The 60,948-nt window shown below is 39.8% G+C and overlaps 1 protein-coding gene across 1 annotated transcript; it reads left to right on the forward strand.

Moving 5' to 3' along the window:
- Positions 1-5,617: 5,617 nt before the first annotated feature.
- On the forward strand, positions 5,618-59,805 carry LOC130172344 (zinc finger protein 236-like). Its single transcript, XM_056381001.1, has 32 exons — positions 5,618-5,716; positions 7,215-7,354; positions 10,182-10,346; positions 10,460-10,638; positions 12,147-12,277; positions 13,782-13,954; positions 20,107-20,229; positions 22,451-22,624; positions 23,432-23,609; positions 24,108-24,380; positions 25,223-25,426; positions 25,636-25,768; positions 27,308-27,568; positions 27,789-28,021; positions 28,577-28,678; positions 30,989-31,131; positions 31,827-31,927; positions 35,024-35,175; positions 35,756-35,932; positions 36,295-36,595; positions 38,688-38,791; positions 40,164-40,607; positions 42,330-42,475; positions 43,988-44,219; positions 44,304-44,495; positions 45,354-45,512; positions 49,702-49,859; positions 49,964-50,092; positions 50,445-50,639; positions 53,401-53,530; positions 55,304-55,477; positions 58,643-59,805. Exons 1-32 carry the CDS (start codon positions 5,665-5,667, stop codon positions 58,762-58,764), a joined length of 5,580 nt encoding a protein of 1,859 aa, XP_056236976.1. The 5' UTR covers positions 5,618-5,664; the 3' UTR covers positions 58,765-59,805.
- The last annotated feature ends 1,143 nt before the right edge of the window (positions 59,806-60,948 follow it).

Here is a 60,948-nt window from a genome sequence, read left to right on the forward strand (position 1 = left end):
AAGTTGAAACAATAATTAATTGGGGATGATAATAAGCTCTTCTGGTAACACAGCTCTCTCATTAATATCAATAAAATACTTATTGGCTACCAATAAAACAAAAGGTTAGGGAATAAGGGGTACGTAGAAATAAATTACACTGTAAGTATTTTTTAAAGTACTGAGTACTTACTTGGTACAGTTGTACCATATATTTTTACAAAACCGATTTTAGGGTATTGCAATGTGCAAAGGTTTTTAAACTTGGTTGAATTATTACCAATATAGTTTTAATGATTGGAATGTATTTACTTTAATGGGTTTTGTATGTGGAGTGCCTGTAAAGTAGTTTATAGTTTGGTAGGTTATGTTTATGTTTTTAAAATAATGAATAAATACTAGGCAATAAAATAAAGTGTTCTGTTGTTCACCTCCTTTTCACTGTAATAACTGTTACATGGTACATTAAAGCTTATCAGAAGGTTGTATTCTTTGTTTTCTTTTTTTAATTAAGTTTAAATGTCACGTGTAGTTTGGCTCCTTTTCATGACCTAGCTGCTGTGAAAAGACATAAAGGCTAAGTATGAAAGGACCCTGTTTGTACCTAATTATTCTGTATTTAATGGCAGACTGAAAAAATTACTCACTGCGTCATTTACTTGTAGGTACCCCTCTCTTTAACCCCTCGTTTCCTGAGCTTGAAGTATTTCCTCAGTAACCTGTGTGTACAAAATATTTACTCTGTAACTTCTGGTCTGTAATCTAAGGCATGACCCATCTTTGCATCTTAAATTTGTTAGTGAAAAGTATTAGACTACATTAACGATCAGATTACATAACTATCTTGGAACAACCCTGATTACAGTACAAGCACTTCATCAGAAGACTCTCATCTATTAAAATTGTCCCTCCCTGACACTATATGAACACAAATCTATGAATAGAAGGAGCGAATGTAAAAACTATTTTCTGTACGTGTTCACTTCCTCGTATTATGTACTGTAGGGACGTCCATGGTGCTCTGCTGACCTTCAGCATGAAATGAAGAGTGTCTGATGCCTCTGGTGTGTTTGGAGGGGCTTTCTCTTTTCCGAAGATGGACAGCCATGCATTATTGATTACAAAACACTCCTGCAATGCTATTTCATCTTTCAAGCACAGCTGACTGTGAGTTGGGCTTTATTTTAGAGCAGCTCAGGTTTAGTTTGTATTAATGTGTGCACCTTTTTCCATTGGCTGTGTGGTTTTGTTTGTATAATGCTTTCTCCCCACACCAACCACCACCCTCCTCCTTCCCCTCTCCCCCTCTAACACCCCAGTGGGAGGCTAAATGGTAGATATGCAGAAACAACTCCCTTATCTCAACATCCCTCTGCACAGTACACTGACAGAGAATTGCACAAGACAAAAGACAAAGGTAGGCACAGACAAACCAATGTGGTGCAATGGGAGGGTGAAATGAAATCTAGTGGCTATCACACCGACTCAGTCACATCTAACAGCATTTATTTTACTTTCGCTTGAGGTCTGTGTGTGTGAAAAAATAAGTAGTTATAACAGCACACGCTCTGAGACACTTTGTGTACATATGAAGATCTAACACTAACGCTGAGAATGCCTGCATAATTCACATTTTGTCTTACTGCCTACATTTCATTTGCGGGTCTCATAACACACCTAATGTTTACTGATTTCTCTGACACTCTAAGCCTCGACTAGTGTTATTTTGAAAAAGGTGCATGCCCATAACAACATCTCATTGTAATTCTAATTGTGTGTTTCAATCACTGAGAGTGAAATTTTCCGTTTGCTGAATTCATAATAATATTCTATCTTAAGGGTTCATTGTGCTTTATATTATGTTTGACTTTTCAAAGTAAAACATAAAAATTCATTGCATGTTCAGGAAGCTTCTTCACTAAAGCAGAGAGCCAGCAGTCCAGAGAGTGTTGCTGAGCATGGCCTTACCTCCCTGGTCCCCCGTTGAGGATGGTCACAGAGGAGGACGCCCATGGCGACCGTGGCTGTCAGATGCTGTTTCCATGATGCCGAAGAATGATTGGTTTCATGGATCCGGACAGTGCTCTCTGACAGCGCAGGGGGAGACTCTGCCACACCTGGGAGAAGAAGCACTGGCAGGATGTGAAATGTTACTGAACAAGGTCATTCCAAGGGTCATCGTAAGACCTGTCACCCCCCCCCCCCCCCCCCCCCCCACCCCCCACTGCCATCGAGGAATTTACAGCCCGGCCTCATGCTTCATATGGAGAATATTGGGTCTGAATTTCTCCTTTGTTTGAGATGGGAGTCTGACTTAGTCTTTGTCTGCCTCTGTGCGAGGTGGTGGTGAAGCTGCAGACAACAATGTCCTGGTTTGAAAGGGGGAAACATACAAGTCAAAATCAGCAAAGACCCTTCAGTCAGTGGATGGTTCTGTTCTAACTGTGAATAGTCTGATGTCAATAAATTGCAACCGAAGCTTCTGACTGCTAAAACATCAAGGAATAAATCTTTAATTGCACAGGGGTTTTCACAAGGTTCCTCATCTGCAAAGGGATGCAAACAAGCACCACATTTTCAAGTCTGACTCATGTCTAGTCTAGTCTGAGGAAAAGCTCAGCCGGTATCGTTGATGCCAGTGTTGTTGTTGACGCTTGTTAGCATGAATGACAAGGCTAGAGATAGGAGTCAACAACAGCAGTTCTCTCACTCTCTTTCCCCTCTCAGCATGTTTTTCACAACATGACTTTAGCATGTCTCCTGGAGAGATGGGCTTCCTGACAACCCCACTCCCAGAGCCCATGACAATTTTAATGATTGATCACTCTCCTCTTGACTGCAGTGAGAGGAAAGAGAGCCGACCACAGTGCAAAATAAAAAAATAAAAAAAAAGGAGAGGGAGGAAAGAGGGGCGTGGACAATTCCACAAGGTCAGAGTGATGTCCAGTCTTTTGTTTTCAGTGGTGAGATCAGTGGCCTGCGCAGCCGCGAGGGGACAGGCAGAGTAACTGGCGGCGTGGCAGGAACAGATGTTCTTACACAATGAACATGCACTTGGTTGGTTGCTTATTCGCTAAAAGTCAAGGGGCTGACTTCCCCTTTTTGGAAACAAAGAAAAACACAGCAAAAGAGCCATGGCTTTCCACCTGTAGGCCTATATAGCGGGGGAAAATGTTGCTGAGGCAATCAGGCTCATATGCAGTATGATTTACGCCCTGCTAAAGATACACCCATACAACAGATGGGCATCTATTTATGGGGATGATAATATTTTACAGTTGCACATAATCTTGGTGTGTGTTTGTGTGTATATGGGATGTTTCAAGATTTTTAGGAGGTAAAACACTCTTTTTTTATTCCTCAATGAAAAACATCTAGTTTAGGTGGCACATTATTTCTTTGTTCAGACAAGGTGACTATTCCTTGTGGTTCTTTTTTTGTTTGTTTTTACTCCAAACTACACAGAAATGTTTTTTATTCTGTATCTATACTACTCACCATTGTTAACACTACATACACTTTCCAGGCAGCAAATACAGGGAACATGTACTATGTTTAGCATGTAGAATATGACTCAGTGCTCTGAATGGAGTACTTGAGGTCAATTATCTACTAGCTCATCAAACAGTTGTACCAGAAGTTTAAATTGTAGAATAATGTACAAGGGAAAATTATTTTTCCTGTACAGCTTCTCTGAACACTGATGGTAGCAGGAACAGTAACTTGTGGAACACACAGGTTTCTCACAATTGCATTTCAATTGTGAATGATAATACTACACTCAGCACATGCAGATACTGTAGCTCCTTCTGAAAAGCATAAAACCAAAAGTATACATATGTGGTGTCAAAATAAAATTCCATGACTTCTCCATTCTATTCTTATGTCAGACTTCCTCTGTTTGTACAGTAAATGTTTCTCTAATGAGATAAACATTCACACACATCCCATGACTTTAAACATTGACTTAAATTATGAGATTTATTGTTTTTGGTCACAAAGATAATCTAATCAATTAACCTACACAAATAAATTTAAATCATTCTTGTCATCCATAATAACTTGTTTTTCCTTTATTTTAATAATGAATTCGTAATTGAATTCACCAGTTTGCTGGGAGTCATTAAACTGATTCAGATCCAGAGGAGATCTGAGCGAAACACACATTCTTTGAGGCAGCTGAGATCAGTAGCACACTCCTGAACGGGACCAATCCCATTTCATCAGCAGAGTCAGCTTGTTGGCATCTACAGGATTATTGGCCCATAAATGGCAAAAGCCATTCATAACTCATTGCCTCCCTCTGCTGGAGACAGCAAAGACATTTTACAACGTGCCTCCTACCCTGTTGGAAAATCAATATGATATTGTCTAAGGCGCTCAGTTGTGAGTTCAAAAGTAACATATCACACTTTACGATATCTTTATATCTGATATTCTTAAGGGACTTAAACTATGTCATGGAGGAGTTTATAGTCGCTTATCATTCACTACTTTATGGTATTTTTATATGGTATTGGTAATATTCCAGTAGTATATCTGCAGGTACTATATGTGTCACTGGCAATCGATACTGAGTTTCATATACTTTGTTGTGTTTTTTCTCCTATAGTACTAGAACTAGGATTTTTCTATTTCGAATTACAATTTAGTGTGTTTGTAACAGTCAAAATAAGTGACTTTCTCTTAATAGAATCAATGTAATTATGACCTTAATATTCTTATATTTTCAACTGAAAATCTATAGTTTTGTTGTAACATTTATGACATCCCTGCATAGTTCTTTTTCATTAGGGTAAAAATGACAATGACTCTTTTGTAAACAGCTTGCTTGATGATTGCTATGTTTGGAAAATGCTTGAACTTGTGAATTAAACATTTCCTTTTAAATTCCTTTTTTTCATGTTCACTTTCAAAGTTTAAACAGTTTGTTTACTGTTGTATACATTGCCAAATTAAACTGCTTGGTGGCTGCGGGCCTCTATTAATTATATTTGAACAAAAATTAACTCAGGAATATACACAGTGTAAATTTAGCCTATGGTACACAGAACAGGTAATGTAGCACCTTTACCTGTTGGGCCTTATCATTTCAGTGTGCAGTGTTCAATGTGTTTTAGTGGTATATATTGCCAAACAATTTGCTGTAAGTAATATTAGCACAAAACCGGCAGACTCATGGGGCGTTCAGGGCCCCTGAGGGTTTACAGTACAGCTAACAGCAAGGCTAAAGGTGCCTTAAAGGTTATTCTCATAAATAACTAAAAACTTAGAGTTGGTGATGGGAAAGTGGTCTGTGACCTTTGGACCCCAATGTATGCACATGTTTCTTACATATTTTCAAAGTAGGGCATTTACATTTGATTCAGCCACATTATTTGAGAACAACAGGAAGAACAAAATGACAGAAATAACCAGGTGTACACCATCAATGTGCACATACTATAAATATGACATTCATTAGTTATTCACAATTATAACTTATCCCACTCCCATTATCAGAAGAGCTACAACTTGTTGTTTTTGTGTGTACCTGTATGCATGTACAATGATACAAACGGTAGATGTCTCCCTACTCCGTGCAGCTGTGTGTCTTCATGGGTACGCCGCTGCCTACAGATGACCGAGAGTCGCCATTTTGAAAAGCAAATCGTTCACAGCACACCCGCCCTGAGTACTGGAACTATGCCGCGGGGCCGGCCTCGCAAACTGAGAGTTAAAAGCAACGACGAAACAGGTAACAAGTACCAAAATGCAACGAATAAAAAATACCGATTATGGGCTATCCAAATAACCTGTTATTGACTGGATAAACATCTCTGTAGCGTATATAATAACACTTCAATGTAGTGTATATAGTCCCCGGATATAGTATTGCGGGTGGGCTTTGCTTTGTGCGGCGAAGGAGTGATTGAGGCGGAATGATATTAATAACATTTCGGTGCCTCTTCTTATTGGCTTCCAGTCTAAATTGGTGTCCGTAAGGGGAAGAACCGCGATGTCGTATAACGTTAGTTGATGTACACTGTTTACACCTTATATTTGTTTGTTTGTAATTCGTCGTTAGCTTGTTGTTGCTAACTAGCTCGCTTTGCTATCGTTAGCTTCGCAGCTAACACGCTATAATATTGTCCATTGTTACTTTGATCTCGTGAAGCGCTGTAGCGAGGCTGTCCAGCTGCTGATGGACCAGTTGTGTATGGCCAGAACAAGTTGTCACTTTCACGAAGTAACATGACCTAAATAAGTTGCAATGTGTTATCGGAATGCATCCAGGTTGCTAGCATGTTGATGCAAGCATCGGAATACAATATTTAGCTTAGTATGTTAACCCGTTAGTCGGATAACTTATCTGTAACGTTACCATGTGATTCAGATGATGGGTGAACTAACTTGGCTGTCAACAAAATCAACACAACGTCACATCAAACACAAATTTCACATTGGATTCGTGTCCTATAAATCAAGCACACACTGAGTTGGTCTTGCCTGTAGCCGTGACAGCGAAGATGGGCTTGTGAGCCCAATCTGTTGAATACCCAACAACAGGTTCCCAGCCGAAACGTGAAATAATCTTGTCTTTTCCCGAGACTGTAAATGTACCGTGTACTTTAAGCTAATATAGTGAAATCAAAGTATAGAATAGTTTCTGTCATTGATTTCAACCCCCCTTTGAATTATAAAATCTTTATTTTCCTTCAAAACCTACATCAGACTAGACTAATGTAGACTAATGTATCACTAAGCTCTGATATTTTAGTGGGTATGATTGTCTGAAGTAGGAAGGATATCACATTAATCTAAATGAAAACAATCTAATTTAAAATACTGATTATAGGAGAAATATCTGCAAGCTCAGTTGAGTACTATTATTTTCATTATGAGCTTTGGTTATTAGCTTCCACTGCTATTCTATTCTACTTATTTCTGAAACTCATACTCATTCCTGCACTTCAAGGAACACCGAATTAATGCGGATGCCTGGTGATGCCAGGTCATGTCCATAGTATGCAGCCACTTCAGTATCTAGCACTACTTTGAAATTCTCCAGAGAGCATTGTCATATGATGTACTGTATAAAAAGCACTACTCAGATGCAAACAGTAAAGCCACCGAGCACAGCATCTGTGTAGTTGAAGATGCACTCTATCTTATACTTGAACTATTCCTGTCAGGAGAAAGCATCTAAAACCAAATTAAGATATTGAAGTGTTCTCTGTTGTGCTTCTCATCAGATGCGGATCCCAGTGAAACTAAAGGGGAAAGTTTCAGTGATGGAGAGCTCAAGGACAAGAAGTGCACGATATGCTGTCAGATCTTCACCACTGAGAGTCAGCTGCAGAAGCATCTCCGTGAACATGAGGTCAACGATAAGGCAAGTGCAGCACGGAGGTGACGGTCAGCCATGACAAAAAAGTAAATGTGTAACAGTTTTTAACCTTTAATTATCCAGAAAAAGTAAGCAGAGCATGCTTGGTCTATGGCATCTGCCCATGTATTTTGTATTTTTTACAACATTCAAACATTCAAATTTCTCTTAGTGGGACTGCATCCATTTGTTGTTGGTCAAACAGGTGCCCAGTAGAACCACACTGTTATTATTGGCCTGAAAACAGCTACCCTGGAGCAACTGAGATTTAAGTGCTTTGTATAAGGCCACCTTCAGGGTAGTTTTCATAGTGCTCTGAAATAGTAATTAAACATAAAATGTGATCTGCGAAGCAAAATATTTATTGGGTAATTGCATTTCCACTGCAGTTAACAGCACCAATGAATCACAGCTGTTTGACTTCCAATTGTGATGAAAAGGCTCATATTTGTTGTGCCTATCAATCAGAAAGTTCAGCAAGATGCTGTCATATAAAGCCAGGCACCACGAGGCAGCTGGACAAATGGGAGATGTGATGGAGGTAGGGGTGATAGCATGCAAGCCTTACAGCAGCAGTAAGACTCATCCGTGAGGTTGTTAACCTGTTATGGATTACCTTCACAAAGTACAACAAAAAACTCAACACTTTGTGGGACTTGAGGAAACTCCTAATTGCACAATTTCACCTGAAGATGATAACTGACTAGGTGTAGTCGGATCCGAAATGGATGGCATATTGATGTCCCAGCTACAGGTTGGATTTGGTGCAAGCTAGCGGCTTATCGTCAAAGCTGGAGGTGTCCTGGATTTTTCAGCCCAGATGATTTTTCACAATCTAGAAATATTAAACTACCAGGTGCCATTGCTTGTTTGGCAGCCCCCAAATGTCTGGAACGTTCTGTAACCAGCACCACGGTGGACATTGTCCTGGATCTTTGTCATGCAGGACATATCTGGAGTCATTTACTCGCCCGTATGCACAATTACATTAGATCCACACAATTTTGTATTGCCACATGCTTTCACTTAACCAGAGTGTTTACTAATATTGAAGATGTAAATGAGCACAGCCTCAATTGAGCTGATTGAATAAACTGCTGCCAAATAAGACCTGATGCTGGGTTGTTCAAGATGTGTCTTGTTGTGCTTGTCAAAAGCAAAGCAGCACAAAAGCGCATGATCTTTGCTTCTGAAGTTTGAATAGTGGAAACTGTCATGGACCTGCAGTGACACAATCTCAAACCTGCTGGAATGGAAAATCAGTATGCGAGAGTTTTAGTAGTTGTTCAAATGTTTAAACTCACTTGATAAGAATATGTGAATGGCTGCTGACTGGATTTACTATGAGTTATTCAAGGGAAAAATGCATACATTTACTGCTGCTGCATTGCATTGTTGTTCTTTTTTTGTGTTTTGTTGCTATAGAGAATTTACAGCAGAACTGAAACTGAAATTTTGCTGAGAAGGGAAGAAGTTGTTTATCCAACCCCACCTCACCACCCCTGGCTGGGGTCTCACACTCTGTGTTGGTCAATAACTGTCTTGAATAGCACTGTCAATATTACTAGATGTTGATTCACAGCCACAGTCTGCTGCAGCGGTCACTTGCCAGTAATAGTAAATCTGATTCAGTGGCTATTTGAATCAATTTCCATTCCCTCCTACCACTTTATGTGCTCCTACATAGGGAAATCCTAAAATAAACATTGCAGTAACTCAGAGACATTAATAGCGCTTGAGTCATCAAATGAGTCAAAGGGTGCTGCTAATTTTTCATTCTTGGAGGCAGATCACGCTTTATAATGTATGATAATTATCATGTGTTGACATACTGCGTGAAGGATGTTACTGCCCATCAAGGCGCTACAGTGTGATGATGTGACTCTCTTGGAGTCGGCAGAGTGACTGGACTGATTTGTGTGGGAACTTATTCCTCTAAGGAGCAACAGATGTTTTTTTATTGGGGAAAATCATGTTTTCTAATTAATAATGCATGTTTTTAAAAGTACACAAGCAGAATAAATGTGCAGTAATTAAAGCTGAGTAATGCAAGTTTTTATCGTTGCTGAGTCTCTCCATTTAGCAGTTGCTTATAGCTCCAGCAACACTCACATCTTTTCAAATCTTTTGCCTTCTCCCCTTTTGAGATCCACGTACAATCACTTGCTGTCTCGCTGCATCTCTCTCTCTCTCTTTACTGAAACTAAGGGGCTTGGTTTTTCACTCCATGCTATTAACAAGAACGTTGAGTAAGGGAAACTCTCTGCTTTGGTCACTTCTCCTGACCGTCTCTTTTGGAATGAAAATATGACATCTCACTTCAGTTGCACCTCTACCAATAGTTGTGGGCCATTTCAATTTCAAGGCCACTGTCTTCACCTACACTGGCACTTTCTCTAGACTGAAGCGCGGTGCCCAAGGGGTCTGCCAGTCTGAGTGAGACTCACCGGTGTCAGTGTGTTACTCTCCGCCATCACACGATTCAGAAAAAACTCTGAAATGAAGTCTGTCGGCTCCTCTTATAGAAATGGAATTTAATATTGGAGCTATTTGTGCCTCATTAGAAATATTTTTTTACGTTCTCTGGAGATATTCTGTACTTAAGTACTGCGGTTTTCTGTCTTTTCTGTCACAGCAAATGTAGTTGCTTCAGTCAGTTAAAGTTACAGACTGACTGTAATGCAATACGGACTCCATCTGGTTTGTCTGTCCACACTGTCTCCAGCGGGAGTAAGAGTTAGGACTGTATTGCAGAGAGAGGTGTGAGGTCTATTAGACTTGCATTATTCACTGTTTATTTGAGTTATTTAAGTCGTCTTCTTTTCCTTTGCAGCCCCATCGATGTGACCTGTGCCCACAGACATTTAACGTTGAGTTCAACCTCACCCTCCACAAGTCCACACACACCACCTCTGACTTCACCTGCCCCGTTTGCAATAAGAAGTTCTCCCGCATCGCCAGCCTCAAATCTCATATCATGCTGCACGAGAAGGAGGAGGTTAGTCCCCTCACCTATCAAACATAAAACCGTCATGATTTGCTTTCTGTATGTATAAAAAAAAACAACTTTTTTTTTCGTCTCCTTTCTTTACTTTGTGACAACCCCTGCAGAATCTGATCTGCGCAGAGTGTGGAGATGAGTTTGTTCTCCAGAGCCAGCTCTCTCTGCATTTGGAGGAGCACCGTAAGGAGCTGTCGGGCATCAAGGTCTATACCTGCAAGACCTGCGAAAAGGAGTTCAAGACATCTTCACACCTCAAGGAGCACACAAAGAGTCATGTCAAGATGAGGTCAGACAGGGATTCACACATTACTTTATTACATTTGACCGTGTCAGGTAGAAAACGGCTTGAGTCTAACAGCTATTAAAAGGAAGTATTAGGATCTTGTTCTAGGCAATTTACAATCTAAAGACATTCTTGTGAAAATCTTTTAGGTGGGCTAGTAGCAGATTTCATTACAAATTGTACAGAATGACACTACTGAAATTTTTTGTATAATCCTCCATGATGCAGGCATTATTTCCCTGAACATTTTGATGGTGAAAAATATTCACTAACTGTGGTCAGGGATAAACCTCCATCCCTCAACAATATCTGAGTTTCTAAAAGCGTGTGTTGACCGCCTGTAGACACGCACAGACGGTCTTGGCATTTAGTGGAATGAAATAACTGCACATTTGTACTTTCTTCTTCAACCTTGTGAACTGAATTCACTTTTTTTCACAAGCATCAATATGTAAATGTTCGAATAATCCTATAAAAGGGCAACTGTTCTCAGTGCTGTGTGCAAACCTTCTATAGGCCGTTACCAAGGTCAAAAACTGGACTTGCAACAGCAACAATAACAAGAAAAACTTGGAAGGATGTCATCAGTGCATCTTATTCTGTACATGTGATTGCATCTAAAACTAGCGACCAAAGAATGTCAGTACTGCAGACAAGTGAAGGCATCAGAAAATACCCAATCAACTGAGATGGTCAAACACCATAGATCCATAGTCTACGAATTTGGCATGTGACAGTATATTGTGGTACAATGCTCTGCAATATAAAAACACTACTAAGTGCACTGTGAAACTAAAAAAAATTGGTATAATAAAGTGAATCTAGTTGAAATTCCAGCCGATGTGCCTTCACTATAAAAAGCTAAGAGCAGGGGCTCTTGAAAGCAATGATTAGCACCTTATTTGTTTATATGAGACAGTGCACATTAATCGAGGCTAATGTTAACGGCATCAATGTAAACATGGCAGTGTTAGCTCAACAGCAAATTTGCACCTATAGTCCGGATGCATGTAAAAATGATAAAAACCAATTTCTATGTAATAAAGTTACAAAAATAAGGGAAACTGGAGGAAATGTCACACAACACTTTGTCCTATCAATCCTAAACCAACAATACAGTCAGACAGATATAAAACACCACAAGTTAATATATAAAAACATCAGATTATTGATGATTACACATCTGAGAAGAAATTAACTTTTCAGTCACATTTTGTTAAAGATTTCACACCAAAGTGTGAGTCTTTTGTGTTGCACAGTCTCATATTTTCAATCGACTTAAATCTGATTGGTGACTACAAACTGCTGCGCAAACATTATGCAAAGTGACCATGTGCTGTCACAGTTTCAGCTGCACCTTTTTGTTTCATGGTGCAGAAATTACTATAAACATGTAAAGGATTTGTGTATTATTGTGTATTGCTGTGATTTTGATAATTACCTGTGATCCTCTGTCAGTGCGTGTTATATAAAAGCATTTTGACATTTTTTGGTGTTTACTCATTCCTCAGGCCGCTCACCTCTAGCTCCAGAAACTACAAGAAAAACATTGATCGCAGTGGGTTCACAAACAGCTGCCATCACTGCGGAAAAGCGTTCAAAAAGCCCAGCCAGCTCGTCAGACACATACGAATACACACAGGTGAGTGAAAAGCACTGAAGCGGGATGATATGTGTAGGTTATGGAGATATACAGTAATGCATATCCACTGAGTCATGCTCAGAGGAATTACTGTAAAAGCTCCCAAGTGGACGATGCTGGTCTGCAGGTTCTACAAAACTTGAGGGGGATCTTTTCCAAGGTATGGGTGGGATGTGGCATCAGGCTCAACAATAACCTGCCGTCCCAAAGCCGTATGTTGTGGGCGCAGCAGGAGAGTTTGTGGGCGTGTGGGCAGTGCAGGCACAAAAATGAGAGTTGCGAGTTTTCTCTTTTGATTTCATTTTTTTAATGGCTCCTAAATTGGATTCTAGGCAGTATTGCATAACTGAAGACTCACATTTGTTTTTCTAAACTGAACTTTCTCTGATTAAGTTTTCTTCGATACTCTGACTCCAGACATAAGCCCACTGACTCCTGAGTGGTATGCTGTGTTCACACTCCATTTCTCTCCGTTTTAGCTCAATTTATCATTTAGCTGCCATGCAGAGATGTTGTGTGGGTTGAATTTCAATATGCTGCTTAAATTCTAATATTCTTGTGTTTCTCTGCGGTTGTTCAGCCGCCCGAGTTCAGGCAATGTAGCCAGTGGCTTCCACCCACATGTTGTTTACACATCATCCACATGTTAATTTGTTTGCTCTGCTGGTTGGCTGTATGAGTAATGGTGGATGGAGTTGATTCCTCTGTGCTTCGAATCTCAAACAGCCCTTAAGCTGATGAAGTCAAGAGTCACTTTGGGAAACTACAGAAACACACATAGACACAATATGCTCTCTCTCTCTCTCTTGCTTTCTCTCTCGCTCTCTCTCTCTCTCTCCTCTCTCTCTCTCTCTCTCTCTCTCTCTCTCTCTCTCTCTCTCTCTGACTCACAGAGGAGTTGGTAAGACTGTATTTCAGATATCTTTATTCAGGCGTAAAACAATAATACCAGAGATGTCCTTCTGTTGGTGCCATTGTGACAAATTTGCATAGTCAAACTGATATTGAAATTAGAGCTATTTTAATATGCATTACTATAAGAACAGACTCAATAGTGGATTTGTTCAGTATTGTTAAGTTATTAAGTCCTAAAAATTGACACAACCATGGGGGTGACCGATGGAGGGGGGGGTTAGGGGGGGTGTCATGTAGTTTTTTTTCTGGCTAAATTATTAAGTTAATTTAAAAAATGTCAAACTCTGTTGAAACGGTCAAGGAAACAACATAATTTTAGCAAAATTCAAACATTCAAGTAAGTTTTTTAAAGTCAATTCTGCTCAAAAGATGTCACAATCATTTAATGATCCACTGCTGTAACCTGCCTCAAACGCTGCTGTGAATAGTCCGAATTTAACAGGAGAGAGTGATATGTGAGGATATCTTAAAGAGGCTCCCAGCCATCACTATTTTCATTTTATTTTGAAGTTATTCATTTAGATTCTAGAAATTACAATTCCAGCCTCTCGAGAGCTCCTGTTTGACCTGACCTTGCCCTTCTCCTCAGGTGAGAGGCCCTACAAGTGCACACATTGCGGCAAGGCTTTCAACCAGAAGGTGGTGCTGCAGACTCACATGGTGAGACACACTGGAGAGAAACCTCACCTCTGCATGTTCTGCCCCGCTTCCTTCTCCCAGAAGGGGAACCTGCACTCCCACGTTCAGAGAGTTCATTCTGAGGTAAGAGCACAGTACTAGAGGTTCAAATACAGATTTCAGTCTTCAAATTCTGCATTGGAAATATCTGTGTGTGATGTGATGCCAGCAATATCATTGGCTTCCAAAAACAAACAGCTGTTTTGTAACAGTGTAAAAAGATTTGTGTTTTGTTATAGTGCACTTTCATTTCACTTTCATGTATTCAGTTTCCGTCACTGAAGGAACGAGAAAGGCATGTGCAACAGATCCATCACTACTTGAATCCTCTGAGAACTGAGAAACAATTAGAAATAAAGTGTTGTGTAGAGTGTTGTGACAACTGAGAGATTATGTTCCGTCTCAGTTCTTTTGATTCCTGCAGCTTTTATTATCTGTGTAAGACAGAGGAAGCAGGAGGAACCTTTGCATATTTCTCACTGAAATCTTATTTATTTATTTATTTATTCGTTAAACAGACGAGCAGATGTTCCCCTGTCAGGTTCTTGAATGGATTGAATATGCTAAATGAATGAGAATTGATTTTGCCATTTATTTTGGGACTTTCTTTAAATACCTGTGAGAAACTTGAGATCAGGGCAACTGATTGCAGCTGTTGCTATCATTGCTACTATAATTGGAGAGAGATTTGTTAATGAGGCCTTTCAAATGACACCAGGTTTTTCTGGTTCAGTTGTTCCCTTCTTTTTTTCCTTGTACATCTCCTGTGTGATATACGGTAACGATACGGTTGTTGAGAAAATCAAAATACAGACAGATACCTTTATTTTAGTGGTTTGGTTTTTTAGTGTATTTACTTAGTAGTGTATTTACTTTACTTTTAGTGTATTAAACCAACTACTCCACCAACTACTTTTTACTCCAGCCAACTTAACTGAAAGCTATAGTTATGATTTACTTTTCACAGACTAAGATTTTACACGTGAAACTGTGAAATTATAATCTTATAAAATACGACTGTTTGGCTTGTGACTCTTTATAATGAATCAGTTCCTTGTAAAACTTGATTGATTTTAGATAATTACTAAAGTATCTTACCAGGCTTTGGTATTCCACGGTCATCTCTTTCTGGTTGTTTTGGTCATTGTGGTCTCTTTTTGTGCACCTCCCTCTCTCACGCACTAAATTGCCAAGCCTCCTGCTCCCAGCTTGTTACACCGAATGCAGCAGGACACCGTGCCATATTGTTTGTCTGCTGGAAAAGGAATGGGGTGAAATTGCAGCTCTTTTTTCCTCATTTGGTTTTTCGTCTTTGTAAGCACTTCACAGCAGCCAATTTTATAGAGCCCTCCACATTTATCCATCCTAATTTAGCCTGGACTTTGGTCTCTAATGGTGCTCTGTCACTGTGGTCACTTCCTCTTAGTCCCAAACCGTGGCTGAAAGGTCTAAAGAATTGTTCACATCAAAGTCCTCCCTAGGTACCCAAATGTTCATGTTGACAGATAATGAATTCTGCTGTGTGTGGATGTCCATTTGTAGCGTTTGTTAACAAAGCCCATTAAAGGGTAGATTGATAGTGGTGGGAGTGGCGCCTGTTTTCCTAAATAATATTGATAATTGGTTTTCGACACCTGCAAAACTAATGACATTCCCATCAGCCTCAGCTATATTTTGTATTGAGTGCTAATTAGCTAATGTTACCATGCAAACACGCTAAATTAAGATTGTGAACATGGTAAATAATGTGCTAGCTAAACATCGGCTTTTTAGCATTGTCAGTGTCCATCACAGGCAACACTGTGCCTAAGCACAGCCCAGGAGAGACGCTACTCCGGCTGTAGAGTCTTCTTAGTTAAGATCTGTGACTTCCCATAACACATTCTTCAGTGGCAAATGTTGTATCCCAGTCAGGTAACTCTATGGATCTGTCCCAGGTGATTTCAGATAATGTAATGAATACACTTAGCTAAAACTAATGCAGTCTAATAGAGCTGTCCTGCCATAACTCACTTTAGAGGCTGGATTTTGTGATGCCATTGAACTGCATTGTGTTATACTGGTGTTTTAGGCGTTTCTGTTATTTTGTTCATGCCATTTATATCAGTGAGGAAGGCTAAATAACAGAAACCTCTGTTTTTTTTAGTTTTAGCCAGGTATACCTAATAAACTGGCAACAGAGTATACTTCTAGTGATTGTGTTTTTGTAGCATGAATTGAGGCTACATATAAGATTACATCCTTTTTTTAGAGAAACTATTTTTGTAAGTAGGCACTTTGGAAAAGTGGACCACACACATGCTAAGCTGTCACGTGTATCAACGAGAAGGTAGAAATCTAAACTCCACATCCTGTAAAGTTAAAAACTTTAAGAGGTGTAGTATTTATTAAGATCATGTACAGGAAACATTAATAAGGCAGTGTGAATCACAGCAGATATATACATAATGAAACACAGTAATCTTTAACTGTAGACCATAAAAGAGTCAATGTCTCTCATAGGTTATAATCCCCAAATTTGGAATTACTTTATAAATATCTGTACTTATGTAATGAACAAAAATGACTTTCAAGCTGCTGACTTAGTTATACATCTGACAAAGAAAGACAGCAAATTTGTTGCGACCATACAAACACATGTGCACCTCATCGCACCAGTGTGGGAGTTTTTAATGGTCCTTCTTTTAGAATTGACTTGAATCTGAATAAAAAGCCTCACACTGAATTCACTGTGTTGAGCGGCCAGCTTGATTTCATACTTCAGTACATATTTGATTGATGGTTTTCCCTTGTGTTCCAGTACACAGAAAAAGTGTTTGTACATTTACACAAAACGTTACATGGTCATTTTCTTTGAGTGGTTCGTTTGGTGAAACGGGCTGCTGAGTTCACTTTTTCTTACACTTTCTCTTTTTCTTTCTTTCTTTTTTTTTTTTTAACAAAATAGGTACGAACGAATTGAAGTATGAATGTATTTTTTTTCTCGCTTGCCAACATGATTGTGTGTTCCCTGCTAAAAGCCTGTGATGGGGCCAGATGATTGAATTACCTCTGGAAAGCCAAACAGCAGAATAGTTTGAATAATGCATCTAATTTTCGCAAGTGTTCTTCAGCTTTCCTGTTCCAGATAGAGTTTGTCCTTATGATTGACTGACGTTATGAATAAATCATGGTCAGGCATTATTTGCAATAGATTTTGTGAGCCGATGCATACTAAAGATCAATGGGAGTAAAAATGATCATGGTTAAATCCAATTAAGTGTTTGGTCATGTAGGGTGTAGGCATGTTGAGACACTGTCCGGATATGAACGGCATCTAAAATCTTTGCTCATCACAAATTTGGACAGAAAAAGTTGTTTTTCGATTAATCTGTGATCTGCTGAGGAATATGAGTCTACAAACATAAGTGGAAAGTTGACCTCTTTTTACTTTGTTTGTTTTTTCATTACAGAATTGTATGTTTATTTATAAACTAACAATTCAGCAATCTCAATTTTATATGAAGCCCTACTCTGGTGAATTTTTGGCATTTGAATGTCATGTGAGTCATAAATCATGAAGCTTCCTCAAAACACTGCAACTCAGAAAGTGATGTACAGATTTTAAAATTTGAGTCTGTAGTTGTCTGCCCTTTAATTGCTTTATGTATATAGATTGTAAGTAATTCATTAGCAGTTCCAAGAGTGTGGGTTTAGAGAAGCAGCCAGGAGCACCGACACAGAGGCAGAGTGCCGTGCTGCTGTGCACGGGGCCGGCCGCAACAATCCAATATCCAATTTAAAGGTGCATCTCATTTAGAATATTCTCAGTGCTTTATTTTCCCATCAAAGCAAAGTGAAGTTTAGCTCTTTCTGATTCGCTCAGCTGACCTGCAGCTGCGGCATAATACAGTGCGCGCTGTAGGTTAACTTGTGCGTAGGAAAACGGTAGTTCAGCGGTAGAGAAAAATATATATACTTGCAGGTAACACTCTGACTATGCATGACTACCTCACACAACCCCGCGTCAAATAACCCGAACTATCACTTTAAGCAGATCCGTGTCCGACCATTTCTGTAACTTTCTTAAGCCTATAATCTGACAGTCACATCCAGTCGATCCTTCAGCTGTGTGGATGTGAGAAAGAAGCCGGCCAGCTCTTCACACTTCAAACCCTTTCAGTGCTTCAAATTCACTGAACGCTTCAACTGCTTTCATCTGCTTTCACCTTGTACAACTGACACCTTAACTGATTTCAACCGCTCTCAGTTTTCAACACTTGAATTTCTTTAAGTGCTTGAACTTAAGATACAACTCTGATATATCTCTTATGCAAACAATTTACATTTTAAGACATTGTAACCTGTTTTTCTTTGTTCACATGGACTGGCTGCCATAAGCAAACACACTTGAATATTCTAGTTATTATTTAATGCCACGGAACAATAAAAATAATGCATCAACACAACCAAGACTCTGGGCTTGGGTTTTATTTTCTACAGTTTAAAAAAAAAAAAAGTTTATCCCCATCTTACCCTCCATTCTTCCTTAATGTGTGACTACACTAAAGTTGCTGCCCTCAATTTCCTGAAAAAATAACAGTATACATGATAAAACGATTTTAAATATCTCTTATTCCCAAATCTCCCTTGCTACATCAACCATCAAATATGTTTAAACCTCACGCACAGAATCACATCAGAACATGACTTATTAAAATCCTCTTCCTATCTATATTCATGAGTTCCGTCATCTCCCTCTTCTGTCTCCATAGACTGGGTTTCTGTGCTGACCTTTTCGTCATTGTTGCCATGTCTGCTTTCACTCTCCTCACTGCCACTTCATGAAATCTTTCACAGTCCTTTGCTCTCACATCATGATTACCACTACCATGAAAACACACCTCTAGGACCCATGAGAAATTACACTCCTCCTGTGTCCATCCATCTTTTCCCAAATGTTTGTTGTATGTTCACACTCATCCTGAAGCCAGCTGCCGAATAGAGCTCGTCATCATGGCGCTGAGAACACCTTGCTGGAGCTCTTTCTTATCCCCTCATGCTTTCACAAAAACACTCCAGATTCATCCTCTCTAGTGGCTCAGGCCTTCAACCATCTTCACGCTATCTTCACTTCCTGTAAACAGTCCCTGTCCACTGACGCTGATCCTCCACTTCACCTGCGTTTTCTTCTGCATGGAAAAGCAATCAACTTCCCTCATACTTACACACTCAAGTCCCATTTGTTCTTGTAGATTTGTTTGACTGCTCTCACATTTCTAAAAGGTTTTGGACAATTTTTTTTTTTTAGCGTCATATAAAACTTTTTGTCCCCCTTCCATTTACTGTCATTCAGTTATGGATATCTTCATGTTTCAGTTTTCAAACTATTTTTCAGCATCTTATTCACGCCTGCACAGTTTCCAGGATCCCTAGGGGGAAGGTTGAAACTCCAAAAATCTGCCAAACCCAATCAAATGTCCCTGTATCTTCTCTGGACATTTGCTTCCCCGAAGCTCCCCTCAGGCAAATTCAACAAACTCCACTGTTTTCCATCCAAACATCAACACCGCCTCATTCCCAATTCATATTCAGTGGTCGTCACAGGACTGACACTTATTACTAAGATTGACAGATATAAATATAAATATTATGTCTTAGGTCTTGAAGTAAATATAACTTATGGCATATATTAGTTCATGCCAATTTGAATTGTTTACATCGTAATAGAAGAAATAAGGAGCCACCAGGTGGGGTAATTCACAAGAGAACAGTTCATTATTCCTACATATATTATTACAGATAATAATAACTGACTCTAGAGGTGTGAGTACTCATTTATACGTGTAAATGAAAGTCCACACCTTTACCAGTACCAGGAAAAAAGCTAATATATCAACGTAACTTTAATTTCTTTATGAAACTGTGTATTTTGATGAAACCGCGTTTATGCCAACACCTCTAACAAGAGCAAAGAGTGAAGTGTATTTCTGGCATCCAGCAGTTACGATTTCCCATTATGTTTTGAGTTCATTTGGTGATCACTGGGTACTAATGATCACCCTACACCCTACAGAACTTTGACAATTTTTCTGATACTTTTTCCGACTACTGAGGACAGACCAAATGCAGTATGTTTATGTCTTTAAGGTAATATATGATAACTTCAACTAATTACTATATGAAGCTTGTTTTAATTGGCAGTATTCAGTGTCTTGTTTGTGTTTGTTTGTTTTTTTTTGTATGTGCTCTTATAGACTAAAGGGGTTCCGCTGTTTCCGTGCATGGACTGCAGCTGTGTATTTAAGAAGCTGGGCAGTCTGAACGCCCACATCAGCAAAATGCACATCTCTGTGATTGAGGTCCCATCCAGCACTCCGGTAAGAGAGCACCATGTAGAAAACATGAACAAAGTGTTTGTTACCCTTTCTAACCACGGCATCAACTTTGAACACAATCAAGTAAATTCAGTCTCTTCACTCTGCTGGATAATGAGATATACTAAAATTCTCGCCACACAATTAGTTATGATTTATGTTAGTACTGAAGTCAGCTGCTCTGTTTCCCATCACGGAGAGAGAGATTGAGGTTCTCAAGTAATGTCAGTGGCTAACAGCCGTATTGAAACAATTACTTTGGCAGTTTTCTTTTACTTAGTTTAATAAATTTTTCACTCCTGCTTAAAGTCAGACAATTTCACGATCTCATTTTACAGTTGTTTTTTTTCCTTCGTTAAGAAGTAAGTCACTATCACTCAGTTTTGACTGTGAATGAGATTTAGTACTTTTAATTTTCTTTTTTATGGAAACGTGACAGGTACAAACAAGGTAACAAGGGTATATGGTTGTTAAATACTTGATTCCTTGCTTTGGTTGCTTCAAACAAGTCTATTGTCATGATAGTTGGTAGCTTTCATCTCGCAGCCAAGGTATAATTCGTGCTTGTGTTTGTAAAAATTCAAGCTTTTATTTTCCCTGCACGCTGCTTTTTTGTTGCTTAGAGAAAACAGGTTTTCATTTTGCTCTTTACTGGTAGATAACAGTGCTGATTATTTTGTTTTATTGGCATTTCATTATGCTCCATTGCCAAAAACTCAAAAATCTTCAGCTTCATTTCCACTGAAAGAGCAGCACTCTCCTCTGCTGTTTAACAATTTCCCTTCTGCCATAAACCAATCAAGCAGATCTTCTGCCAAATTTGGGCTGGCATGGAGTCTAAAGTGCAGTGTAGAGCCTGCCAGTCTTCTCACTGATGGTCTCCTTTGTCTACAACAATGGTAATAATGTGTCAACATTATTTTGTAATTATTCTGTAATTAATTATAATTTATTATTATTTGCAGTTGAGTGATGTTTAAATGCTGCCTTTCACACACACTCACCAAGCACTTTATAAGGAACACCTGTACATCTTCATATTCATGCAGTTATCCAATTAGCCAATCATTTGGCAGCAGTGCAATGCATAAAATCATGCGGACACAAGTCAGGAGCTTCAGTCAATGTTCACATCAAACATCAGAATGGGGACAAATGTGCTCTCAGTGACTTTGACCATGGCAGGATTGTTGGTGCCAGATGGGCTGGTTTTAGTTTTTCTGAAACTGCTCATCTCCTGGAATTTTCAAACACTACGGTCGGAAAAAGCAAAAACATCCAGAGGGCAGCAGCTCTGTGGACAGAAGCACGTTGTTGATAAGAAAGGTCAGAGGAGAATGGGACGACTGGTTGGAGCTGACAGAAAGGCTACAGTACCTTTGATAAACTCTCTTCAGTATTGTTGTGCATCCCTTTATAGCCACAGTTTACCATCTTCTACTTGCTACTTCCAGCAGGATAATGCACAGATAAAAAAATAATCTCAAACATGACAATGAGTTCAGTGAACTTCAGTGGCCTCCTCAGTCAACAGATCTGAATCCAGTAGAAAACCCGTAGAACAAAAGAGTGGCAGCATGAATGTCGTCCACTAATTAGAACATCGGTGGTTCGATCCCCGTCTCCTCCAGGCCGCTTGTTGAAGTGTCCTTGGGCAAGATCCTGAACCCCATGTTGCCCCTGATAGCTACTCCATCAGTGTATGACTGTGATGTATGAATGTGTGAGTGAATGGGTGAATGTGGCAAGTATTGTAAAGCATTTTGAGTGGTCAGTAAGACTAGAAAAGCGCTATAAAAGTGCAAGTCTATGTAACACATTGTGGAATCCATGCCACAAAAACTCGAGGCTGTTTTGGGAGCAAAGGGAGGAACTACCCAGTATCAGTTTGCTGTTCCTAATAATGTGCTCGGTGAGTGTATGCACACATAACCAAAAAGGCTCACACTGTATATGTAAACAAAACCACTGACAGTATGTATGTCATTGTCTTTGTTGGCGTGATGCATGATGTATCAATGAGTCAATGATTCAGACATAGGCAGACACTAATTAACGTTTGGTTCGATAATACCCAATGCTTTGCTTATTTTATGCTCCACAGAATTCCTAATAAAAATTAATCAGCTTACAGATTATGGTCTGTCCTGGCCCGTTGTCACATTGGTCCTCGACTTCTTTCTTCCTTCTTTCTCCTTCCATTCCCCCTCTTCTTCTCCCACAGGAGACAGAGACGACAGGTCAGGGTCCGGGGGGTTCAGAGGGCGGCGAGGGGGTGACAGATGTCATCCAGCAACTTCTAGAGCTGTCTGAACAGGTCAGCGGGGAGACAGCCCAGCCCCAACCTCCAGAGCCAGCAATTGTCATGGAAACTGCCATCAACCAGGACATCTTGCAGGTGAGCAAGGGACACACACACACACACACAGACACACACACACACACACCGCAGACACACTAAATGTATTAGATGATCAGAAGAAAACCCAGAAGTTATGACGATGGACAAAAGCTCTGCATTTGGAAAATTCTCCTCGTCTTTATGTCCTAGCAGTTAGACAGAAGAGCACACAAACCTGAATGCACAGATCATTCACACACAAACATCAGCAAACTGTCAGTCTACAGCTGAAAAAGCCAGGATGGACCCATTTATACAGAAATTTAGATGACGATTGGAGGACTCTCAGTGGGAATGTATTCGGACACAGAGAAAGAAAAAAGAAAAGAAAAAAAAAATGTTGTCCATAATCTCACTAAAATGTCCCCTTAAATGACGTTTGTTTGAACCCAGATCATATGCACTCTAAAGCTGCTCTCTTTTGGTGACTGAATGGCAGGATTTGTCACAGTGGGCGGTCCATCCAGGTGAAAGAACACAGTATATTAATGCCTTTGTACCAGGAATCTTTATGAATGAGTACTGCGGGAGAGTTGAATAGAGCTTCTGCTCCACAACAAAATAGGGTTTGATTATAAAGGAGCTTTTGTTTCAGACCTGGCTGTATTGTCAGTATTTGCCAAGCCATACCTCATATATAATAATACCAATCCATAGCATGATTAGCTTTAATATTTTTTTTTTTCTTTCGAATTTATGTGTGGGGATTTGTTTTTATGATATCCGTAAATGCAGTTTATTGTACTTGAAAGCATATTTAAGCTTATGTTGTGGCCTGTGAGCAGATGTCTGTTGTTTCTGCAGCAAGCTCTGGAGAACAGTGGGCTGAGTGTGGTCCAGCCGCAGGGTGATGCCACATCCAGAGACTCACAGAGCCAGACCACCGAGGGCACCGTGGTAGAAAGCAAGAAAGTACAAGGTTCAGACAAACCCATCAGGGAGAAGAAAAGGAGCATTTTCAAGAAACCTATACAAATGCCAGGTAGGAGGTAAATTTTGTGAGTTGAGTTTTCGACTCCTTGTGAATTTGTTTTGAAGTTCAACGGGCTTCGTAATTACTGATTAACTTTACTTTATTCTTTGGAAAAATCCTCACAGAAAACCCTGTTACAGAAAAGATTACTCACTAAATCCATTAATGGATCAACAAAAACATCCAATTACAATCTTCCAATTACAATTCATATAACCATTTAATGAGTTTAGTATATTAACTTAGTAAATTACTGAACATTTGCAGATTGAAAATACATTAAAAAGTTTTGCTTCTCTGCATTCATATGATCATAGATTAATGCCTTTGTTTACCGGCTGCTGTTCAAATTAAATCAGCAAATTTATCATTTTTTAAATGTTATAAAAAAGAATAATCATTTATTTTCAAAGAAGACAAATGAAAAGAGCTTTGAGCTGCAGCACCATTCAACTGACACAAGCAACGGACAGGTGCTTCACTTTTGTTTGTTGTTTTTCCTTCCAGGCTCCATTAGGGAAGAGAATGGTGTTCGCTGGCATGGCTGTCCATACTGCTCCAAGGAGTTCAAGAAACCGAGTGACCTTGTTCGCCACATCCGCATTCACACCCACGAGAAGCCTTTCAAGTGCAAACAGTGCTTCAGAGCTTTTGCTGTCAAGAGTACCCTCACTGCACATATGAAAACGCACACGGGTATCAAGGCCTTTGAGTGTCAGTGCTGTCTGAAGTGCTTCTCCACTTCTGGAAGCATGAAGGTACACATGCGACTGCATACAGGTGAGAAGCAGGTCCACTTTATGAAAGGGTTACACTTAAAGCCAAAATGAAATGAACATTTGAACGCACTTTTCACTTTACTGGCTTATTCCTTCTGTCACATCATACAACTGTTATGCCAACGTAATCCCTATTTGCATTAGTTAAATGAGACATACATGAGCCTTCAACATTATGTTTTCATTTTCCTTGCAGCCTCTATCAGTTGGTATTTAGCTATATGTTATATGATAAATTATATAGCAGATTACAAAAGCTGGACCTGTGTAAATAAATCGGTGCTGCTTGTGATCATTCTGTATTTGCCTCTTTTTAGAGAACCTACCTTAAAGTATCTTCCCCTGGACATGAAATGTCAGCATTAGTGTGAATAAACAAAACTGTAACAGTTTGATTATCATGTGCATTTGTGCATTAGTTTTTGTCCCTCTAATTACTATGTAATAGCACTGTCTATGTTAGGTGTTTGATAATGTGTTCGCTCTAAGCGAAGGCTTTTGATAAGTATGATGTTAGGCTTTGTGCTTATGCAGTTTCATATCTTTGTCACATTTTCCTGTGCTGTAATCTGGTTCCATAGAAATATATATTGTCTCCTGGTAACTAAAAGGCTTTGTAACCTTTTGTAGCCAAAAATTGAATAAAATTATAAGAGCTAACATTTTTGGTTTATGTGTGAGTTTCATATTATTTGTTTAGATTGGCCTAGGGATAGTAACTCTTAGATTCTTATATATATCATATAATCTTTTGATGTGTGTATCAAAGTACACATTTCAGAATCAGTCTAATTCTCTAAATACTAATTCTCCAAAAGTGCTGTTTTTACCCGCTCTCCCCAGGTGTGCGTCCTTTCCCCTGCCCTCACTGTGACAAGATCTTTCGTACATCAGGCCACAGGAAGACACACATTGCTTCTCACTTCAAAAGCCTGCAGCAGAAGAAACACAAATTTCCACGGAAAACCAACAAAGCCAAAGTGTCAAAGAGTAATCTACCTCTGCCTGATATTCCCCTGCAGGAACCCATCCTCATCACTGACTTTGGTAAGAGCATGTGTGGGCAGGCACATAGGGTAGTGTTGTATCTATTTTTCCTCATAGTAAACATACACACTCTTTCTCTGGTGTTTTTGCATTGCATTGTTCAGTCACTTTCTTGCTTATGTTTCTTCAAGTGTGTTGTGTGTTTCTGCACAACTTGAAATGTCTATTCTCACTAGTCCTTATTCACGTGTTCTCATGTTGTTTAACAGGCCTCATCCCATCGCAGAACCCTCGCCTGGCTTTCCAGCAGTACCTGGAGGTGGTGGGCAATGACCGGCCTTATAAGTGCCAGTTCTGTAGTAAGGCCTATAAGAAATCAAGCCATCTGAAACAGCATGTCAGGTAAGACTTCTTTATTATTCATTTCTTTATTCTTAGGGTATATTCATTCTCTACAGAGGGTGTATCCCATTCTAGACTCACCACTCAGTGTTTCATCATGCTCCATTCTCGGGTTGAGTTGTTATTATTGCACACCAGAGATCTGGTGCTGGATTGGAACAAAATGGAGATGGACTTTTGAGGACCAAGTATATTTATTTCTAATTTCTTTTCATTTAACTTGATAAAGGCTGGGAACATCCAACACGTGAATTGTGAGAGACATAATAGTATGTGATGGAGGCTGCTGTTTTTTTAAACATAATAGTAGTACTGAAAAATTTTTTACAAAAAGAAAACAAAATGTGGCCAAGGATGGAGCTAGTTAGTTGTTCCACCAAAGAGGAGGTATTACCAACCACCACCAATTCTGTTTAACAAGTATAAATAATGAATATAAAGTATAACGTATAAATGCCCTTATAAGGTAAACCCTGCTAATCATGGTGATGCCTTTCCTCCACTCTCAGGCCAAAATTCCTACTTAAGGTTTTGCCCAAAAGGAAGAAAGCTTATTGTTTTACCACTTTACAGAAAATTGATTTTTCTCCACAACTGGGAGATTGATGGAGTCTTCAGTAGGGCAGAGCAGCAAATCCCAGAAATCTCCTCAAAATGGTTCTTATAAACTTAGCCTCATGTCAGACAGCTACCGAGAATAGTGTTGAGCTTGGTAAATATACTTTAGCTTTAGACTTAAGCTCATCGACAGCCAGGAGAAGAAGAGGCTGAGAGGGAGAGACAGGAGAGGGTGAAGGGATAGTATATAGTCGTTAGCTGGTGGATAGAGGAGGAGCAACTAGGTCATATTTAAAGAAGACCCCCAATTTCCCATTCATATACTCTTATTCCCATTGAAGTGAATGCGAAAGTGGTCTCAGACTTTTGGACCCTACTGTAGATGAGCAGTACAAGGACTTTGTTAAATTAACTTTAAAACGTCCCTGTCAGCCCTGCAAAAAATACAGCATTAAACAGCATCTATGTATCTCTGTTGAACTGTCTACCATTTGCATTATGACAGCATTTTTTTTTTTTTCATTCAAATATTGAGAGGTTAACCCGTAAATGATGGCGCCGTTATCTGTGCAGATCCTTTAGATGGTTGGCGCCTCACCATTTGTCTTCGTTGTCGGCAGATTTAGATTAATGGCTTGTATATCAAATAGCAGATCCGGATAAGCGGGAGACGACGAGACGAGACGAAGATCTATATCTGCCACTAGTGATAGTTCCTTGGATTTGCTGATGAAACTGGAACGGCAACACCTAAAAAAAACAAAACACCGGAGCCATAAATTGTTATGACAGCTCACACCAAACCATCCCTCCTCCGCCTTTTCCATTTTTCTGAAGTGATAATGATGTATTCTGTTCATATTGTTTATTTTCAGGAATAAAATGCAGTCAGTTCGATTAAAAACTTCACTAGGCCTTAAAAAAATCATTAAAAAAAACAACAGTTTTATGCCTTTTATCTATCATCCTTTTTTATCCCAGGTCTCATACAGGAGAACGGCCCTACAAGTGTGTGCAGTGCAGTCGAGGTTTTGCCTCCTCTGGAGTGCTCAAAGCTCACATCAGGACACACTCAGGCCTAAAGGCATACAAGTGCCTGATGTGCGACACGACATTCACCACCAGTGGCAGCCTGCGACGCCACATGACCACCCACAGTGATCTACGACCTTACATGTGCCCGTACTGCCAGAAGACCTTCAAGTCATCGCCAAACTGCAGGAAGCACATGAAGACACACAGGTTTGTGCTTTGGCGGTGTGTTTGTTTTAATGTATTTTCTTTAGTGCATTTTTTAGCATTTACATTGGAGTGCCAGATATGCAGTGACAAGGAAGTCGTATACTATCCAGAAACTTCAAGTAAAAATACAGTAACACACTAAAATACAAAAAACACTAATGCATGATTATCATCAGGGCTTAAGTTGAAATGTTGGGCCTTTCTTGTTCTGCCAAACCAGGTATGAACTGGCGCAGCAGCTGCAGCCCCAGTCAACAGAAGATCCACTGGGGGCAGGCGCTGTTGCCCATGATATGCAGGTGGAAATAGAGGGTGACTCCCTCCAGCAGCCACCTGTCACCTCAGCAGAGCAGCAAAGCATGCTGGGACTGGGCCAGACAGAGGTTGTGAATGGAGGTCAACAAGTGACACTGGAGGCGCCCCTGAGCGATCAACCACTGGTACAAGGAGAAGGTAGGAATGGCATTTAAATTATTCATGTTAATGTTCAAAACTACAACTAGAGAACTTAATTTTTTTTTAAATATCCTGTTATGACACAGTATATACAGTATGTCCGATTTGTAACAGTACAAATTTCAGTACAGTTTGCTTATTATAAAAAAGTAATTTCAGCTAAATGTGGGTAAACGTGCTACTTATGCTGGAGCTCTTCATGGATTACAGTCTAACCTATGATCAATGTGGGATAAGACCCCAGTCACTGAAAACATCCCTGTACTTCAGATACAGAATAGGTTAATTCAATGTAATAATTTTCTGTGAAACTGTTTCTTCTGAAAACTCTGTGTTCTTCATAATGAGCTTTTTGTTATTGGTACAGCAAACTGCCTCAGGATTAAAATGCATGTCTTGTCCTCAGGTTCAACAGTCTTGATCTCAGTTATCTATATTTGATGACATTTTCATGAGTGCATAGACTGAGGTACTGTGCATACGAAGGACGGGACGTGTTATTTTTTTAAAAGAGGAGACAAGTCAATAAGATCTCTTTCTCTCTCTTGACAGACTCATATGTGACTACCCAACATGCTTTGCCTCCGAATATCAGCCAGTTTGAGACACCAGCACTTCCTCAGCCTGCCTTTGACCAGCAAGCTCTAACGCAAGGTACAAAAACATGCATGTGCATAATTAACTAGGCAGGTAACATAAAACAAAAAACATTACAACTCACAAATGAAAAGAAGTAGAAAGTCTGTGTAGACTGTATCCTCTCTTGTTGTGCAAAACATATGTTTTCTTACATACAACGATTTATAGCAACACATTTATAGTTGCACTTATTGCCCTGCAGTGTTTTCTGCTCTAAGCGTTACTTGATTATGCGTTGTGCAATGGTTGGCCCCAAGCAAACACATAATTAACTCCCTTTAGATTAGCTTTAAGAAGAAATCAAACAAACAAAAATATTAGCGATGGAATAAACTTTCTATGTTCAGCTGCACCAGGGAGAGAGCACTTGTCGAGTTGTCGAGTGAAATTGGTGTGAAAAAAGCCAGATTCGGTACTTTTCCCACAACAAACCGAACATTTAATTTGGTCATATTACATGTGCTATCTGAGAGAGTGTCCTGGAGCTGTGTGTCTCCATTCTCCCCTCTCTGCTGTGTAACTCTTGAGCCAGTGTGCTGATGCTCTCAAACATATGGTTGCCTTTTTACTCCCAGCAACTCACTCACCATGTTTTCGACCGTGCAAAACTGAATGTTGTTGCCAGCCTGGATGCAGTGTTATCAGAACAGTGGACTTTGAGCATCTTCTTCAGGCAGTATAGCAAACTGACAGCAAACATCTGTGAGGCAAAATCTCCCTCTTCCATCCCCTCAAGAGACACCGTATCGTTTTTATCTTACCAGAACAGACCTGGAGTTTCATTACTTTAGGGACGAGGCCATATGGCCTTGAGTGTCATCATATTTTCAAGGGTACAGACCCTCGGGAAAGAAGACTCCTCAGCATCTAATCATATTTAACCCCCAGTGTACTTCTATCATGGCTAAAGCATTATTATGTAGTTGTCCTAAAGTTTATGATTTTGATCCTTGGGGGCTTCTACGGGAAAGTCTGTTTTGTCTTGTTATTTGTAACATACTTTACTCACAGCATCATCTCAGTTATCTCAGTCTCATTTAGTAAATTGCTGCAGCTCCAAGTTCACAGGTGCATGTGTCATGCTTTGTTTGAGGTTCACACATTGGGTCTACAGCAAATCTAGTGCCACAGAATGAATGAATATTGAGCGCCCACACTGCCCGACATTAAAAACCTTAAAATTAACAGAAAGAAGCTTTGGGCTGTTTTCCTTTTCAGCTTCAAACTGAAATGTGATTGTGAAATATGAAGAATTATGATTCTGTTCCTTTCCTCCAAAACTGTCTCTAATGAATCAAGCATCAACGCAATTATAAAAAAAAACAGCCTTTTTACTTATTTTGTGATCCTGTTCCTATCATTGGTGTTGATGCCATTCCCCCAACAGAAAACAGTGTAAAGCAAAATGCTGGACACAAAACTCTTAAAGAATACATTTAAAAGCTTCTTACTGCTGGGCTTTATATATATTTGCTGAGAAAAAAACCACCTGGACTGTGCCTAAAACACATTAACATTTTCTGACCACTTCCATTATCATATATCAGTTTATTAAAAACAGGTTAACATTTTTGCGTGCAGTTGAAATACACAACAAGAAAATAACTCTCTTTTCCTGTACTGGTGAAGGAGCAGATGAAAATAATAATTATCTAGATACTCATTCCAATTACTGTAAGCAACTGTTAAATGCAGCCCCAGCGTTGGCTTCTTTCACAGTCACACCAGCAAATGACTTACTAATACATTTGCTGGCCATAGACACACGCAGTGTTATGGTGCAGTAACACTAAAGCAGCAGTCAGTTGCTCTCTAACATTCCTACTTTGGTGTTTTTTTAGACAGTTTTCACACAAAAAAAACAGCAAAAACAGATTCAAGACTGTTGATCAAGCAATATATTTCTGCTGCAGAACATAATCCTAGTGCTTGTCAACAGTTTCGATGAATGATTTTGCTCAAAGTTCAATTATTTAAAATCAAGAGACGTCATCCTCCCTGCTCCCAGCGGGCCAAGTTCTGCCTGTTATTTTCCCGTTTTGTGTTGAAGCTGGATAATCAGTTTCCAATTATTATTTTTGCTGAGACAAGGATTTGTGTTTTATTTACTCATCAACTGCATTTGTGCTGAGTTGTGGATCGACTTTAGCTGTTGCGTACGATAATCATCTTCCTTATCTGCTGAGTGTTTATTCAGTTGAAAAGTAAATTTATATTTTGATTTTTAAAAAATTCTGTAATGACCAATGCTCATACTTTTAAATCTGATCAGTGACTCTGACTCATGAGTCTGATTTTTCTTATTCTATTGTTGCTTCCCTCCAGGCTTCACCATCACCGAGTCGAGCTACAATCAGTCCCAGTTCTCCACCGTCCAGCAGCTGCAGGATTCCAGCACCCTGGAGTCTCAGGCTTTGTCCTCCAGCTATCACCCACCCAATCTGCTCCATGTTCCCAGTGCTGAAGTGGTGAGTGACTGCTTAGTCCTTTCACCTCTCAGATTCTGATTTAATCTATTCACAGAATCATTCTTTGGGAAGGATATTTAAGAGGGATTTCAGTCCAGTCGATTGTTCATTTCAGAGACAATAATTGGATCAAATTTAAGAGTAGTTGGCTACATAGATTTACATAATGATGTCATAAGAATTGATCCTCTTGAAATTACAATGAAGGTCCAAAGCAGTGGAATATTCTGCATATAGAATGAATTTGATAATTGATGCAAAGAATTGCATAATTAATGTATGACAGTGGGTAGCTTGGGGGGGTGGCCTAGCTTAACATAAACACTAGAAGCATTTTAAGATTAAAAAAGGGGACAAACTGTTGTTCTGTAGTCTTGACTTGTAAGCTCATGTAATACCACATATTGTCCTTTGTTGACATATCTGTCTGATTAAGGGTTAAAGGAGTTATTGAGCTTTAGAGGTGCTGGTAGGTGTATTTCTGAACATCTGGAAAGGCGGGCCAGCTGCTCCCCCTCCTTCCACATGTCTCCAGCTTCCTACGTGTTGAACAGACACGGGAGTGGCATCAGTCTTCTCTCAAAATGTCAAACTGTTCATTTAAAGAGTTTACCCGGATCAAACATTAAATAATTGAATTGTACATGTTTTTCTGTCTGTAGTGAGGTGTTGTTGCTTTGTCTTTGTTGATTTAGACGAACGGGCTTCTTCAGCAGAGCAGTCAGAATGAGCTTCAGCTGACTGAGACACAGGATTACCAGGACAGCAGTGAGGACAACACCAAGAGAGCCTACAGGTTTATTTCTGTGTTATTGTGTTTGCACGCATGTGTGTGTGTGTGTGCGTGTGCGTGCGTGCGTGTGTATATGTCCAGGCCGGCACTTGCTCCTCTTCTCCTTTTTAAATTCCTACCATCTGGAAAAGCACCAGTAGTGGAAATGACAGCTTTAAGTCCTCTGAGTCTGAGCTCTACCATCTGGACACACCTTTATTTCTCAAAGCCAATTTCTGCCTTTCTTCTTGAAAGATACTCTGAAAGCTCTGTCAGAATAGATGGAGGACATTAGTGAACTGTGATCTTTAGATCTCTTCACCAATTTTCAGCGGTTAACTCCAGCATTTTGCTCGGCTCTTCAAGGACATTCAGTGACTTTCCCAAAAACTTCCCCCCGTTGTCTTGGCTGAGCGATTCGAGTCGTACTGAAAAGTGAATCTTTGCCCATTTTGATAGTTTACTCTTTGTTCATTGCCGCCTCAATCCTCACCTCTTATCATGCCTCCTCCTATTGGGATCTTACCATAACCGTACTCCACTATATACGTATGTGTTATTTACCATGCTATGAGCAAAACTGGTTTTCACTTGGCATTCAGGCCAGAGAGTGCAATTTTTGCCCCATCAAACCAGAAATTCTGCTCTCAAAGTACTTTGAGAGCAGTTTGGCAAACTGCAGCTAACTCTGGCTGCTGTCTATATTCATTCCACCTTTTAGGCTTGATTGCACTGCAGCACTCAGGCCTGATGAGCTGTGGTGCTGAGGGGATGGTTTTCTGCCTAACACATTCTCCCATGTCGGGACAGGAACTTCTGTCAGTCTCCTTTTTTTGTCTTTTCTCATGTTCACCTTCTTGACTGATGCCCCCCTTTTTCCAAATTATTGGCATCGACTTATCATGAGAGTTACTTGGTTTTAATTGGTGAGGATAAAGTGCTGTGTCGTAGCAGGTCTAAACTGGTATGGACAGAGGTTTCGTGCCGGTGTTTTCATGTTGTTTTGATGACCTCTTTCTCTCTGCTCTGTTCTCTGAGTAATTTTAATCTTGTTTTTTCAGTTTGCTGGCTTTTAATTTTCCCACTATGCACTGTTTTCATTGTGTTTGTATGATCTATTATATCCCCCAAAAAAATCTTAAAAACAGATTAATGATACACACCATCATAAGCACTCAGCCAGGGGAAGATGAAGGCATTGTTTACAGCTTTCACACTGACTGCCTTTATTACTTCACCTGCCTTTGTTATCAGCATCTTTCATTTCAACCATTTCCCCGGATAATACAAAGCGTTAAGAGACTTGCCCCAGAGATGCGTTCATGTTTGCTCAGGTATCCCAGACCTGATTGTGTCGTAATCACTTCCCCATCTTTATATCAGACCAACCAAGAACCTTTCAGAAAATTGCTCACTTTTGTGAAAGGTAGAAATAGGATGTACAGAGCTGAGATAAGCCACATACCTCTTTTTTTATTGAATCTATTTAAATTATTTCAGGGGATTTGACTCAAATAAAAAAAAACAAAAAAACAAAACATCATCTGTAGTTTGATATTTCCCTTCTAGACTCGGAGCCGTAGAGAGAAACAGCAATTATTGTCACAAGTTTCCATCCCTGACACCAGTTTAATATTAATGCAGGTCTAGTGAGGATAGATGGTAAACATGGGGGTGCTTCTGCCTTGTGGAAACTTTTTCAATGAAAGTTCACTGCGGTAAGAAAAAGAAACACATATATACCAACCCTCAAAAGAAAAGAATAGAGCGCGTTTCTTTGATCAGCCTCAGCTTGTGAGATACAGATGATGGTTTCATGGCAGCAGCTGCATCAGTCAGATGGAGCAGTGCCCGTCCATCTCTGTTTAAAGACCGAGCTGCCATCATGGAAGAAAATACCGCATACCTAGCTATGATATTATTATTACTGTGAGCCAGTTGTGCAGTAAACAGATAAAAATCGATATTTGCCTTTAAAACAGCACCCGTGCAGGTTTTTCATGGTATTGACAGATAGGTTGTGCAACGCAGCTTGGAGAACAGCCACAGGTCTTCAGTGGATTTAGGCATCTATCTCTGTCTCTTCATGTAATCCCAGCCTGGGGGATAGTTTGACATTTTTGGAAATGTGTTTATTTTGCTTAATTGCCAAGAGTTAAATAAGAAGATTGATACCACTCCCAAGTCTGTGTTCTAAATGTGAGGCTACCTGCCAGCAGCTGGTTGGCTTAGGACAAAGATTGGGAGCAAGGGGAAACAACTCACAAATTAACATGAGATATCTTGTTTTTTAACCCATACAAAAAATTAGCATAAAAATGACACATTTGTTCTTTTATGAGTGGTTATATTCCAGTCTCCACAACCACACTGTAACCGCAGGACTCCAGGAAGTTACTGCGACCAGCCAACAAAAAGTGCAGCAAATAAAGCCAAATTGAACCTTTTTTTAAAGTTAAAAGTTGCAGCTATCTTCACCAACTGGCTATGACAAGACCGTGTTTTCAAGATGTTCCACATGGCATAATTAACAATTGCCCACACAGCATCTGCCCATGCAGCAAATAAACAAACAAAACCTTTATTTCACCTGCCAGCTGCTTCTGGGACAATGGACACTTGGCTGTCTGCTAAGGCTCATCATTTCTGCTGAATGGTGCCGAGGAAGTGGCAATAAGTTACTTCATTTGGGTTTTGATGGTGCTTATGATAAGTCCTGTTTGTTGTTGTGCACATTTGTGGAGTCATTTTGTGCTCCCTCGAGTTGCGTTGACAAAGAGGCCATCAGATTCTGAAAGAGTTTGAGAGAAAAAGAGGTTTCAGTTTGACGCCTTTTGGTTTAGAAACTGCTGCATAATCCGTAGAGACTCCAGTTTTATTTGAATATTATGAAGGGAACACATACTCTGAGATTTGATAAACACTCAAGTATTCATGCCATGTCAATTTTTTGGGAGCTTGCAATATTCACTTTGTAGACTTCCTCTCTTTCCCATTACAAACAAATAGTCCCTCATCAGCCCAGTTTGCTGAATTATATACAGTTCTGCATCAAATCAATTCTTTTGGCAATTCTTAGTAGCAAACATCAGCCACTGATTCACCATTTTCCCTCCTCAGGTGCAATTGGTGTAATAAAGGCTTCAAAAAGTCAAGCCATCTGAAGCAGCACGTGCGCTCCCACACTGGTGAGAAACCATATAGATGTCACCTCTGCGGGCGAGCGTTTGTGTCAGCCGGAGTCCTGAAGTCCCACCTCAACACGCATACAGGTGAGCTCGCCTCATAAAGGTGCTGAGAAAATCTCCAAATGTCTTCCTTCCTAAGTTAAATATATTGTCCACATTCAAAGCTTTTAAAGGTCATGAACACATTTAAATATATCATATTCCTTTGTATTTAAATTGGAATATGTGAAGAAATTCTAGCTGGCACATTGTGGGGAAAATAATTGATTACCTTATCTCCCCAAGCCTGGTCCTGCATTTCAATCACACCAAAGTTAAAATTTAAAAGGTTTTCATTAAAACGCGATGAATTGATTCCTAATCAACCTTTCCTGTGAGCTGTGCAATTAAAGATCTAGGAAGCAGTGGAAAAAAGAGAATACCATCAGTCTCTGTGTAGAAAAAAGAAGGTCATTATCAAAATTAAATTTTAACAAAATGTTTAAATGGTTCAACTACAGTTGTTAGAAGCCTTAGTTTTGTATTTTTTAAGTAGTTTCTTTAAGTTTTAAGTTTCTTTTTAAGGGACTGAATTAGCAACATGGCACATTAAAGTTCTCCAGTTTTATAATTTTTTTTTTAATATAACTTCCTGACACTTTCCTCTCTCATCTCTCACTAACAGGAGTGAAGCCCTTTAAGTGTAATGTTTGCGACGCCTCATTCACCACCAATGGCAGCCTGAACCGCCACATGATTATCCACATCAAATCTTTCAAATGCTCCATGTGTGACGAGAGCTTCAGGACCAGCCTGCTGTGTAAAAAGCATATGAAGAAGGAGCATGCTGTGGAGGAACAAAGTAAAGATGCCGAGATACCATTTGACTGTTTTGTTACATGACACTCAGTTATACACTGGCTCATTAAAATTCTATTGCGTCTCTGTAGTTAGAAAGAAATCTGAAAAGTTGGAAAGTATAAACAAAATATCTAGGAGTATGAGAATGACACTGGGGACTTATGTGCAGTTGCTCAAAATGGAACAGATGAGTTAAGTTCTCAAGTAATGTGTGTGTGGAAATGATTTCCAACTTTTGAAATAAGCTGTATATTTTTCCTGAAGTTGAAAATGTTTCAGTTTGGATGCATCTTTGCCTCAGTTTGAGCTGACACATAATTTTAGGCAGCCACAAATAATAATAATCGACCCGTATTCTCACAGTTATAGGTCTGGAAAGTCAAGATGTTGACGAAGAGGAGGATGACGAGGACGGCGAGCAAAAGTTGTCTAAGAGGAGGGGCTTGGAAATCATCACTTTCACTGAGGAGCAGGCGGCCGAGCTGGCGAAGGATCCCGGCGAGGAGGCCTCAGTGTCGGAGCGGATCCTCGCCCAGTCGGCGGCTGAGAGGGATCGGATCAGCGAGATCAAAGACAAGGCTGTGGAGCTGGAGACAGAACCTAAGTTTGCAAACTGTTGCAGTTACTGCCCCAAGAGCTTCAAGAAGCCCAGTGACCTTGTCAGGTAATAATATCAATGTCATTTATAGTTATTTAGGAAAATCATGTCAGCTTGCCATGAGACTCTACACATCAAAAAAAAAAACATTTCTAATGATCTCTTTAAGGGAAGTTGTGGTATTTTCTCTCTTAATTGTGTAGACAAATGTGACAGCTGGTTTATGTGTTTTAGTCTCGAGTGCTCCTGCCATTACTTCACTGCCAGAGACAGAGTCAGTCGAAGACAATTATAATGACAGTGAGGGCAGAGATGTTTGGTTGTTCACAGTCAGCAGTCGCCCCCTCTGACAGATGAAGGTACGCTACGTGAATTATTCAGTCTCAAAGCACAAGTGTCAAATGAATTATGACTCAGACTTTTGGAAAAATGTATATTAAAGGACCATTTCTATCTGACATCCACATCGTGGCTGTGTAAATGCAGTGTGGAGTGATATTAGCTCTGGGGTAATAAATTAAAATTCAAAGAGGTCCAGTTAGACAGAATTTCTTCAAGCAATGCGCTCTAATAAGTAATAAGCACATCATAACAGAGCTTTTTAAAACTGTACATCTTAAAATGAAGTACTTCATTTTAGAAAAAATGAAATAACAATCAACTGCTTTAACACATTCCTTTTCTTTTTCTTTTCATCTTATATCCCACTCCCACACGTATTCTCTGTGTACCTGTGTGTATCTCACTCACTGACTTGACTCGCAGTGACTGAGTAGCATCACATGAGGTGATTTACAAGGCATGTAACTGAACTGCTGCTAAACCAGTGCTGTGAGGGTTAGAAAACGCAGCAGCTGATAACTGAGCAGAAAAGATATAAAACTCGGCAACATTTCATCGTCTTTTAGATTATAAGCTTTATTTTAATGACATTTGATGATTACACTGTCAGCATGTGGCAGGTTCTATGGGATCTTTTGGATATGGATTTGTTGGCAAAAGCACTTAAGTAAAATCCTTTACATACATTACAGTGTTATAAGTAAGTACATCATTTGATGCGTCCAAACAATGGTAAACACAAATAGTATCCCCCTGGATTAGGCTCTAAGTCCCTCTCAATAAAGTAATAGGAAACAACAGGAGGTTTGTTCATGATATTGTCTTCAAAGGGAAATTCCAATATTTTTCAACCTGGGTCTAAGGCCGCATTCTTACATTAAAAAACATTGCATTAAACAGCATTCATAGGGGTGTGTAGTTTGATATAAGTATGATAAAGGAAGTCCAATTGGACTTTTATGTTTAAAATCTTATTAGAAGCCAAAACAGCACATTAGTTTGTAATGCTTGCAGACAGACATTTTATGACTCTGGAAAATTAACACTGCGGCAACTGTTTCATATTTTGTTGCGACACTCTAGAGATAAACAGCAGAAATACAGTGTCACAAAGAGTCGGTTTGAGCAGAGATGAAGCCATCTTTTCTATTTCTTCTACAAATTTTAAGTTGTTTTTTTTCCCCACATCAGCGTGGCGAGAGCTTTTACAATACCGTATCCATTTTAATAAAACACATTTACTGAAGGCAAATCATGGGTGGTAGGTCGTCAAATTTCCCCATGCAATTATGCAGAAGCAAGTACGTGTCAGACATCATAATTAAACATCAAAACTGTGGAAATGATAGAAGTTAGTAAATAATGCACAGGGTCACATTTTCCTGATTATCTCTTTATGACATTCAGAAAATAGCCTTGAAAGAGTGTGAGAACATCGATGTGAGAACATTGATGTGGGAGAATATTTATCTTAGTGGTAGAAATCAATATATATTTACATCTGTCTAGAAGCTGGTTCATGTTATTGGACCTGTAAAGTTCAAACTGCTTCATTTTTGGACCAGGTTTTGACCTACTGATGAACCATATTATTTAAGTTCTCATATTTTTTTGAAAGCTCATTTACCAACAGCACTGGGAACTAAAGGCATGAAATGGAAGAGTGCTTTTGGATGATAACCAGTAAACACTGGCGAGGTTGTATCTTGTGCTGTCTGTTTCCATTATTTCACTCATCTCTCTTTTAACAACAAATTTAAGTTATGCTGTCTTTTTTTTCTCAAATTTGTCTGCGTCGATCCACCTCAATGTGTAGGCACATCAGGATCCATACAGGAGAAAGACCTTACAAGTGCGAAGAATGTGGGAAGAGTTTTACAGTGAAATCTACCCTGGACTGCCATGTGAAGACACATACGGGTAAGTGTTTCATCACAACAATTCATTGCTTCATGAAGTTAAGAGGATCATGTTTTACTTACTTTTACTTACAGTGAACATTGTGGTATTTAGTCAGTTGGGTTTGAAACAAGTGAAAAGCTGAGAATACTGAGGAATCTGTTCTTTAAATTACTTAAAGGAATAGTTCAACATTTTGGGGAGAGTGATGCCATTCTCAGGCCTGTGTGGTAAATATCAAGCCAGTAGCCAGTTAATGTATTCCACTGGCTACCCAAGGCTGCCTCGAATCAAATTCAAGCTGCTAATGCTTGTCTTCACACTGACCTCTGTGTCTGCGCCCATCTACTTGAACTCAGTCATATAGCCTTATCCTCCTTCTTGGTACTGCCATCCCTGCTCACGAGGCAATCACAGTCCAGACTGTTCTCATCTGTGGTTTCTCCGATGGTGGAACAAGCTACCGAATGCTATCAGAGCAGGAGTGTCCCTCTCTATCTTCAAGAATCTCTTGAAGACTCATCTCTTCAGAGAGCACCTCCTCTCCTTTAACACCTTTAACACCCTAACATGCGTAACTAGCTCTTACTATCCACTTTTGGTGCACTTCTTTGCTTGATCTCCTTGCACTTATTAAATAAATAGATGTAGTACTTAGTACTTACACCAAGGTCTCCTACTGCAATGAAGCTTTAGTGGTGTCTCACCTGTAAGTTGCTTTGGATAAAAGCATGTATCAAATGACTTATGTAATGTAGTCCATACCTAGTTTAAAAACGGCACCTTGTGGTTTTTTTGTCAAACCACATGACGCTACAAAGCCTGGCACATAACCACTCTTAGAATCACAATGTGTTGTTTTTAAATTTTATTTTATGTTTAAATATTTAAATAAATGAGATAGAAGATGTTAATCAACAGAGCCCGGCTAGCTGTTTCCCCCATGTTTCCATTGTTTCTGCTAAGCAAAGCTAGCAGGCTCCATCCTTATATAATCTAACTCTCAGCAAGAAAGCAAATAAGGATTTTTCTTTTTTAAATGTTGAACTCTTCCCTTTACAGGAGTTTATCGGTATGTGTTTTAACCGCTAACATGTATATGGCATTATATTACAGTTTTTAGCCCAGCCACATTGAGTCCTTGTGAACTACTTTAGAGGTATTGAAAGTGAAGTTAAATAAAAGCTTCCTCGCCTGATTGCAGACTCTTCAGGGCTGTCCTTGTCATTTCAAAGCTGTTTTATATTTGCAACAACCAGAACAGTTACATCACCTCTTACATAACCAATGAAACACGGAGAAAAGAGAGCTGCTATAGTCTGGAGTTGTGATAGAGCTATAAGTCATATTCAGTTGACTGCACCTGACATTCTTTCTTATTCTTACTTTGCAGGTCAGAAACTGTTCAGCTGTCACATGTGCAACACCTCCTTCTCTACAAAGGGCAGCTTGAAGGTGCACATGCGTCTCCACACAGGCTCCAAGCCCTTCAAATGTCCCTTCTGTGAACTCCGCTTCAGAACATCAGGCCATCGCAAAACACACATCCAGTGCCACTTCCGGCCAAATAGCGACAGCCGCAAGTCCAAGCGGTCTGCCTCATCTGCTGGTCAGACCAGTCAGGGTCAAGACCCAGGGGTGGGGCAGACTGTGGCCTCGGGCCAGGGGCAGCAGCCAGCTGGGTCAGAGGCTCTTCAATCTGTGGGTCTGCTACAAACGCCGAACTCTGACCCCAGCATTTACCTCCCGGCCAACCAAGTCCTGACAGGGCAGTTTGACCAGAATCTGCTGCAACCAGGACTGGTGGGACAGGCCATCCTGCCTGCCTCCATGTCAGGTAGGGATTATACATGGGTTTACACACGTACAAGAAACACACAGAGGAAAAAAAATTTTGTAATTTATCATGCAGAGCAGTAGAAGATGAGACAATTAGCATATTTTGCTTTATATAGAGCAACGTAGCAAGAAGAAACAGTCAGGAGTTTGTTTGTAACAGAGGTTTTATCAACTCGTAGTTACAATGTGACCAAAGCAGTAAAACTGAGGCACAAAATGTTTATTAACCCAAAGAGTCACTGTTGGGTGTTATTGATGACCCACCAACAACACATCAGGCTGATGATTAATTCACTGAAGTTTGTGGGTGTAACTGAAACTCTGGCGGGATCATCACTCCCTGTGCCAGTCAGTCGGTCGGTATTCAATTGCCGACATCAGCGCTGTTGCTCAGGGCAAGATGAATAACATCACAATCCCTGATGAGGCCTATGCCAGGAGAGAGGAAGGTTTTTCATCACCGCAAGACACCCTCTGTGTACTCCCTCTCCTCTGATCACAAAATACCACTTTGATCGTTTTTGAGGATAAATCTGCTTTAATGTTGAACCACATAAGATCTTCCAAACATTCACTTATGATGCCTGTACGCTGCTTAGCTGTGTTTCTTCCTTTCACTCTTCAACAGCTGAGCATTGAAGATTTCCCTGTGTGTGCTGATTAAATCTAAGTTCTTGAATTGTATAAAAAGGAAGAAGGAAATTCAATTTTAAGTTTTAAAATCTAGATTTTCTGGTTCCTCTTTATGACAATGTCATGTTCAGATCAGCTCATTTTCCTCAAGTTTGGGCTCATGAATTCAAATAACTACAGCCTGTAATAAGAAACAAACAGATCAATAAAAATGTAACATGCTTACTAAGGGAGTCACACAGCAGCACTTTGTTCATACTTTCTCTAAAACACTCCAATTCGTTCAAGGTTAATATGTTGACTCAACCCTAACTGCCCTTTGCAGCCATGAAATTACCACAGCGCTGCTGGAGCAGGACAGTTGACTAAAAATGTTTTCCAGTCATGGCTTTCTTCAGGCTTCAGACTCACCACTTACGTACACCTCACTCTCTCTGTTTGTGTATTTTTGAGTAAGGGGCTCAGTTCACTACGAGAAAAAAACTCTCCTTTCATCATCTGGGGAAAAACGGAATACATCGCCAGATTCTCTTTGTTGTTTTCTTTTTTTTTTTTTTTTGTTGGTTCTTATTCATGAGATGTTCAGTACTTCAGGGATTTTCTTGCTTGAACAGAAAGAAACCATCAGGGTGTAGATCTGGCCTTTCGGCATGAGATATATAATTTTGCATCTGCCTCCAGGGTCTCGTCTGATTTTTTCCTATTTTTAAATCAACAGTTTCAGGCAAAGCCCTTTGTTAATAAAAGCTTATATTTCTTAACCAGCAGTAATCCTCTTATCAAGCTCAGTAGTTTGGATTTCATCAATGCTTTTAAATGTCAGATGATGACGTAAAGATTTTCTGTCGCGAGCAGTTAATTGAGCTGAGCACATTTTGATGCATGGAAGTCACTGCTTTCTGTCGCTGTGCTGCCTGGAAGGTTAATTAGTCAAACATTAGCACAAAATGTGAAATATTTAAAAAATATGTCCGTGTGTGTGTGTGTGTGTGTGTGTGTGTGTGTGTGTGTGTGTGTGTGTGTTGTGTGTGTGTGTGTGTGTGTGTGTGTGTGTGTGTGTGTGTGTGTGTGTGTCTGTGTTTTGCAGCTGCAGGAGACCTGACTGTGTCTCTCCCAGATGGCCTGACCACATTGGATGGAATCCACCTGCAGTTGACGCCTGCCAACCTGGTTTGCCCCAATGTCCAGATCTCTGGCATCGATACCAGCAACATCAACAACATCACACTACAGGTTACACACACCTCCTACTGAGCCCTGTGTTACTGTCCATGTGTGTTGTCACCTTGATTTTGAATTGTCAGCCTACCTCTTGTCTATAGCTTCAGAATGATTTACGCTTATATACTTGTATATAATATTAATACGGATTATAAAGGACCACAGTAATTTATTGATCAAATATTTGGTTATAATTCTTTAATTTTATGTGGTCCTTTAATTACAAGGCTTCTAAGTCAATACCTGATTAAAAATAATGTTTTAATAATATAAAGACTAGAGCCTCTTTATCCAATAGCACAACAAGGCTTTACCTCGTCTTTTCCTCTGTTTTATCATTTCATTCAGCAGAAGTCGGCTGAAGCAGTAGACGTTACAATTATTCTTTTGTAACATTTCATCCAAACCATTTCAATCAATTACTTAAACAAATTAGTTTGTGCAGAATGTTTTTGGGGTGTGTCGATGCATGATTAGCTTTTTAAAATCTCAATACAGGGCAGTGCATGTTTTATTTACACAACTATGAATACACAACAGCCCTCTCAACCTTGTCTTTTAACTAGATAGAGAGATAAAAGTTTTACGCTAATGAATTCACTAATGCACAGAAAATATGTACAAATATGAGCATTGAATTTCTATAGCCCCATAAGAGCACTAGAACAAGTATCAGCAGAGCTGCAGTATACAGAAGCCCATGATGAGTTTTCTTCAGTCGGCTGAAAAATAATAATAATAATAATGATAAATAATAAAAATGTAGTTTTTGACATATCTGATCTGCACTTTGAGGTTGAAATCCACAGTTGGGGCAGGAGCTACTATATAACGTAACAATATATGCAGCTGTACTGCTGCACATTGTGTCAAAAAATAATAAATTGTGTTTGGCCACTGAGCTGAGCTTGGTCTCATGCACACCCAGGCACATAGTGAAGGCCGGTGAAGAGACAGACAGGTCCTTCAAAAACTTTATGGATTTTTGACGGTCCACTGGCCCACAGATGCGGCAGGATTTCTCCTACAGCTCCTGATGGCCAGTCTGACTATGACAGACGGGATCCCATTGTCAATGTGTTTGTGTGTGTGAGAGAGAGAGAGAGAGAGAGGACAGAGCAAGGCAAGGAGGGGCTGAGCAAATCAATATTCTGCACACAGCTCCAAAATGAAAGTGTATAGTAAAAAAAATATAACATCGATAAATGGCGGTCAGTGTCAATAAATCAAATAAATGAATGTATAGGGAACACTGACTAAAATACAGATTGATATAGAGTTCATATTAATGGCGCTCATCTTCAAGATAAATGTGATTTGATGTTCATTTCATCTCATGTCAGGAAATATATTTTCACAGATGTAAGTTGTCAAAGAGAATCAATGGGACTTTCCTGACTGATTCTCCCCACATTTTTCAAAAAGAAACCATCTAGCCTTAAGCTTTTGCTTTTTCCCCGACACATGTCCTGTGTCTCAACTTCAGCCTTCCTCTTTCATCTGAGGTAGAACTCTCTCTTCCAGATTGACCATGCCCTCCTCCAGCAGACCTTGCAGCAGGGCAGCCTCCTCTCTCATCCCCTGAGCGTTGACACTGGCCTGGTGTCCCACTCTGGCAGCCAGCTCATGTCCACCACTGACCCCTCGGTGTCCACCAATGTCGTCATCCACCCACTGACCAGCCTGGCCCTGCAGCCGTCCACCATCACACCTGCGCAGGTCACCATGGCCGGCCTATCTGAGCAGGATGCCGCAGGTATGTTTGCTGGGAGAAATTGAACAAGACACCTTCTGTCGTGAGCGGAATAACCGATGCATGCTATCCTGTTGGGTCCTGCAGGATCTCAGGACCTAAGCCATGTCATGAGCAGCTCTGGGCTGGTAGCCGGAGGCAGCAATGGTCAGGAGATCACGCTGACCATCAACAACTCCAGCCTGACACAAGCCCTAGCCCAGGTACAGGCCCAGGCCTCGGCTGCTGGTTCCAACACTGCAGCAGGAAACCCTCAAGAGATCACCCTCACCATATCAGGTATGGAGCATTTATACACCACAGGTTTATCAAAATAACGTGCAGTTACGTGGTTATATACTGTATAACTTGTAGAAAGAGTAGAAACAGACTATCAATAATAAACAAACAGATGAAATAAAAATTCTCTCAAGGATCAGTAACACATTCATTGATTTCCTCACAGGGCGAACAGGCCTGCAGCGAAAGAAAAAAACAAACCCAATAACAACTCACAGTTTTTTGTTTTTTTTTCATTTTGTAGCTTCTTCAAAATCCAGATTAAGCCTCAGTATTAGATGTTATGAGTGATACACCTTCCTCACAAGCCATTTTTCATGTACATCATCTTGTATCAGCTCAGGATCTAGGCTGTATCCACGGTGTAGATGAAAGTTGAGGCTGCTCGCCATAGATCATTCCTGCCCTGTCAGAGTGTTTCCCCTGGAAATGACTGGGTCTTTCTTTCATTCAGCATGCTGATATATTTATTGTATTGTGATTCAAATCCTTTGTGCTACCTTTGTGCGAAGGCAATAACAAACAATTCTTTTTTATAGCCTTATTTTTTGTTTTTCATATCTTGAAGCTGCACCAAGACCTTTTTTTTCATGAACTAGAGGAAGTGAAAAGAAATTAAGATAGTTTACAGTTCATGAGCCCAAGCAAAATACGTGAAGTCATTTTCAGTCTCTCAGTTTATCCAAATGTATGTATCCTTAAGCACAACTGGGAGATGCTCAGAACAACACCTTTCCTCTACATCTTATCCAAGCTTAATGGAAGTAAAAACAAAAGGAGCTTGAAATTTGAATCAGTGTGAAAACCATTACTTATTTTGACATTCTAAAAATGTCTTTATTTGCCATCCTGTTGCAGGTCAAGATCTGCTCCCCCAGCATAGCAACCCTAATGGTGCCGAGATGAACGGCAGCATGAGGCTGGCATCACCGCTCAGCAGCCAGCCCACCAGTGCAACTTTGACCATCACCAATGACCACCTCCTACCTCAGAGCCCCGCCAACACTGGAATGGCAGGTGAGGACTGGAATACAAATGTCTGTTTGTATCTAAATGGGCAGAAGAATATCTTTGTGGAAAGTCAGTGAGTATATTCGAATCATCTTCAGTCCCCGAAGCAACTGTTATGTCTTGCAGAGCTGCTTTTGTTTCAAATATTTTTATTATGAAGCAGCTACTTGCATGGATAACCACAACTGGTGATTTCGTGCTTCTTATGTATAATCAAACAATAAATACGAACATGTAGGAGAAAAAAAAAAAAATAAAAAAAATAAAATAATAAGATGAAGAAGAAAAAAGAAAAACAAACAAATAAATTAGACAAAACACTTGCAGAGCTGCTTTTGAGATAGACAGTGAAAGGCTGGTTCCTCTGCTCACTCTGTGCAGATCTCATCTTTGATGCGTTTAACTTGGGGTCATTAAGCCACAGCAAGATACATGCTGACAGTAGCACTCCACATGTTGAAAATGAAACAACTTTTTTCTTCATCTTTTATAAAACTTTTTATTACTTTGTTTCGGCTTATTGTATTCTGCTTTTTGGACTCTTTTAGCATGCATTTACATAAAAGCTTCCTGCAGGAGAGGTCAGTCTCACTTTGTTTTTCAAGTTTGCCAGACATCAGTGAGCCTTCACTTTCTTTCACTAACAGTGAAATATTGCACCACTAACTTAAGACCAGGTCTTTGTTGGTCAATCCAAGAATCGCTTTCCGCTGCCTCAGGATAGCAATGCACCAACAATGTGCCTGACCTCACCTCATTTTAAGACCAACACGCCCATGGGCGTTTTTGCTATTTGAACAACGTGGGCGCTGGATGGGAAATGACAACTGAGTTAATCTGAAACAAGCGAAGACACTTACGTTGTGCTTCGTGCCGCTCTGTGCCGGGTGTAACATAGGGCCCTACACAGGATCACTTTGTGACAGTAAGCAAATACATTTCACTCTTGAAATGTGCTTGCTTGTACCTGGAGAGTGCTTCCACACGCAGTTACCCCAGGAGACTATAAAATAATGTATCTAATGTAACTTAATTACCTTCTGCTGGCCTATTTAAAATAAAAAAATAAATAAAAAGATTTATCTCTTTAAGATAAAATTGATGTGAAGTCTCCTGGAAATTCATGGCTACAAATAAACCAATCCCTCTCTTCCAGTCAGCTTTTCTCACAATAACTAACATTAACACAAAAGCCATCTTTGACCTGTCAGCCTCTGTGACCTGCTCCACTCACTGATAACACCACTTAACTCAAGTCCAGCACCTAAAGCCAATAGTATGGCTGCAAAGTGGGAGATGCTCAGCTGGCTGTTGCGCAATTATCACCCTAACAACCCACTTGAGCAGCACTGATTAAATTGCCACCTATTTGATGGAATGAGCATGCATGATAAGTGGGAGGTCTTTGTCTTTGCTGCTGTAAGCCAGCGTAATCACTCCCAACATGTAGGGAATCAGTCAGCACGTAGGCCGAGTCTGACCTGTTGCTGCTTTAAACTCCAAAGAATAGATCACATTAACAGAAGGAGTGAGCTCTCTCTCTGTATAGAAGTGACCAAACACAAAGCCTTTTCTGTTAGGTGGAGAGTAAAGAGTGGAGATCACCAAAACAGGTTCTTCATATACAGAGGATGCATGACAGGTGAATGGGTAGATTGTAGTTCACTCACATTTTTAGCCAGTACAAGAGTGAATGTGAATAATGGGAGTTGCTCAACTTTAGCTCATATTCCTTTAATGGTTCAAGAGGAGCTTTTTCCTTGCGTCTGGCACCAGTGATAGATCCCAGGGTAAAACTAAGGCATTGATGGAGAGGCTAAAACAGTTGCTCTCCATCAGTGCCCTTTTCATGAAATGGTATGCTAAGGTGTGTGCCCCCCACTACAGAGTCATCAAAGTTGCTGTGAAGCTTTCCATTCTCACAAGCTTTTTACAGTGATAATGAATGTTGGCAGATTTACCAGTCGAGTCATTTTTGAAACAGTTGGTGTTTCACACAGACGTAAACAAAAGCAGTGTTCTGAATTCCAGCCAGTGACCATCTTTCATTTATTTATTTCTGGAATGATTTTTTTTTGCAGATTAATGATAAGCTAGCACGCTAGTTAGCCAGGAATTCTAACCTTTGCAAACTTTAAAGAAGACAAACACAATTTTTCTGTTGCATTTTGGTAAATAATACAACCCTGTCATTTCTAGTGGGCTGAAATACATACTGCACTATGGACAAAGCTGAGCCTTGGAATATTAGTTGTTAGCTGAGGAACACATCTCTATTCTCTTTCTCTTTCATCTTTTAGTGTTATAGAAGACCTTGATTGCAGTGCAGATGTACAGTATACGGTGCACAGTGTGTATCACTAAAATGTTAAATATGTATAAATAAAAAAATTAAAAAAAACAGGTTAGACAGACTACATTGAAAATACAGGCCTCAAAGTGCAGCACCAGTGGAACCAAAGTGAGTCCACCTGAGAACGTGCAACAAAAGTTATTGCACCCATGATTTCCACTTAGGTCTAAATGCATGAACAAGGTTAGAAAATAACCTGTGAACATCACAGTTTTCTCAGTTTTGTCAGTCTGAGTTGTGTCTAATGCAACATGGCTCCACATGGTGAAGATATACCTGGACATATTGTGCGACGGCCCGGCCAGGACCACCACAGTGAATGGAGAGTTCCAACCGTTACACATGGAGGTGGGAGTGTGCATTAGTGCAAAGGGTGTAGGGGTGATGACATTAATAGATGACGCTATGAATGTAAGTTTGTTTACCCAAAGACTGAATGAAGAGATGACTCCCCTCTGGAAGCTCGGCAGGAGAGGAATTTTCTAACATGACAATGATCCCAGACACACTGTAAAAATCACACAAGATTTTGTGTAAAGAAACAAAGTGTAAACATTGATCGGTTGGAATCTTTGGAGTATTTTAAAGCAGATGATAGAGCAAGAAAACCCCTCCAGCAAAGAGCAGCTGAAAAGAATCATCTGTGAAGAATGACAAAACATCCCTGCACAGATTTGTGTTAGAAATAAAGGTGGACATACAGTTGGTTCTTTAATATGGACCTTTCATTAAAATTTGATAAGTGAAACATTTCTAAATTTGCTTCATCCTGCTTTGACACTTTTTAAAACAAATGAAATTGTATGAATTGGACAGGATTTCTAATTACTAAACATCTTAGAGATACTGTGCAAGGGTACTGTACATGCATCTATCAGGAGGGTGTACATTTGAGTTTGCAAACTCTATAAGTGAATCATTGTCATTTAATAATTGTGCTGACCAATCGGTGATAAGGAAGTGAAGGGAGTGAAGTGAGCAAATATGATTTGTTCTGTCTTCTTGATTGTTCTTTTGACAGCTGCACTTGTCACCTAGAAACTTAATCGAATTTCCAGTCTCATCTCTCTCTCTTCATTACCCGCCTCTCACAGCTCGAGAGGAAACATTCCCATTCCCCTTGCTTCACAGAGACGCAGAGAGCATCTCTGCTGTAGTTGATTAGACTGTCGCTCTGTATGCAAATACAGTTCAACCTGCACTTTGACTGATAAATTGTATGGGACCCATATTGGCCTTGTTATTAAGTTCAAATATTGGCCACTGTTGTTCACTACTAATATAATGGAAGTCCCTCTCTGACTGAACCATGTGTGTTACTATTTTAGTCAGGGAGCAGTAAGCACTGAAAGGGCCTTTAGCCAGCTGGTCGCAGCAAGTATAAATTTTGTGGTCATTACGACAATCCCTGCACTGCAGCCACTGGTCCAAAGTTTAACTTGCATTGTAGCCTGTAACCAGATTGGCAGTTTCATACATAATATGGGCCAGTGGTCCGTCAAAAAATCCATTAAATTTGTACCGGTCCTATCCGTCTCTTTACCGCTCCTCTCCGTGTGCCTGTCATTCACACGTGTTAAAGGACTGTGCTCACTGACATATGTGATCAAAAAAATTTTTAAGGTTAAATTTACCACTTTTCATATCATCACAAATGTATTACCTAGCCCCATTTCCAGCAAATACACGGTCTGCATTCAAATTCTGCACAGAGCACACGGTCCCCACAGTCTATATACAAGATTGGCCACAGTGGAAATGTAGTCACTCCACACTTGAAGTGGAGTGTGGCAGTAAAAAGTCAAATCACTTTAACCCAGCTCTCTTTCTTCGACTTATCAGTGACCAGCCTGCCACCTAGCACCACCCTGTCACATACTGCTGCGTCCCAGAGCCTAGTGATGTCACCAGGAGGCGTGGCCAGCGATGGCAGTGTCACACTAACCCTTGCTGATGCACAGGGTATGCTGGATGGTGTCACTCTAAACCTCAATGCACAGGTAAAACATTAAAAATCCAGTGATTTAATTAAGAGTGTGTGAAGATCAAACTGAACCTCATGTCGTTTGTCAGCTGCCTTATGAGAGTTTCCTTTGATCCTCAGGGTCAGACATTTCCTGCTGTGCTGAATGACCCTGGTCTGCCGGGGCAGTCAGCCAGCTCAGGCCAGCAGGTCATCCTGGTCAGCCACCATTCCCAGTCTGCAAACGGAGCGTCTGACAATGGATATAATGTGAGTGTGTTTGTCCTGTGTGTTCATATCTAGGGGAGGAGCTGCCAAACAAAGGCGGAAGTAGGTTTTGCGTTGACAAATTGAGCAAATACTTAAGATGGCAACACAATAATTGACAGTGATGGATTATGTGTCTTGAGAAAATAAGTGTCTATCAGTGTGAATGGGGGTGAGGGGACGGGGGGATGTAAGAACACATTCATCAACCAAAAACTTTGTATTTGTGTGGCAATATGCACCATGAGTTGTCAAGACTTGAGACTTTAGGTCTACTTTAATGCAAGACCAGACTCATGCAGCTACCATCATGCACCGGAAGCTTAAATAATCTGCGTCTTTTTGTGTTATTCAGATTTCTGACGATGGGCACAAGGGTGGGAAGGATACCCAAACGGAGGGCGACAATCGGAACCAGTGTTACTACTGTAATCAGGTGTGCCAGAACGCCAACACACTGCGACGCCACTGCAGGCAAGCTCACGGCAAGGACCGCTGTCACGTCTGCAGCCTCTGCAACAAGGCTTTCAAGCGAGCCACACACCTGAAGGTAACATCTCATGTAAACACATCAGACTCTCATGTTTAACAGCTTAAATTTAAGCTATTGGTGGCTTATATTTAATGCTGATACCCATTCAGCTACTGCTTCCTCTCCCTAAGAACAAAGTGGCTGCTTATTTAAAGATGAATTTAGCATTGTATATGAATGAATACAACTTATGAATGAAACTCTGAGTCTTATGAAAACAATAAGTCAACTCTCACAACACAAATCTCTCTTTTTAGTAATCAGTGCCTCAATTTCATGCTGAAAAATTATAGATTCAAAGAGTCAGTGAGGAAAAGGACACCATTATCAAAGTGTATGAAGCAAAACTATGGGTAATTCATCAAGCGGATTTCAGATGGACCCTCAACAACAAAACAAAACACTTTAACTGAGAAGAGTTTTACAGCCAAATTAAGGAGAGGAGCATGTGTGCTTCTCTTTTCTCGCGATCCTCTTCATGCGGTTGAGACAATCAAGCACATAAATGTCGAGGCTCTCAGATGAGGAGGACGGAGGAGGAGGAGGATATGGCTTTATACACAGGCTCTTTCTCCACCACATGTCATGTTTCTGAGAAAAAGGCCATTGTGCCATTGGCTTTTACATTAGTAAATGTGCCTCGACATGGAGAGCAGTAATTGTCTCTTATAAAAGTAATGACAATGAGATTAGGTAGATGTCACGGTGAGAGTGGCCGAGCTCCATCCTCTCCAGGCCCCCGGGCTTCTCATTAGTCTGCAATGAGAACTCTGATGTTGATTTTCGATTTTTTAAAAAGGCCCAGTGGTGGGAAAGATAAATTGGTAGTGCTGTTATTTTTAATTTTGTTGGTCTGTGGATAATAATTTTTCTATTTAATTATAGCCAGACAGCCAAAACCTTGGCTTTAAAGTTTTGGAACACAGAAAAATAATTAATTGCAGGCCTTTCTGCTCGACAGGCAGTGCTACATAGGTTAGGGAACATTAATAGGCTCTCACAGGGAAAAGCTGAGTATTTTACATCAAATGAGCCTGACAGCCAGATAAATTAAGGACATGGTGCGTCGGCCCTCTGTGATGAATCGCATTGTCTCCAGCTTCAGACTCATTTTTGCAATTACCTGGCCACTTCAAATTATATCTATTTTTCATTGTTTTTATTATCTGCAAGAATATGCACATAAACATAACATGCATTTGTTGAATTTGTTTTAAATTTTTGTTGTATATTTTTGACATATGAATTTTTTCAAAGGAATAGCTCAACATTTTTTGAAAAGAGAAGAGCTGACACATATTTTATTGTGGCCGTGGTGAGTAAAGCAGAAAGGGAAACCCATTTGAATGTTGTTGTGTTTTTTTAATCAAAGTTTTAATGTTTTCCCTAAACTTACCCAAGGCACTTTTAATAAACACTGGCTCCACAATGACCCCAACACCCTCCAGACTTTATTTCCTTATAAACTTGATGCAGTTACAGAATCTGCATTTTAGCCCTTTTCCCTATCAACAATCTTATTATGGTATTGTTGCCATTCACTTTTTTCTGCACTCATGCTTTGTGCTGCCCAGTATTGAGTGCAGTGCTGCTGCAGGTTAAGTTTTACCATTGTCGTCTTAGTACATTTCACTGATATTTCAGTCCCTACTGAATTTCATATCCCTGACACAATACATGAACCAAGATTGTTTTTGTCAGCATTGAAAAGGCTCTGTTTGTTCACTGTTACACCTTTGATGATTTGAAATACCAGAATGAGTAGTATGCGAGCCAGTGTAGTAGGCTGTGGCTAGATTCCCATTTTGAGAAATTGATGGGAAAGACAGCCACTCATAAAACATTAAAATTTCAAATATTAATCTTTACAAAGTTCAAGTCAATGCCACTTGACTGCTTGAATATAACAATCGATATATTTAAGATTTCAGACCATTCTGTTTTTCCAAGACCATTTTTGTAACCTGTGTTGTTAGATTTTACCATAGTACTAAAGCCAGTATTTCAGTATTAGCTTATCCAGCTGATTATTTTCTCAATTAAGCAAAAATCATGGGAATTTCTCAGTCTAAAATGGCATCTTGAAAATGGCTTGTTTGCAACAATAAGTCTGAAACCTAAAGAAATCAGGATTACTATCATACATGACAAAGATAAGTAAAAGTAAGAGTAAAAGATTTATGAATATAGTCTAAAATGTTTTTTTGTTGAACAACTAATCAGTTTATAGCAGTGAATAGCAGTTTTACCTGTTTGAAATTGATGATGTACAATTTTTAAAGTGACCATTCAGTGGACATAAAAGATATACATATAATATTTTGCCTGTCAAGCATAAGATATTTGATTGTAATAAAATATTCAAGTCAGTCATCAAAAAAACACATATAAATAGTAATTTAGGTTATGTAATGTCAGATCCAAAGGGACAAGCACAAAATTAAAGATTTAAACGAGCATTTTCTGGTGACCCATTTCTATACATTTTCACGTTTTCATTTTTCAACATATCACACCAGCAATAGAACACATCATTAGCAACTTTAGAAACGGAAAAGAAATTAAAGAAACACAAGAGAAAAGGAAAAGACAAAGTGTCAAATTAAAGTCTCTTTATGAATGATCGGGGTGTCCAGACTCTCCAGAGTCGCTCAGTACAAACAATGTCAGTTCCACCAAGGGCAAAATGATGGAAATCTCTAGTCCTAGTCACATTGTAGGAGAGGGATTTTGTGTGCTTAACTGCAATGGTGAAATTTATTTTTTGGATCTGTCACAGGAACATGAACGGGTGCACCAGCCGGGCCCTTCGCCCAGCTCCCAGAAACCCAGAGTCTTCAACTGCTCCTCCTGCGTGAAGGCCTTCGCCAAGCGTAGCCAGCTGGAGAGACACAACCGAACACACACAGGTAAGAGGATTATGGTTTGCTCTGTAAATAAAATGCATAAAATCCACCTTTTTGTAATTATCTTTCACTACCTATGCAGCCCAGAAGTGTCTATTAAATAAAGTAATTACGAAATAAATAATCACATGAAGACATTCTGACTTTTTAGTTCACAATTTATTTATTATATTTTATATGTTTATACATTTTGACTATTTATTTGATAATGTCTTATTCATTTAATATTGAACACTTTGAATAATACAGGATAACATTTCATAATCTGGTTTCATACATCTGTGAGTGAATGAAGAGAAACGTTTCACCACAATGGAAACATGTAGGTCAGATATGTAGTATGTTTTATCATGGGTGTATCAACATGCTCATGATAAAATGTTGAACTGACAGGTCGCAAAAAAAAAAGAGTTTTGAAATCACTTCAGTGTTGTAAAATTCCTAATTTTACTCAGGGAAATTAAATGCCTTCCAATGCCCTCCCACCCAAAGTAATTATTCAGTCATAAAAACCAAGTTAAATGAGTCCAAATCAACAAAGAGTCCCGACACAGTCCTGAACTAAATGGTGAAAAAAAGAACTCGATGTAAAAGCAGGATCCTTCTCTCAATGTGATATTTAGCAGCTGTCAGCTTTCTCTTACACACTCATTAATTCATGCATTCATATAGACACAGCTACCAAGCAGCTAAATGCCTTGAATGTCTCATCTCTCTGTGAAATCCTAGGCACCCAGACATGCTTATCAGCCCTGTACGTAAAGAAACAATTCTGTTGGCCTGTTTACCATTTGAATAGACTCATTTAAATGCTGCTAAGGAAGATTCTGATTGGACCTTTTTTATTCTGGTTTATCTCACAACCTTGTGGTGTTTGTTTTTCAGTCTTTTCATTCTAACCAACACTGAAAAAGTTGCAAGGACAAAAAACATGTGCACCCCCCCCTTCCATCCTTAGCTTTAGCCTGATGTTTATAGCTGCTTGTTCACTCACATTTACAGCTCTAGATCTGGGGTGGGGGCTTTGTTTTTCACAAAGATCTGTTTTTGAAGTGCAAAGATTTGTGACTTAGGTGAGTTATCCCTGCAGTATGAGCTAAAAAGGGCTTGCTTCTGTTTGCAAGTGTGTCTGCTTTGGCATTTTTATGTCAGAGGATGTTACAGTGACATCCAGTAGCTAAAGTGTCCCTGCTGTGATGTTTGTCTCAGCAGGAAACAGAATTGCCTTATATACAGTATACTGTATGTTACTAATTTAAGAATGTAGCAACTGATTGGATAAAGTATAGAATTAGTGATACTGCAGTTTTGATATTTCTTCATAATAAAAACCAGAACAAAACCTTAGATAATATTGAATACTACAGATGAAACATGTAAGCAAAGGTTTAAAGACCATGTGGGACATTCGGAGTTCTGATAAGCACAATTAGGTGGACTGGCGGACAGTATGCCTTTATAATTTTAGAATAAAGACCAAAGAGAACACGACCTTCGGAGAAAAAAAGCAGCGTTCTATTTCCCACATCAAAGGCCATACATGTAATGTGCGGCTCATATTTAGACCATCACCTAATAGCAAAATAGATCACAAGACGAGACGTGTAAACAACTTCTTGGGGGAAAGGAAGTTCAGGAACAACAACAATGGAAAGCAAATTAATTATATCAAAGTTCAGTACCATATGTCACAATTATTTTGAAGGTGGTTTCATAATGTGGTAAAATGCTAATTGCAGCAGATGAAAACTAACCGTTGGTCTGTGTATCTTGCAGGCGAGCGCCCCTTCAAATGCAGTCAGTGCGACAAGGCCTTCAACCAGAAGAGCGCTCTGCAGGTCCACATGGTCAAACACACTGGAAAGAAGCCCTTCAAGTGTGAGGTGTGCAGCATCAGGTTTACGCAGAAGAGCAACATGAAACACCACATGAAGAGATCCCATGGCTACGGTGAGCAGCTGACTGGCATCACACTAGTGCACACACACACACACACACACAAACACTTGGATGCACAGGCAGCTGTTTGTGCAGCTGTGCAACAAAATAAAGTAATCATCTCTGTATTGTCTCTCTGTCAGCTTAGTTCACTTTGACTCAGGAACACTATTTCCAAGAGTATCGGGGTGGATGAGCATTTTATAATGAAGTCCCCTTTTCCACCTCGTGACGTTTGTGTGTGTCTCCCACAGCCATCACACACGGTTTGCGTAATTCTGTATTTTGGACATAATACACACAACGCTGTCGGCACAGCTTCCTCCTTGATAACAGCAGATACATGTTGTGAATGTGAGGCCATTACTTCTTCCCGACAGCTTTGGTCAAGATTTAAGCTGTGGCTCCCGAGTGCGGCCAACACACACTCACATTGTTATTCATTTCATTCAAACATCCCACCTCAGAGCCTGGCAGGCTCCTATTGAAGATGACCTGAGGAGGAGAACAATGCCAACAGAGCTGTTCCTACTCCACAAAAGCTTCCTCTCAGGTCCCCACGCTGGCTGGGTGTAGATTATTTAAAAAGTCATGTCTGAAAGACTGGCTTCTGTTGTGTCGCTGGGAATAAGGTCCAGACTGAAGACTACACTTTTCACTTTTTCAAGGGTTCCTGTTGCCACTCAAATCCTGCAATACCTGTAGAAAGTAATACTTATGTTTCCAGGTCAGATAATGTTTCACAAATGTGTAAAAATATTGTTAAACCGCTGGAAAAGACACTCAATTTTTTTATATACGACTTTGATGTGGCTACAAGGTTGCACAGACAGTATCCCAGCTGGGGCAACACACTTAAAAGTTGAACAGTAAATTACTTTTTTGATCAGAGATCAGACATATGGAGAGTACAGACTTCACAGTTAACGCTTCCTGATGTGACAGCATACTAAAGTGGGACTGAACAGACAGCTTGTCTTTGTTGTGGAAGTCAGGCTCCTCATTGATGTTGCCGTGCAAAATCTCTCATCAACATCTTTGAAGCAGTTTGAAGCCTCTGCGGGAGCAAGTGACTGAGGTAACACAAATTAGAATTTGTCTTTATTATAATTTTTTATGTCCTCACAGGTTTTTACCAGTTTTCAGCCACAGTAGCAGCATGGCTCTAGGAATCTAAAATATTTCAGCCACTATTTGCTCGATTGCAATGAAACTTTGTGCAGACATTCATGAGGATGAATCCAACGCACTTTGGTGATTGATCCTCAGACTTATTGGACTTCCATGATATTTGGTACAGAAACCCATGTCACTTTGGTGATCCTCTGACTTTTCATGTAGTGCCATCATAAGGTTCACATTGGTGATGAACGGGTTGCAGTTGTATCCACGGGCAGTGCAGTTAAACCGTGGATCATGCAGGCCACAAAAATGAACTTCCTGATAAACAGCATACATAATATATAATGTGTGAGGAAAATATTAATTACATTCTCTAAAATGTGAACATATTTTAAGATTAATTTTGTACAGGCACAAATTAGACTGTTTGGACTGCTGAACTTGTTATGATTTATTATTTATCTTGGCAGTGAGACATTATTATGAGCTTTTAAGTAGTTTGGGTTTTAGAAGTAGCAGTGACATTCAGAATTGAAGTTTGAATTGATTAAAAGTGTCAGTCTGTGTTCAGGCTATTGTGGAAATACCTGTTGCCACCAAATAAAAGGAGAACTTCTACTTTAAATAAATGTTAGTTTATTTAAAGCAGCCTACATCGGTTTAATATGTTACTATGTCATCACGAAATCCCACTGAGAAATAATAGTAATGTGTGATCAGGTTCAGATCTCTAAATCATTAACAATAATTTTGTTTATGTATGCATGTGAGTAACTAGCTTGTATTCTGGGTTTTTAGAGAAATGTGTCGGATGGATTTCCATGAAACATGGTACACACATTCATGTTCCCCGCATAACTCTGCTGGTCCCTTAACATTTCTTCTAGCGCCATCATCATCGTCAAAATGTCAATTTGTCCAATACAATGATTTATGCCATGAGCATTTAGCTAATCTCAGCACAACTCGCCTCACAGAGTCATTAGCATCGTTTTAGCATTTTAGTCTTGTTTTTGTATGAATTGTTTAAAAAAGTAATTAGAATCTGTAGATACACACTAGGAATAATATGATAATGACTATTTACCATATCTATATTATTACTATCTACCATTATTTGCTGTATTTGTGATCATTAAAAAAAAAAAAAAAGATTACATCCCTGGAATACACAGTCCAAAAGTCTGAGAGCACGTTCCCGTTCACTTGAATGAGAAAGTTGTTTCAGACGTTTGGACCACAATCTCTCACTATTTTCACAGGGTATTCAAAGAAGTATGGTCAACTGTACACTGCCATTTAGCTTTGAACCATAGTTTGGCAAGAATTCCTTGGAAATAACAGGACCTCAGTCATTGTAGGCATGATCACTCAAGGACTAACTATTTCAAGCTCAAATTAATCATTGATATTTCTTTGTCTCCATTTGTGTTGCTGTTCATTTTGTTTGTCCTCATCAAAGAGAAAGATTACTATTAAAGAAGGATTCAAAGCATCGTGCAACTTAATGAATACGTGTTTGAAGTATTTCAGATACAGCGAGGAAAAATAGAGGGAGATAATTAAATGACTCCCACTGTAAAACTCAATTCAGAGTGTGGCCTGCAGCAATAGAAAAAGCTGAACCTTTCAGCCGCTGCCAAAGTGACTTATTATTGTTTTGTGCTCAAGTTATTTTAAGCTGAATGTACTGTGACACATAGCTCATGCCATATTTACAACTCACAATGAGCATCTTCCACATCTGTCAGGTCTCATTATACAGTTTGTGTAATAGACATGGTGGTTTCCGAAGAAAGAGCCAATAGGAAGGATGTGAGATATTAAAATGAGTGTTGGAGGAGTGAGGGAGGGAGGAGTGCTTTTTTGACAGATGGTCTCATTTGCATGACAGCCTCTGGCAAACTGAATACAGAATCAGAGCTGCTGGTTCTGCTCTGTAAATGCGTGTTAACGGGCTTTTCTTCTGGTTTACAAAGCACTGTTTTTACCCATCACAGGGAGTATTTGAGTTCATGACAGTCATTCTTCACTTTTCTCTCTTTCTCCCTCCAGGTCAGATCCAGGAAGTGTCCCTGGGCCAAGAAGAAACGGCACCTCAGGTGGAGGTCACCCCTGAACTCGACCTGGAGGTTGTTCCTGAATCATCCGGAGATTGGCAAAATGTCTTCCCCTGACCACAAACCAGGAGTCCCAGGAGTCAGAAAGCACTGTACAGTGTACTAAGCACTGATTTTTGTTCAACAACTAAACAACAAAGCTTTGCCAAACATATTCCTCCTCTAAAAAGGGTTAGTAAACATTTTCCATATGCTCCACTGTATATTGAGGGCTTTTTCTCTAGTTGCTGTCCCTTTCTGTTTGTCCAAATTAGCAGTGAAGTAAGGGGAGCCTGGTTCCCTCTGATTGGCTTAATGACTTGTATCTGTTTTGCTACTGTCTGATTGTTATCAACATGATAACCTCCGGAGAGGTTTGGCACAATAAACGCAGGCATCCCAGAGGATTCTCCAACCAGGAGACGCAGGTCCCTCTAGCGCTGAACCTGTCGGAAAGAGAGGAAACTGAACTGTGTGAAAAAGCTCCCCAAAAACAAAGTGTCTTGTGTCTCGTGTCTTCATTATTGCTCCGCTCACGGGGACGTACGCGTAGCTGCAAACTACTCTACTGCTGTCATCACTTCAAAAGCAACTGTGGAACAGCACATAACACAGAAATCATTTTTCACTGGTTTATGAGAAATCTGTCTTTTTTTAATTATGTTGTTTTTTTTACTTATTTATACTGTACATATTTCATCTTGAAATGAAACGTCACTTGCAGTTTGTTACATATGTTTTAGCGAGAAAGCAGCGCCACACATGTCTGTAAAGATTGCCAGTGAGCTGTGAGGACACTGTTCTGGGTTTGATGCTGTTGCAGCTTTTTGACTGAACATGTCAACATTGCATTTCCTGTTGTTGTATCATTTAAAACCGCAACACAGACATTGTCTGTACAGTAGTTCATTTTGTAAAAAGTGTAGTTAGATTGTGTATATTTTCTGATGAACTGCCACAACATGGGGTTGTTGGAAATATGTAATTTGGACATAATGTTGAAGTTGTTACGAAGCAAATCCGATGTACAGATAATAAGCTGTTTTTTCCCTCTTTTTTGCAGTTGTATTTTCTATTGTCCATAATAAATTAAGAAGATTAAAGTAATTTTTCTACTAACTTAAGCTCTTTTCTTTTTATTGCTTAGTGCCTTAATTATTACAATAGAAATGATGTTTAATTTCCTTATTTCGAACATGCACTTATTCACTGTCTCACTGAGAGTGAGATGAGACGATACATCTGTGTGTTAAAGGTCCCCTGTGGAGTTCCTGACAACCAGTAGGAACAATGTGGGTCCCTGTTCGGTTTGTATTGCGGGTACGCTGGTGTTCAAGTGGTTTCATGCTATTTTGCTAGTTGACAGCTGGCAATGATAGTGTGCAAAGAGGGATAGCAACGGGGAAGAAGGAGACTGCAAGCTAGCAAACGTGAATGTAAAACTATGCACAATTTAAAAATCGCCTCTGTAATCATTTTGTTATGTGTATTCGGCACATTTTCTAAGACCTCAAGGACACGCTCTCGTATGTTTTGAAGGGTAAATGTAAAGACAAGAAAACTTCACCAGACCGTGACGTTTTGCGAGGTAGGGAGCTTTTCTCTTGAAGGTTTGAGGCGTGGGTGCAGGAAATTCACACAGTGAGGCGTTGTGTTTTAATTCAGTGTATTCAGTCTTCTCAAATCAGGCCAACTTAATTCACTTAAGCCAGAGGATCAACAAAACCAAAGAACACACTTATGCAGATCTCTTTCTCTTTATAACAAAACATCTGATCCCCCCTCCTTATTGCCTCAGTCTTTTCTCTGCCTCTCCTCTACTGTTTCTCTTCACTTGTCTCTCTCCTCATCAGCTCATATGCTTCAGCTGGGCAGCAACCGTTGTCCTGGCTGCCCTGCTGACGATGGGATTTGTAGTCTTGCTGAAAGCCATGATGGGTTGTAGTCCTTGCTGCAGCCACTGGGAGGGAATGTATCACCCCTCTATGACACTACCTCTCATGACATCACCGGGCACTTAGAGTAAGGAGGCGATTAGATTAGCTTAGCATAAAAACTGGAGGCAAGGGGAAACAGCTAGCCTGGCTCTGCTCCACATGAAATAACTCCCCGTGAAATCACATTTTCTTTTGTGCAGTCCAACTTTAGCCGTGCATGTTAAAAACCTCTTTATTTATTTATCCGTTAGTCCGCTACGCTCAGCTGGGCTGCCAGGGCTCCCGTCGTCTGGCAAAATGCAGCATCTTCTTTCAAGTCATTACG

Source organism: Seriola aureovittata, chromosome 7 (genome assembly GCF_021018895.1).
Source record: "Seriola aureovittata isolate HTS-2021-v1 ecotype China chromosome 7, ASM2101889v1, whole genome shotgun sequence".
Classification (NCBI taxonomy): domain Eukaryota; kingdom Metazoa; phylum Chordata; class Actinopteri; order Carangiformes; family Carangidae; genus Seriola; species Seriola aureovittata.

Coding starts and splice junctions, on each gene's coding strand:
- LOC130172344 (XM_056381001.1), top strand. CDS start 5,665: ATGCCGCGGGGCCGGCCTCGCAAACTGAGAGTTAAAAGCAACGACGAA. Junction 44,220..44,303: donor ATCTGAGCAGGATGCCGCAG/GTATGTTTGCTG, acceptor TGGGTCCTGCAG/GATCTCAGGACCTAAGCCAT. Junction 44,496..45,353: donor GATCACCCTCACCATATCAG/GTATGGAGCATT, acceptor ATCCTGTTGCAG/GTCAAGATCTGCTCCCCCAG.